The following is a 72,089-nucleotide window of genomic DNA, read 5'->3' on the forward strand; positions in this document are numbered from 1 at the left end:
GTGCTATGTAATTGGTTAACTATGCTATATAGCTTGTAGAGAGTGCTATTTACTACATGATCATGCTATATTAGGGATGGTCATTCAACATGTGCTATGTAATTAGTTAACTATGCTATATAGCTCGTATAGAGAGAGTGCTATTTACTACATGATCATGCTATATTAGGGATGGTCATTCAACATGTGCTATGTAATTGGTTAACTATGCTATATAGCTCGTAGAGAGAGTGCTATTTACTACATGATCATGCTATATTAGGGATTGTCATTCAACATGTGCTATGTAATTGGTTAACTATGCTATATAGCTCGGAGACTACTATTTACTACATAATCATGCAAAATAGCCCTGTGCATTAGTCAATGTGCTATACCAAGGTGTTGTGAGCTATATAGCACAAGGATTATGAAACATGAATGCTATAGAGGACACTCATATGCACCGAACTTCTTGCTTGAGATATCATGTGCACTATATAACTATAGTTACATGAGCTATAGAGAACATGCATTGTGCTATTAATGGAGAACACATGCATTTTATTATCATGAAACTTCATTGCGCATGTGATAGGTAGTAGTGCATAACTTGTAGAGAGTTCATGGTCATGCATCATGGCTTGAGACTTCAATGACATACTATATCACGGGTAGTAAGAGCTATATAGCACAAGGTAGTATATATCACGAGTAGTGTGAGTGATATAGCATTCTTTAATGAGTAATCCACAACCTCTACACCATGATATGCAAGACATGAATAACAAACTACACTCTTATCCATAGGTATGTACCTGAGATTCATCCAACAAGTGTACCGGATGTTTGATGATTTCTTGTAGCTAGTTCAAAGTCGATAAACATCTTTCTTGTTTGGAGACACCCTTGTATGCTCCGTCTAGAATTTCACTACTATTTCCTTGACCTCTTCAGTCAACCTAGAATGGGAACTCTTTCTTTTACATGCTTCCAGTGGCAATGGAGAAGCCTAAACATCACTACTAGCTCTACTTATCACAGCATAAATGTTTTTTGGGTGAATGTTAAGAAGCTTTGCATCTTCAAGAAGGCTGAGTTCTTTGTCACCATATCCGAAAACGTGATTTAGTCCATGAACAAGCATTGTTAGAGTGCTGCGCTTCAAAAATAATTTATCCGAGGATCGTGGAGTCTTCAACACCTGTAATGAGCTACTGATTGCAGAGACCAAAAGAGAGACTTTTTGATTTGTCCTCTATATATGGTAGAATCTATTCATTATTGAGGACTTGCTTATAACGATATTTGCCCTGTCATATCCAAGCAGTAGTACACATTCCAATCTTCAATATGAGACCAAAAAAACACAGAAGTAAAATTTATAATTTGATAATTAAATTGTTTACAAGTTCGATGTGGCATGTGAGGCATGTGTTCCAAATAGCATATATTATAACACTTTATGCAAAAACATCAAAAATTTGTTCTGCACATACATGCAACTAAGTAATCATTCTAAAGTACACTACCTGAGCTTCTCCTCAACCATGGGACACATCCAATTGAGAACATCTGGTATGGCTTAAGGGACCTCCAATGTTGTGCTAAAATTTTGCATACCCATTCGAGGGGGGCACGCTCCATAACTTTCTTTTGGTTTGTTAAAATCCTAAACGGATTGAAAAAATGGAATCCACACTAGTGGGACTAGTGCATGGTGGTCTTAAAACACTGATAGTTGGTAATATCGGTATCTTGATTCACCCTGGAGAATGGAAGAAATTGAAAATGTTCAATTTTTGCATGTGCAAAGATCTTTTAATAAATCCAACACTATTTACAATTTTTCATTGCTTCTTTTTCCCTACAGTACCTTGCTATATGACTCATAAGCATGTCAAGGGTCATTGCATTTCACATTGCACACCATCAAATCCGATAGCATGCCCTTTGGCCTATTGGTGTTTTGAAGCATTTTAGGCCACATTTCACTTGCTTGGGGGGCAAGATTTTGCTGGCGTGTATCGTCGGAGGGAGGAAACCACGGCAGGTGAAAATTTCAATACCCCCCCATGGACTTTCAAATTTTCAGGCCTCCCACTTTGGCAAATGTTTTGAATAAAGTACATAACCTGCCACGCTGCGTCAGAACCTGCCACCTCCTACGTTGCAAGGTATTGTGTTCGTTTTTTTTGTCTTCTTTTCTTTGAGACATCTTCTTTTCTTTACTTGCCTCACTAGCTGGTCTTTGTTTTATTGTCTCCATGGAAATGGCAAGATGCAGCTCGTCCCCTGCCCTACAAGCTGCACGATTTGGTGTGGCATTGTCTTCTTTACCCTTGGTAAGTTGTCTTCTTTGCTTTGCTCACGTGACGAGCTCGGTGGTCTCTATATGATCGCTTTGCTTTGCTGGCCTCACCAGCTCGGTGGTCACTATGTTCTTTTCTTTGCTTGCCTCTTAAGCTAGATGTTATCTGTCCAATTGTCTCCATGGCAATGGCAATATGCAGCTCTTCATGGCTTGCAAGAGAACCAGACAAAGGCAGCGAGATAGGAATGCTGAAAAGCTTGGTCAAGGCACAAGGAGCAAATTATAGGACGAGGAAAGAAATGGTGCGGACAAGGAAACAAGCTCAAAATGGCAATACAAGACACTTTTGCAACGTATGCAGATAGAGAAACAATGAGAAGACATAAGATTCCTTGCAGAGAGCAGTAGCAGAAAGCGGTTGTAGATGGACGCATTCGAACATTGCCAATCGAAGAGCGAAGAACAGAGATGTGGCCAGTTAATTGGTGAGAGAATTCACGGTAGCAACATCAGGCCATTCAGATGAGTACAAGACTCGTGTCATTAGAAGCTTTACCTTGCACCCTAAAATTCATAGAGTGACAACCTTGCCAACACCTCAAGAGATGCACGCACAAGAGACACTACTTTCTAACCTAAGAGATGGACGCAGAGTAAAAGTAATGCAAGATGATCCAGAATCGAAAAGTCTGTGGGCTTCAACAGAATGTAAGAAAAGGAAAGACAGCCTGACTTACGGAACTCACTGCTAGAGCGACATCGTTCTGGCACAAGAACACGAGAGTTTCTCCAAACAAGAAAGACAGTTGCAAAAAGCGAACGGGACGTAAGCAGTTTGAGGAGTACATCATACACTTGCTTGGCATAATGCAGGTCAGTGGTTGTCCTAACCAGGTGGTTGTCTATGATTCTCTACAGCTTTAGTAGAAATTGTTTGAATTCTAAAGTGATTATCCTAAACCAGCCCAACCAGCCCGCGGTGGTAGAAACATCATGCAACATACCACCGAGATGGTTTAGGTGTAGCACTAATTATATGGTTCGAACAAAAATAAACAACAATGTCACCGAGTTGGTTTAGGTCAAACAACAGTTATGTGATTGTCCTAAATCAGCATGGTTGGAACAAAAGTAAACAACAATATCATTGAGCTGGTGGTGTTGTTAATGTGTAATTGGTTGATGTTCTTAATGTGTGTAATTGATTTGTTTTGATGTTCTTAATGTGATCGTCCAAACCAGCTTGGTGGTTGGAACCGGAACATCAACAGCAATATAGTTGATCATGTTCTAGACCAGCCCGGTGCCAATACCAACCACTGCACTGATGCTAACTTCTCCAATACTACTATTGTGCTCGTTAAACCACCGTGTTGGTGACCACTTATCCTCTACTACCACCATGTTGGTTAAGATCCCTAAAAAGAGAGACCAACCACTTCCTAGCACTACCACCATGCTGGTTGCGGTCCTAAATTAGCTTAATAAGGGAAAAATGAAAGTTGTGATCTTGGGCCTTAATAAGGGAAAAGTTGAAAGTTGTGATCCTGGGCAATAATCTAAGGATAAACATTGGCAATAATGAATTTATTTCATAGATTATACACATCAATACATTTCAAAGATTATACATCTCCTTTTGGCTTTGAGCTCCCTTCACTAGATTTCCTTCCATGCTTGGGCTTCTTCCTTTCTCGCTTCTTCGGGCAGGGTGGGTTTGTTTCTTCGATTTCTTCGAGCTCCTTTAGCCTTTCTCGCTCTCCTTCGGGAAGGGTTGGTTCTTTTCTTTGGTTTTTCAAGCTCTGTTAGCTTGGACTTCTTCTTCAGCCTCGTTTCCTTTAGCATGGTCAAGTTCCTTTCTCTTTTCATGTGTATGAGCAATTTGGAATGCCATTGCAGCTTCTACTTTCTCGCTGTGGATATTCGCAGTAGGCAAGCACATCATTTTTCCCAAGACAGCAGCATTGGCATCAAACAAACTCTGCATCTCGATTTTGCATGCACAAACACCCCAAACTAAAACAACACATGCAGAGGGTGGTGGCACTAGGGCCATCTGATCATGCATTCATCTATGATGTGCCCTTTGCACACAGAGCACGTAGGAGCATTCATTCGCATCACAAGAGGATATTCATTCGATTTAACTATTGCGGCTGTGAGTATCACAGTCTGACGAGCAATCTGTGTCTTGATTCTTGCCTCTCTCATCCTGAGGGTGCGGATGTTCTCCTTTAGCTCCGCCACTTGCTGCTAACTTTTGGCACAAGCTGCATTTGATTCTACCAACTTCTGTCGAATCTCCTCAAATTCTTTAGCAGTGTCTGCGTTAGGCCCGTTCCAAGACATCATTTCTATGTTAGGTTTCAATCAAGGTCCGATACTGCTTCTCAAAACTAAAGAGAAAAGGCAAGCTCATCGATAGCCGCATTGTAGGTCAATTGCAAGGAATCGAACCTATCTCGCCAAATATTGGGCAGTCTCATTGTGTTGTTCACTATGGCTGCTAGTTGCCTCTCCTGCATCCTTCTGCCATTGAAATTGTTTTGCAGTTCTTGAAATCAGTAGCCTGGTTTCTACATTCTCCTTTTTTAGTTTCTCTATCATATCATCTTTCTCAATGTTCAATGTGTTCTGCATGCTATAGAGCCATTTGTAGAGGAGCTCCTTTTTGGCTGTCTGATTTGCAAGTGTCTGCTTTGTCCTTTCTAGCTCTTCCTCTACATCGTCCCCATCTGTCAAATATCTTGAAGCTTGCTCATTCAGCTCCTTGACGTGCTTCTCTGCTTCTTCTCTTTTCTATTTTTCTATCTCTGCCAATCTTTGAGCGGCCTCAGCTTGCTCTCATACCTGCAAGGCCTTCGCTTCTGCCTCCTCTACCCTCGCTTTTGCACCCTTCCTGAGGGTTCTCTCATGTTGGGCTGCATATATCGATGGCTTTCATGTTCAGAGTTTTGATCTGCTTCTCAACTTGCTCAACGCATTTTTTGAGGTGATTCCCCATCAGGTACATTCCAACACTCATTGCTTGAGATTATAATTGGGATTTTCCATTCAAGAAATTGTGCAAGTCAAGTAGCATGCTCTTAGAGATCGCCTTCGAGAAAGAGATCAGATGTTTATTCACTACTATCTCTACTGTTGCTTGAACATGCCAGAATTTCACTGTTCCCCTTATATAAGGAAAGAACTGCCTTATCTTTTTCAACTCTTTCTGATAATCATCAGGCAAGCTTGAAACCTTGATTCCACCATCTGCACTAATAAATCTAAAACATCCTTTTTCTTCCACTTCTTCTCCAAGAATTGTGCTTGCAAGTTGCCTCCAAGAATTTTTAGCGCCTTTTCAATCAATCCTTCATCGATGTTGATCCTGTTACCTTTACAGATGATGAATCCATCCTTCATGTACACTGAATCTATCAACTTGGTGAAGTTGACAGAGATTTTGAGGAGGAGCTCCCGTAACTCACGATATCAAGACCGGGGGGGGGAGAGATCGTGTGAGAAGCTCTCAGATTGTGAAGAGGGGTCCTAAAGGCTGTGTTGTGAGGAGCTCTCAGCCTGTGCAGAGGGGTTCTGAAGGTTGTGTAAGGAGCTCTCGACTTGTGTAGAGGGGACTAATAAGTTTTGGAGCTCGGTGCATCTAGGGGGATCGGTTGTGAGAGGGGATAGAAGTTGCAAGAAGAGTGCAAGGGAGTGTGAGAGGGTATAGAAGTTGCAAGAAGAGTGTAAGGGAGTGTGAGAGGGGATAGTTGCAAGAAGAGTGCAAGAGGGAGCAAGGAAACAGAAGAGTGGAGGCTTAAGTAGAGTGGGGAAGGTAATTAGGCCTTAGCCAGCCACCGCAGTGGCATACTGAGGATAGGCCCATTGAATATAATTCACCTTTATTGAAGGTGGCTCATGATTATTTGGACATCTACCACCAAGCTTCTAATTACCAGTCACCGGGCTTGCATCATGCGATTGAGTGGCGGCTCGGATTTGGCATGTGAAATTAAGTGGCGGCTTAGATTTTGATTGATTGAAGGAAGACCACCACCAAGCTTGCATGCGATTAAGTTTAGTGTAGTAAATGACCAGTCGCATTACAAGAGAATTATTATTTTTTGATGCTTAGTTTCCACGCCTGGTCGCGTCGTCGATATGCGCGTCGAAATAGGCATGGAAAAATGCGTTGAAATAAGCGTGGAAAAAGTTGTTGAAATAACAGTCAAAATTTTTCTTTAAAAAAAATTGAATTTATATATAATATTTGCTAGTTCCCATCCTGGGGTGTGTTTTAGCCTTCTCTTTCTACCTCTTTGTAAGCATATGTGTCTATGAGAGAGAGAGAGAGCGAGAGAGAGAGAGACGATCAGAGAGAAAGAGATAGATAAAGAGAGAGAGAGAGAGAGGGGGGAGCCGAGGGAGAGAGGAGGATATAACTTCCATCATGCTCTTTGTTGCAAGCATATGTGTCTATGAGAGAGAGAGAGAGAGAGAGAGAGAGAGCGAGAGAGAGAGACGATCAGAGAGAAAGAGATAGATAAAGAGAGAGAGAGAGGGGGGGAGCCGAGGGAGAGAGGAGGGTATAACTTCCATCACGCTCTTTGAAGGAGAAAAAATGCTTGCTCCTGTTCCTCATCACTAAGGTGCAATTAAGAAAGTGCTCTATTTTACAATGAAATTAAAGTTCATCATCAACTTGCTCATCCTTAGCGAGATCCATGGCTCCAAATAAATCTATTTCTAGAAATACTTCATCATTGTTATCAATTGGTGGAACTAAAGGGGCTAAATACACATCCATGTTCTTCACCTTGTACTTTCCAAGAACTATCAAAGACAATAAAAGATGTCCTTTTTTTATCGCTAGCCATGGTGGAAGATTATAGTTAACTAGACAAACAGGCCATGTACTCCATGATGAACTTCGTAGACCAAATGGATTCACTCCATCCATTGCTAGTCCGAGTCAAATATGGCGAGCCTCCTCCTGAAAGGCTACCCACTTCTCTTCAATGTGCTTCCATGCTTGCAGGGGAATCTGCGGGCACACATAACACCATCCGTGGACCTAGTGTTACGGTGCCAAGTCATCAATCCTGCAATGGATTTGCACTTGAACATTGTTTTAATCCGAGGGATGATGGGAAAGTGTCGTAAAACTTTTGCTGGTATCCTTTCTTCTTGCACATCTTGTCTATATCGCGATGTACCACAATGCGGACATTGTACTGTGTTGTTATATTCTTGTCGATAAAGAATACAATCATAAGCATCGTGTGTGTTGTAGTCCATGCCAATCGAGTGCAACATTGCTTTTGGCTCCTATCATCTCATTATCTTCTGGCAATATTTGATGTTTCAGTAAGCTATTACACAAAATAGTCAGGCTAAAAAAATGCATATTAAGGTACATAACTCACTAATTGCATATGATATCATCACTTATGCAAAAAGTTTTGATACGCTCGTATCAGATCATCCAAAAATCCATTTTTAAAGTTCAATATGGATAGGCAAGCGCGTAAAACAGACACATATGCTCCATGATATAGTGGAAGACGAGCAAGCCTGCGTAGCTGTTTCTCTTCTTGGGAAGCGTATTCCACACGTCATGTGTTTTCTTCTACTCCTTTGTGTTCCAAATCTCGATCTTCTGTTCCATCGTGTAAGGCATTTATCATGTCATCCATGTCATGTTCTAGTATTTGCTTCGAATCCGCCTCAAGTTCCTCGCGTTGTTGGATCACCTTGTTTATGGCTACTCTTATTGGTCTCCATCATTCAGGCCGGATATCCACTGGTTCGTCATTGTTGAAGTGCACATTTTCACTAATTAGATGTTCCAATCGCTCCACCAAAAATATTTTTCTTTTTTTGTATGATCATTGCAAATTTATCGACATCGAGCCACTTCGTATTTGCAGGGAGTACATGGGCAAAGTGTCTTCTCCTCTAAATCAACAAAATTTGAGGGTGTGGAGTCGTCCATGGTTTCCATATTGATTTGCAAAATGGGAACGAATGCTTACTTTTGGAGGGGAATCCTGCCTTACGTATTTGTGGAGGGTGGTAGTCGGTGATAGGTAATTTGAAATGTCGGGGTAGCGCAAGATTTGGAAAGATTTTGAATTTGAATGAAAAGTAGCGAAATAAGCGTTGAAAAGATCGTCAAAATAACCGCCGAAAAGAATGTGGAAATTTTATTTTTTCTACTCTTATTTTCACACGCTTTTCGACGCACTTTCCCATGCTTATTTCGATGCTTATTTTCACACATATATCGACGGCGCAGGTTTTTACAGTAAAACAAAACCTCTCTTTTCTGCGTTTTTTTATCATGTGCATGCGTTTTGCTTTCTCACCAGGTATACCTCCTTTTCCCTCATTCCCATCTCCTCTTGGTTACATGTACATGTGATGTAAAATGTTTGTGTGTGTAATTATGAGTAATTTTCTTGTTTTTTTGCTTTCATTTGTTTTGTAGGTTCTTTCTCTTTCCCAAGCTCTTCTCCACCTCCTTCTTTGCCCTCCCTCCCCTCCCCTCCCCTCTCCTCTTCTCTTGGTTGTTAAATTGGTGTGTGTGTGTTGAAGGATAGACCTCCTTGTGTATCCATGCTATTCACACTTTTAGGGTTTTGTATCACTAGTTCTTTTCTCAACTTTTTTTTTTGTTTTGTAGGTCTTTTAATCCTCTCTTTCAACTTCACCAAAAAGAGGTAAATTCCTTTATCTCTTTCCTCTATTTTTATCTACCAAAAAGAGGGGTTTTGTTTTGTAGGTCCTCTATGCATAGAGCTTAATGCACATGCATAAAGCTCTAATCATAGAGATTAATCTATGCATTAAGCTCTATTCATATAGCTTAATGCATAGATTAAGCTCTATGCATGCATTCATAATGCATAGAGATATATGCATAGATTAAGCTCTATGCATAGAGATTAATGCATGCATTAAGCTCCATCTATATGCATAGATTAAGCTCTATGCATAGAGCTTAATGCATGCATTAAGCTCTATCTATGCATGCATTAAGCTCTATGCATAGAGCTTAATGCTTGTATAGAGCTTAATCTATGCATGTATTAAGCTCTATGCATAGTGCTGGGATACGGTTTAGTTTAGGATAGCGTGGCTTGCATAGTGCTTTATGCAAAAGCCTCATGCATAATGATTTGTGCATAAGCTATATGTATAAGGCCTCATGCATAAGCTTTTGTATGTATGCATTACTAATCCTTTCCTCACCCTTTTGTTGGTTTTGTAGGTCCTCTAATCCTCTCTTTCAACATCACGAAAAAGAGGTAAGTTCTTTTCTATCTTTCCTCTCTTTCCTCTATTATTATTGCACCCTTGGGTGTGCTAGGGATTTGTTTTGTAGATTTGCGCATAAGCATTATGCATAATACTCATTCATGCTTTATGCATAAACCTCATGGATAGCTTTATTCATAAGGCCTCATGCATAAGGTTAATGCATAAGGCCTTATGCATAGTGCTTTATGCATAAGCCTCATGCTGCATAGCTTTATGCATATTGCTTTATGCATGCATAGCTTTATGCATAATGCTTTATGCATAATGAATGTTGAGGGATAATTCATGTGTATGCTCTTATTAAAGTGTCCATGTGGGATTTGTTATGTGTGTGTATAGAAACATGTCTCGCACTCCAGATGAGACACCGGCTTACTCTCCATCCTTCTCTCCATATGCCATGTCGTGTGACCAGTTCATGGGTTTTTTAGCACAAGCCATGCCCGAGCAAAGAGTGATGGCACAACAATATTTTGGGAGAGGGGCGGGCACTTCGGCCGCACCATCGGGCACCACCATCGCTAACCCTAGTTCACCTGTAGAAACCCCACAAAGAGCTACTAGAACCCCTCCCTCAGGTCGCTCATCCACTCGCAAAGCAGCAAAATGCTTGAGTATTGGAGGTGGAGGTGGTTGTTGTCCAAGTGGGGGCACGGATGGGTCTACGCCCCCACGTGAGCATCCTTCCCCATCTAGCACCAGAAGCACTCCATGCTCAATCATCGTCGCGAGACGTTTCGACACATAGCCCACACCCGCCGGTGGAGAAAAATTTTACACAATTGTCAATGGCAATGTGGTTTTGGATAATGTCGGGAAAGAGATGAAGAGCCGCATCCGCAAGCTTTGCCACATTGTCTTTGCAAATGACTTTATGACTTTATGGCCAAAGTTGGATAAAGACAAGAAAGATAGAGTCATAAATCAAATCAAGGATGAGTACAAGCCGGCCGACGATAGTGATGTCGTCCCCATAAGGTGGATAAAGGACCACATGGTGGACGCCATGAAACATTGGCAGGGAGATGTGATTAGGAGAGTGAAGGCAGGGGGTGAGAAGCCTTGGTACATGAGCACCGAGGATTGGAATGAGGAGAGGCAAAAGCATGCTCGAAATCCCCAACGCTACAAGCAACAAGAGGATGCGGCCAAAGCCCGAATGGAGAGCGTAGGAAGCTCTCACCTTAGAAAGCGGCGGTTGGGACGCATTCCATGTCTACTTTGTAAGTATCAACATTTATCTTGTATGTTTCATTTGATGTTATGTCTATGATATGTAAATTTCAAATCTTGCAATATAATTTGGCCATTGTTTGCACTTGTGTGAATTGTGTACCTACTTTGTAATGTTGAAAACGTTATGGCACTCTCTCTAACTTTTTCAACAAATTCACTTTGTTCTTCACATCAGAGTACAATTACCTTTGGTACTCTATAAATTTGGCATAATGGTGCATCCAGCTATAAGACTATAGCTGGATGCACCATTATGCCAAAAAAATTTTAATACCTGCATGCGTCGAAATAAGCGTCAAAAGTTTCCTGCATCCGTCAAAAATAGCGTCAAAAGTTTCCTGCATCCGTCGAAAACAGTGTCGAAAGTTTCCTGCATCCGTCGAAAACAGCGTCTAAATGACAGTCGAGATAAGTGTCGAAATACGCGTCGAAATAACCGACGTAGTCAAAATATCAGTCGAGACAGGCGTCAAAAACACCATTGAAAAATGTGTGGTAAAATTACTTTTTTTGACTCTTGTTTCGGCGCTTATTTCGGCGCTTATTTTGATGTTTCTATTTCGATAGGTATTTCGACATTTAGGGGATTTTAAGCTTAGTTCTAAAGCATTGAAAAGGCGTGGATAATGGCCTTGCCTCTTGTAGTGTCGATTATTCAGACCACCACTGGGATTCCAACAGGATGTGGATCAAAGGTGCAGTCGGGTGTAGTCGGCTACATAAAGCATTGAAAAGGCATGGATAATGACCCTGCCTCTTGTAGGGTCGATTATTCAGACCACCACACTGGGATTCCAACAGGATGTGGATCAAAAAGGTGCAGTCGAGTGTAGTCGGCTACATGAATATTTGGATTTCATTAAGATTAGAGTGCCATTAATTACCTAATACCAGTCATGATCATTTGGAGGGCACCATAGAGTCAATTCAGTCACCGTGCTGGCATGTGAAATTAAGTGGGTGACTATCATTTGGAGGGCAACATAAATGAATTTGGGCATTTAAGAATGTCATATCTTTTGAGATATTCGAAACCAGCTTAAATAAAAAAATAGTTTTTGAGATATTCGAGTTCTGAGCAGGTCTAGTACAATTCTTGGACAGTCCATAAAATAATAAGTGAATCTATTATAAAACTAATATTTTGAGATGTATAAGATTCAAAAAGAGATGAGAGGAGCAATATTATAACATTATTTGTGCACTTTTCCTTGATTCATGGAGGAAGAGAGAGAAAACCCTTAGAGGGTCAGTTTGTGAGTCCAAATTTTTCCTAATGGCACATGAAAGTAGGAAATTTATAGAAGTTTAAAGCACTACAAAGCAGTTAGAGGCACTTGAACATATCCAACTTCTTTAAAGTAATAGCAAACCACTGCAAAGCAATTAAAAACACATGAAAGTAGGCAACCACAGTTTAAAGCACTTCAAAGCAGTTTAAAACACATGAAAAGCACTTGCATGCATCCAACTACTTCAAAACACATGAAAAGCACTTGCATGCAGCCAACTACTTCAAAACACTGACAAGCATTGTAAAGAAATTAAATTCACATGAAAGTAGCCAACTACCTAAAGCACTTTAAAGCATATGAAAAGAAGCCAACTACTATTAGGCAGTGATGACAAGCATTGCAAAGCAGTTAAAAGCACATGAAAGTAGCCAACTGCTTTTAAGAAATTTACTTTGAAGCATTGATAAGCATTGTAAAACAGTTAAAAGCACATGAAAGTAACCAATTGCTTCAGTAACAAGCAATGGCAAAGCAGTTAAAAGCAGAAAGCGAATGAAAGAATCGAATTGCATTGAAGCAATGAAAAAACACTGTAAAGCACATGATGATAAGCAGTGTAAAGTTAAAAGCACTAAAAAGAACAAGAAAGAAGCCAATTGCTTTAATACAGATGACCATTGTTAAACCAACCAAATGCATGTGAAAAGAGTAAAGTTCTATGTAAAGTAGTAAAAAGCACTAAAGATGTATTCTAAAGCACATGGAAGTAGTCAATTGCTTTGAAGTAGTAGCATCCATTGTAGAGCATTGAAGGCACATAAAAGAAAATGCTTTAAAGTAGTTCAAAGCAATAATTAACTTGAGTCTCATCAAGGAGATGTATTGGATGCTTCATGGCACATCTTTCTCGAACCTGTCGGTGGCAAATATCTTTCTTGTTTGGAGAGACCCGCGTCATTGATTCCCAAAAGTTAACGACAAGATCCTTAACCATAGGTGCGATTTCACTAGTACGTGGCTATTTAATTTGATACGTGGATAAGGGTAGCACCCCATCCTCTCCATTTGATAAATGAACTTTTGACAACCTAATACTCTCTTATGTTAAACTTTGCATTATCACCAGGCTCATCATCCGCATCAACGTAGTCAAAAAAGAGATTAATCAATGATATGAAAGTTTAGTAACAAATATATATATATATATATATATGATAAGAATTAAAGGATCTATGGACAAAACTTACCATCACAATTTTCATGCATTTCTATCTTGTAGGCTAGATCCCCATACAAAATTGTAAAAGCCATCTAATTTTTTAATAGAACAATAACCATGTCACAAGCATCTGAGAGAGAGAGAGAGAGAGAGAGAGAGAGAGAGAGAGAGAGAGAGAGAGAGAGAGAGAGAGAGAGAGAGAGAGAGAGAGAGAGAGAGAGAGAATATTCAACATCTACTCATGGATTATGACATCCAAGATTCTTTTGAATTATGATTAATGTTATACCTCTTCTTGGAAAGACTATAGAGAGTTGCTGCTATAGAGAGAGACAAAGATGACTGTTAGTAATCTTATTTGCAAGATTTAAGTAGAAGTGCTCATAGTTATTGCACTTACCTATCAATAGCTGCACTTGGAAGGAACCAATCGGGCTCTTAGATGTTGTAGTTAGAAGGAATCAATTGAGCTCTCAAAAACCATAATTACCTCTTAGGAGCCACCATTGTCTATGTGGAGAGAGAGAGAGAGAGAGAGAGAGAGAGAGAGAGAGAGAGAGAGAGAGAGAGAGAGAGAGAGAGAGAGAGAGAGAGAGGATTGTGGAGAGCGTGGGAGAGAGAAAAATAGAGAGGGAGGGAGAGTGAAAGTTTATCACATTCATTCAGACCATTGTTGTTCGTTCCAATAATGATAGTGAGAGAGATCACGAATCACGATCATAGTGATAGACACCATAATGATAGCGATATCATGATGATAATATAATAAAATTACAAATTTTAAGGAGGTTTCAAACTGCTCCCAAAAGCAATGTCCTTGACACCACTTTTGGGCCCACCTTACCTTGCATTTAATTGGAAATTAGGGAAGAGACCAATGCTTAGATCAAAGATTATTTTCATTTAAGAGAATTTGATGAAGTGGGGAAGGACAAAGAAGTATTCGTACAACTTAAGGAACCCACCAAACTTTGGTGGGTCCCTTATTTTCATTTAGGGTAATTTGGTGAAGTGGGGAAGGACAAAGAGGCAGTCTTACAACTTAAGGGACCCATCAAACTTTGTTGGGTCCCTTAAGGCATATACCTTAATGGAACCATAATGTGATGAAGAGGCGAAGGACAAAGAGGTAGTCTTACAACTTAAGGGACCCACCAAACTTTGGTGGAAAAGAGTGTTTGGCTACCAAGAACCCAAGAGAAGGTCTAGTGGACATGGAGTGAGTTAAAGGATTTTTCCAAAAAAGAGGTACTTTCCTCATGACACAATATGCAGTAAAAGAAAATGTTGTTCTTAAATCTTAAACAAAAGAGGGCAAGATAGTGGAGGAGTATAGATACCAATTCTTGGAATTACAAAAAATATGCCCCAAATTTTGATGCTAGAGCGCTAACAAGCAAGTTTGTCGAGAATTCGAATGATTATGATATTCTATTTTATGTGACCCCTTAGGGCCTCCTAACTCAACATTTGCACAACCTCAACGTTCACACTTCTTTACAACAAAATTTATTAATTGAACGTGAGATTTGAAGCCATTTACACATCAAGCTACCCAGAACCTCCATCATGGATCATCAACACTCAATCTTCTCTTTGAAGTGCTTATTTGAGTTGTTGCTCAAATTAGCCAGTCAAACCAATGGAATTTAGTGGCTTGAAGGAGGGCAGATAGACTTTGCATTTTAATTCGATAAGTAGCAGTTGGATGTATACAAGGAAAGCGAATAGTATTCGCTTTGGAATTTGATGAGAAGCTAGGAAAGATTTCTAAGAACCTGACCATAATAGGATAGCTTGTTTTAGTTGCTTTCTGTGCCATTCACATGATCGTTGAATGTGCATGCCATTAGAACCATACACATGCCCCTAAGGAGGGGCCAAGTTGACAGTATATCATTGCACATATAACTAAACCGTGCCTTGCTACATTTCCCCCATCAAACAAAAAAATAAAATAAATGGGCATTTTAGCAAAATGTTCTACCTCTCATATGGCATCCTTGTATATATGTATGGACTCTTTATAAAAAGGGCCTTGCAAGCTTGACACATATACTTTGGTCTTTCAGGCCGCTTTAGTGATGCAGTCCTGAGCGGCATCGAAGATGATTGTCTAGGGGTGCATCTCGACCTACATATACTTTGGCCTTTCAGGCCGCTTTAGTCATGCAGTCTTGAACGGCATCGAAGATGATTGTCAAGGGGTGCATCTGGAGGTCGAGATTGAACCATTGATGGAGCTGGTGGGCGCTCAGTTTGAGATTGAACCATTGATGGAGCTGGTGGGCGCTCAGGCGGGAGGGGGCGATGTGGTTGACGTGGAGATAGGCAGAGGGGATAAGGTGGTCAGGCCTGCAGTTTGTCCGGTCAAGGTAAGAGCGCAGCACGCCTCGTATGGAACGGGGGTGCGGCTGAGAGCGAACCCAAACCAGCGCCCCTTGAGCTCTGGCAGGTGCCTGTTCACCTCGAAATAGCCTATGTAAGAAGAGCACACTGGATCATGCCAGTTGATGTAGAGGTGTGGAAGCCAGTTCCTGATAGAAAGGAACGTGTCTTTCTCTTGGTTCCTCGCATTCACCTCTTGGAGCACGTGGGCGAGCGTGTTGGCCACCGCGTTGTGGAAAATCCTGGCCGTTGAGGTGATGGCGTCCGGCAGGTCCATCATCTCGCTTGGCAGAGATGGGTGCGGCGGGTTGAAGAGGTGGGCTTCGAGGTAGTCCCCTTCTTCTGCTAGCTTTCTTCCCACCAACAAAGCCAAGGCCGCCCCCATGGAGTGTCCGGCCAAGCAGACGGAGTGCGCACCAAATCGAGCCACTTCCTCTCTCACAATAGCCAGCACAATCCAGAAGCGCTTGTGCGTGGACAGATGGTGGAACAAGATCTGGATGTCCGCCACTAGATCCCCTATTCTGGACCAGAGAGTTCCTCTCATGGCCACCACGATCCTGGGCGCCCCAAGGTGGCCCATGTTGTGATTCAATCGGGAATGGTAAACAGCAGCAAAGACGGTACTGCCTGTCCCGTTTTCCTCGAAGATCGGCCGGACCAAATCGTATTGGAAGCTCTGCCACCAAATGGGCGTCCCGGCTGTATCCTCGTGCAGGGAGCTGGCCTCTTTCCACAGACCTTTACCGCGGTCCTTCTCCATTGTGTAAACACCCTCCACGAGCGAGGCCATGATAGCTCGCCTGTGGTGAGGCAGGCACCTTCAAAGACAGGCATGGCGCAAGGTAATTACGATCAAAGAGTACAGAATGCGTTAACTATCGAATTAAAACTAGCTTAGGGTAAAAATTATACCATATGTAAGGAAGTCGATAATCGAAGCGGCCGAGCCCGGACTTTTCGAAAGGGTGATCATGGTGGACAGCTTCTTCTTCGACGAGATTCTGCATCGGAAGACTGATTCATTAATGCGAGAGGCCGGAGGCTGAATAACGAAAGAAGGTTGATAATATAGAGTGTTACTAACAAAACACACGATTTCTGCGCAGTGCACAGAGTTGTGGTAGAATATAGTGGGTTGAATCAAAGCATCTCTTCACCATGGTAGAATATAGTGGGTTGCACCGTAGCGTCTACGGCAAGCTAAGCCCCTGAAGCGACAAACTGAAAGAAATTTTCTACAGCAAATACAAAACCCTTCTAGAAACATGGCAAATTTTTGAAAGAAATTATCCTGTAAAAATCATTAACTAATTGGGCGAGGTGGTTGACGTGGAGATAGGCAGAGGGGATAAGGTGGTCAGGCCTGCAGTTTGTCCGGTCAAGGTAAGAGCGCAGCACGCCTCGTATGGAACGGGGGTGCGGGTGAGAGCGAACCCAAACCAGCGCCCCTTGAGCTCTGGCAGGTGCCTGTTCACCTCGAAATAGCCTATGTAAGAAGAGCACACTGGATCCTCCGAGTTGATGTAGAGATGTGGAAGCCAGTTCCTGATAGAAAGGAACGTGTCTTTCTCTTGGTTCCTCGCATTCACATCTTGGAGCACGTGGGCGAGCGTGTTGGCCACCGCGTTGTGGAAAATCCTGGCCGTTGAGGTGATGGCGTCCGGCAGGTCCAACATCTCGCTTGGCAGAGATGGGTGCGGCGGGTTGAAGAGGTGGGCTTCTAGGTAGTGCCCTTCTTCTGCTAGCTTTCTTCCCACCAGCAACGCCAAGGCCGCCCCCTTGGAGTGTCCGGCCAAGCAGACGGAGTGCGCACCAAATCGAGCCACTTCCTCTCTCACAATGCCCAGCACAATCCAGAAGCGCTTGTGCGTGAACAGATGGTGGAACAAGATCTGGATGTCCGCCTCCAGATCCACTCTTCTGGACCAGAGAGTTCCTCTCATGGCCACCACGATCCTGGGCGCCCCAAGGTGGCCCATGTTGTGATTCAATCGGGAATGGTAAACAGCAGCAAAGACGGTGCCTGTCCCGTTTTCCTCGAAGATCGGCCGGACCAAATCGTATTGGAAGCTCTGCCACCAAATGGGCGTCCGGGCTGTATGCTTGTGCAGGGAGCTGGCCTCTTTCCACAGACCTTTACCGCGGTCCTTCTCCATTGTGTAAACACCCTCCACGAGCGAGGCCATGATAGCTCGCCTGTGGTGAGGCAGGCGCAAGGTAATTAAGATCAAAGAGTACAGAATGCGAGCTTAGGGTAAAAATTATACCATATGTAAGGAAGTCGATAATCGAAGCGGCCGAGCCCGGACTTCTCGAAAGGGTGATCATGGTGGACAGCTTCTTCTTCGACGAGATAAGACTGATTCATTAATGCGAGAGGCCGGAGGCTGAATAATGAAAGAAGGTTGATAATATAGAGTGTTACTAACAAAACACACGATTTCTGCGCAGTGCACAGAGTTGTGGTAGAATATAGTGGGTTGAATTAAAGCATCTCTTCATCATGGTAGAATATAGTGGGTTGCAGCGTAGCGTCTACGGCCAGCTAAGCCCCTGAAGCGACAAACTGATCAAACAATCGATCTAGATCATAGATGAGCTTTTCACGGAAGTCAGCATAAGACCAAGTCACGACAACCCAGCATCCAGAAGAGCCACAAAGACTTTTTCCGCAACCAGTAGACTCTTTGTCTTTGACCTAATCCTAGTAAACTCCTCATAATCTTAGTACGCTTTCGAACTGATACCGCATCATCAAATCTTCACATGAGTCATTAGCAGTGTTCATTTTCTACAGCAAATACAAAACCCTTCTAGAAACATGGCAAATTTTTGAAAGAAATTATCCTGTAAAATTTCATTAACTAATTAACATTGTGGAAGAAGTTATACAACATTTATTAGACCAAGGCCACATAAAAAGAGCTAGGTAGCCAAATGTCAAACAAAGCCATATACACACTACAATAAAGAAAGGCACTATTTTTTTTAATAGAAATAAATTACAATACTACTATGGAATAAGTTATGTGCATTTTGTATATTAAAGAGGAATTATAAACAACATTTATGACATCAAGGCTACATAAAAAGGCAAAGCACATCCCAAATGTATAAAAAAGGCCATATACACACAACAATAAAGAAAGGCATTAAATTGAAGATAAATTATATACAAATTTATAACATCAAGTCTACATAAAAAGAGCTAGGCACCCAAATGGTAAAAAAAGATCATATACACACCACAACAAAGAAAGGCATAATAGACTTATCTCAAAGAAAAAGAAAAAAAAACCTAGGGTGCTCTATAAGGAGGAATGCTACCAGGTATTATGTCAATCATGTGGTCTTCAGGTCTAGAAATAGGTAAAGCAAGGGGTAAATCATTAAGAAAACAATTAGAGAATTGGACAAGAAAAGAGTCATTTAAAGGATCCTTGGGAGGTTGTATAAATTAAGAATGTTTTCTCCCTCTTTTTTAATGCTCTCTTAGCCTAAGTATGTCTAAGGAATGTAATACTATCCTTTTTCCTAGTTTCATTAAGACAAACTTCTTCCTTCATGCATGGTGTGACTTCTAGATTAAGTGCATTCACAAATGTTTCAGAAATAAAGTCATGGGTGCCACCATCATCGGGTGTAAGAATATGATTGACTTACCTATTACCTTACCTTCCATTTTTAATAACATTGTGGGGTAGACTAGGTATGTGAGTGTTTAGAATTACCTCCTTGGTCTAAAAGATTATCATAGTGTGAGTTATTGTCTTGCTCGGGCACATAGTCACCCTCCGTATCATTCGCTTCATCGATTATGTTGACTTTCCTCTCTAGACATTTGGAAGCAATGTGTCCTTCCTTGTTGCACTTTGAAGCATTTGATTTGCTGCTTTTGGTCTTCTTCATTTGATTCGTTGCTTTTTCTCATCTTTGTTTACCTTAGAAGTATTCTCTTCAGTCTTGGTATTAGAATCTTTGTTCTTCTTATTGTTAAAGTGTTTGAAAGTATTTTTCAATCCTTGGTACTTGTCAAAAGATTTAGAAATAGGAACATATTTTTAAAATTTAGAGGATCGAGGATCTTGGATAGTCTTATACTACTAAAGGATGACCCATTTGCGACACCTTGTATCAACGGTTTCCGCACCATCGAGATACCCGTGAAATCTGACGTCGAAATGATCGTCAAAATAACCGTCAAAGGCAAGCGTCAAAATAAAGGTTGGAATAAGCGTCGAAAAGGGCATCGAAATCTATTTTTTTATTTTTTATTTTGTAGTTCTTAACAAAATTAAGTGTGTAAAAAAGAAAAACATTAACAAAAACCAAGTATTTGTTGGTGAATAAAATTGAAATAAGATGTTATAGCTCATCATCGACTCTCTCATCCTCAGTTAGATCCATGGCCCCGAATTTATCTATTTCCTTAGCTAGATCCATGGCTCCAAATTTATCTATTTCCAGAAATACCTCTTCATCTGAATCTTCAATCAATAGGTGTAGCCTCCGTAGTATCATCCTCTTCTATTTCAGGCATTAGAGGTGGTTGTGTTGAAAGTTGTTCTTCTATTTCTTCTTCAAATTCCAGATTAGTTGTTGTGTTTGCTTCTGGTTCAAGTGCTAGTAATTGTTGAATTACTATACCTTTATTTGATCCTTCTTCTAGTTGTTCAACTCGATCAATATCCATTTCTTGTGCTTCTTGAGTGGGTTCCTCAACCTCTGCTTCATCTAAAATTTCCATATCTTCAAATATTTGTTTACTGCGTGGATCAATTTGGATTACAAACAACTACCTATGATCTCTCGGGTCCACCTTAAAGACGACCTGCTCACAATGCTCTAATAGCACAAATGTGTCCCTTTGGTTTGTCCATATCTTTGTGGAGTCTACTTGAACAAATCCTCTCTTATCTATGCGTATGGTTGCTTATCGTCCTTGAGTCACTACCTTGAACCACTTCACATAAAAAATGAATATAGAAAACTCTCTAAATCCAACCTTGATAATGTTTTGTATCCTTGGGAGGGTCACTTATAAATATGTAAGCGTAGCACGTGGGTTCAACAGAAGGGGTTTTTAAAATCCATTTTTTACACCTTTTTTTACATACAGAAGGGTACCATTTAAAGGGGGTATTTACAGATTGAATAGAAAAAGGGTGTGTTTTATTCATGAAAAATTTACAGAGAAGGGTTTTTAAATTAGGCCTTGAACGCACGTGATATAGAGAGTTTACATATAGTGAACCCCCCCTGAGCTTGTATCGTTCCACAGTAATCAAGCATGCCAGCTTCACTGCTTAGATCACTTGCACTTGAACGAGTTTCTTGCATGAAATTTTCTTTGATACCGCAATCAAATGTTGTTCTCTTCTTATGTATTCGCTCCACTAGAAAGTGACAACCGCATGACCAAAGTGTACTAAATTTGCGATATTGTAAGCAAAAGAAGATCATGAAATTGTGTTAAGAAAAAAAACTTATACAAGCCTGTGTCTTACGGTTTCTTGTGTACATATAAAAACTCACTTACATGGTAATCACAACCATATGCAAGCTCCTCCTTATTTCTTATAACCTTGCCACTTTGTTTTGCTTGTTGTATGGTTTACTGAAGCCATCTATTAGAAGGAAAGTTTTGGGTATAGCAATTCTCTAGTTGTTCAACTCTTTCTAAAATTCAAACGATCTTGGTCTCTTTCTCTCTTTGCTAGGTTATTCGTCTTGATCCATTTCTCCATAGCACTTGAGTTGAGGATGCAAAATTTATTAATCTTCTCTTGCAATGCCATATCCATTTCTCTTTGAAGCCCTTGTCCTTGAGGCTCTTCCCCAATGAGCCAATCATCCTCTTCTTGTGTCCACAATTGTGGCATATCTGGGTTTGACATACTGAGAAATTTTGTTATGTATACAAGAGGTTCTTGAACAAGCCATCCCATTGCCATACTGCCCCCTTAGGGTGAGCTTTTAACGAACAAAACCTTTCAGAGTCTTCATAAATATCTCAAGGAAAAACATCCATTGGCTATGAAAAACACCTGCTAGCAACCTCATCAATCACATGAACAAGTAGGTGTAATTGAATGGTCAGGAAACTTAATGGAAAGAATTTCTCTGCCCCATTGTAACTACTTCCATGGAGTTTAGACAAGCTGCTTCCAACGTATTTCTTCTAATCTCCTTCTTTGATATCCACCATACCACTGCACTAATCTTGTATATATTGTCGCTCTTATGTCTTCATTGAGGTAATCCTTTTAATGGCTATTGGCAGCACAAATTGTAAGATTTTGTGCCAGTCATGAGAATTCAAGCCACTAAGCTCTTCATCCTTTGTGAATGCTCCCTTCAAGTAATGCATACAACCAGTGGGAGTACGAAACTCACTGATGCACTTCTTTACACACCGCTGCTCTTCTTTTCTTAAGACACAAGGTGCTCTAGGGAGAATCACCTTTCCATCAAGTCTGCTCTGTGCCCATAAGTGTTGCATGCGATCCACCTCTTGTAGATCATCCCTTTGTGCCTTGCTCTCTTTAGCTCACCTATGATGGTTTTCCAAAGGATATTGGCTATGTTCTTGAAAATGTGCATAGGATCAAGAAGATGATTGACTATAGAAGATCACTCCAGTATGGGAGTAGATGAAAGCTTAGGGGGTGCACTACAAAGAAACCCTACATATCACCTGCGTTCAAGGGGTATTTAAAAAACCCCTTACTTGTGAATTTTTCATGAATAAAATGACCCCTTTATCTTTATGGACTGACGGCTTTTTTTTCAAAATAGATAAAAAAATCCCTTTTGTAAATGTATTTCTGTAAATTTACCTTAAAATTTTGAATTAAGAAACCCCTTCATTTGAACTCACGTGGTATACTTACATAGTTTTAGGTGAACCCCCTAAGGATGGAAGATGGATAGATACTTCATTCTTGGGGGTGAACAACTTGGATCCACTTCCCATGCCCTCCTCCAATCATTTGGCTTTAACACACGAGGAGGCCTCCCTAGAAATATCTCTCGCAACTCATGGTTGTCGAGGAGATACTTTTTATGGCCCTCGTAGACAAGCTTCTTCAAAGCTATGAGTACTGGGCCTCTAATCCAGGCCCACATATAGAGCATGCATTATAACCAGATATTGAAAGCCTTGCCAAACATGATAATCATTGTGATGATATATGCAAAAAATACAAAAATACCAAAATCATGAAATTAAATCAGATCAAGAAATCTCAAAATAATTAACTTACCAGAGCACTCTCCATAGCCCGGCCAATCATGCATGCATGGTCCACATAAGTATTCCTCGCATTGTTTGCAGTCCTTTCTCCAAACCTCTTAGACGCATCATGAAATTGGATACCATCCCATAACATGCGTAGCTTGTTAATTAATGGAGCCAAGTAGACATCCATGTTCTTAACCTGGTACTTCCCTAGAACTATTAAGGAAAGTAAAAGGTGCCCCTTCTTTATTGCTAACCATGCTGGTAGGTTATAATTCACTAGGCAAACGGGCCATGTACTCCATGATGAAATTCATAAGCCAAATGGATTGACTCCATCCACTGCTAGTCCGAGATGAATATGACGAGGCTCTTCCCCAAAGTCCACCCACTTCTCTTTGATATGCCTCCATGCTAGAGAATCAACAGGCACACGCATAACGTCATCTATGGATCTGGTGTTTCGATGGCAAGTCATTAAAGATGCAATAGATTTCCATCTAGACATTGTTTGAATACGTGGAATGATGGGGAAGTGTCATAAGACTTTAGCAGGGACCCTTTGTCTCTCGATGAACCACACCGTGTGGACACTCGTGAAGAGTGGCGTACTCATGCCGAAAGAGAATACAATTATTCAGACAAGCATTGTGTGTGTTATAGTCCATCCCTATGGAGTGCAACATTTGTTTTGCTCGTGCACAGTCCGAAGGCATCTCATTGTCTTCTCGTACAATTCGATCCTTCAATAACTTGTTACATATAACAAAACAATTAGTAAAGGAGAAAGACAAGACATTCATGGAAGCATGTGAAACATAGAGAGGGAAAGGGACTATTGCGCCCTGATAGTGCAGTGGTGGCAGCGGAAGGATTAGTGGCAGCATGTAGAGCAGAATCCACGATGCATGATGTGACCACCTCGGTAGCACACGTGTGAAGGCGGCATACTGTAACCATCATAGAGCCGTTGCCAAGATCAAGAAGGCACTGTTTAAAATGGTGACCAACTACTATAGAGAGGATGATGCTGAGAGTAGAGGAATGCTGAGGGCAGTGTGCTGCTAAGAGGACTCTGTAGTGCTAACTCACTGTCTGTGTGATTTATAATGAAGTATAATTTTGTAAGATCTCACTATTAGTTGACACTTATTTCATGGAGCTTGTAGCATGTTGAATCTTGAAAGTGTTGATCTGTACAACTGGGTATCAGTTCTATGTTACGCTGTAATTCTTCTGAAATCAAAACAAGAACACACTTGCCATTACTTTTCTCTTTTGTGTCACATGTTATTCTAGGATATCTAAGTGTGTTGTATTTCTACTTAATTATATATGTTGTGTAAGAGAGAGAGTGAGTGTGACATGTAAAGGAGTGATGCAGAATAGGAGCGGGGAAACATTGTGCATGAGCCTGTCCAGCTGAGCGAAATCTGGAATGTTTCCCATGACCATGTAAGGGTTGGTGTTTTTAATCAAGAATTTCTAACGAGAGTCTACACATCTCCCACGACATTTCTTGACTAGTTTGATACACCAGACTTTTGTCTTGCCATTCCGTTTTTAGGAAAAACAATGAGAAACACTTGGTGATCCTACTGGGGGACAAAACCTCTGATGGGGACAAAACCCTGCTGGGGACAAAACCTCTACTGGGAACAAGCTTTGCTAGGTAGCACTCTACCTCGTGGGGTGCACTTCTAAAAAATCATATGTATCACGTGCGTAATTTTCCCCCAATAAAACCACCCCTCTTTACTTATGAACTAACGGATTTTTTTTTGAAGTTGAATTAAAATACCCCTCCTGTTATTGTAATCCTGTTAAAATTTTTTCAAAATTTGAATTAAAATACCCCTCCTTTTGATTGCACATGGTACACTAAAATGTTTTGAGGTGAACCCCCCGAGCACTCTACACTAGTATAAGCAAGGGAGAGTGTGAATCCATTTCAAGCAAATCCATGGTGAAACCGCAACATGAAAGGAATTTTTTGAAAAAGCCAATGTGAAGAGATTTTCACCACACACCAGATTCAAACGTGTTTCACATGTGTTCATGAATCTAAAGAGGGTAAAAAGTAATGCCTTCCAACAAGAGACCCTCTAGGAAGCTTGCAACAAGGAGTACTTCACACCATCATAATCAAGAAGACAATGCGGTAACATATGCTAACCCACAGGAGCAAGAGGTAGCATCAGAACTTAAGTACAATTTGGACCAAGAAAAGGAGTGCCAAAGGAAGGAGAAGCACTGTACAATCCAGGTCCGAAAGATTCAAAAAGGGTGGAGCAACCAAACCAAGAAGAACAATCACACAAGAAAACCCCCGAAAACGGTTCAAGGGAGCCATGATGTCATTAGCCAAAAATTTCCTGGTGTTCTCATGTGATAAAGGGGAAGATGCAAAATCTACATGTGAGGAGGTTTGAGAAATATTGGAAAGTGTCCATACCTCGGGATTTAGAAGAACTAGAGATGAGTGAAATCCGTAGAGATGCCTTCATGAATACCTTCAAGGAAAAAGCCACGGAGTGGGTGTTGAGATATCAAGACAACCATTTCCAGATGTATGAAGAAGTCATGATTGCCTTTTTGGGGAGATTTCGCAAGAAAAAGTTTGCAACTCAACTTTGCGATCAAATGAGAGAGCTCCAACAAGAGGACATCCAGACAACAAAACTTTTAAGCTTGAGGCAAAGAGTGGTGGAACAAACACTACCCTCGATACAAATTATTGCCGATTGGTTTGTTCAAGGGCTTAATCCGGACATCCATGCATCGGTCATCACAAAAGCAAAAATTGAAGAAGAATTCGAGGAACTGGTGGAGCTGGCCAAAAGGGCAGAAAAAAGAAGTTGGGAAAGGAGATAAAAGAGAAAGCCAGGAAGAGCATCACTACTAAAGAGGACGATTCAAGCGACTCTTTGCAGGACACTCCAGTGGCAAAAATAAAGACAAAGAGAAGAAATCCGGGAAGGTACAAGTAAGTTTCAGAGAGATGATGCAGTAGGTGAAGCAATTGGTGCAAGAAATGAAAAAGGGCAAAGGTGCAGATTTTCGAAAGAATGTGTTTTGTTCCCAATAATACAAGCAGGAATGCCACCTCAAAGAGGAATGCATTGTACCTCCAACTTGCTCTAATTGTAGCATGTAAAACCATAGTACATGGAACTGTAGGTACAACATGGAGAATAGAGCTCCTATGGTGAACCAGATAGAGGGAGTGGAAAGAAGACCCCCTGGAATGGGAAGGTATGGGAATAGAGGTCGCAAAAATTTTTTCAGGGAGAAGAGGCCAAGAACATTCCCGAGGAACCACTAACTTCAGTTGCTACTATTTTCAATAGCCTGGACATATCAAAGCAGAATGTGCCATGAAGAAAAATCATGATGAAGAAAGACAAGTAGAATTGATGCAGCTGAAGGAGAATTTGCCAAGTGCCAACATGATGTAGGCACAAGAGACGCAGTTAGAGGTTCATGACATCCTAGTAGTAGTGAGACAAGGGCTAAGGCAAGCAAATCGGGTGTGGTGATAACTTTGCTTGGTGATCAAAACTCATCCAAAGTTTGCAAGAGGGCTGCAAAAATGCAACTATGGACTGGGAAACAACACGAAAAGGTGAGAATTTAAACTGCTAGGGAAATAGAAAGAAGGCAAGGCAAGCAAAAAGAGGATGACTAAAGAGAAATCACTGGAATTTTTTGAAAGCAAGTGGAAGAGCACGCGAACTTTGACAAGAAATGCCTAGAAAAAACCAAAAAAATGCCGATTGGCTGCAAACAAATGTGATGTCAATGCTGCTGGATAGACAGGTTTGGCTAAAACAAGTATTGGATTTATGTCCAAAGTTCAAGGCCAAAATTTTGATGGCAGGCATTGAAGGACTGAGTAAAGAACTGAAGCACATGGTAGAGAAAGAAACCCTGGAATGTGGCAATATGCAAGCAGAAGAACCACCATCATTCCAGAGATGATGAAGTGGCCAAAGTCACAATTTAACTCAACAATGTTCTCATTAATGTTGTAGTGTTGGATGGAGGGTCCGGAGTGAATGTTGTCACTGAAGAAACTGCATTAGGATTGGGCCTCAAGTGGGAGACCATTCAGTTTAACATAAGAATGGCTAACAACAAGGTGGTGGTACCAAAAGGAATCATAAAAAATGTCTCAATGAGGATCAAACAGGTTGACTTCAAGGTCAACTTAGTAGTTATCACCATAGAAAACCACACCGAGTCTTACTAGGTATTATTAGGAAGGCCTTGGCTGAGACATGGTAAGATAAAATAGGACTGGGGAAGAAATAGAATCACCATCATAAGGGGAACGCGGAAGCATGTGTAACTTAACACCAACTTTAACATGTATTATTATTATTAACCAATAGTAATGCATATATTATTATTATTAACCAACAATAAAACATATCTTACTATTAACTTTATTATTTACGAATAGTAATGCACATAACCAATAGGAAAACATAACTTATAGAACTTAATTGAACATAACCAACATCAAAACATTGCTAACCTCCATTTTTGTTCTCTATTGCTTCTGGGTCAATGCATGCTTGGGTGTAGCCATTTTTGGTGAGGTTCAGGCCCTTTTGTGTCTATAGGTAACTTGCCCGACCCATAACTTATGCATTGCTCAATGGAATTTGACAAACTTGGTATCCAAGCAGTAGTACACATTCCAATCTTCAATATGAGACCAAAAAAGCACAGAAGTAAAATTTATAATTTGATCATTAAATTGTTTACAAGTTCGATGTGGGATGTGAGGCATGTGTTCTAAATAGCATATATTAAATTGTTTATTACAAGTTCGATGTGGCATGTGAGGCATGTGTTCTAAATAGCATATATTATAACACTTTATGCAAAAACATCAAAAATTTGTTCTGCACATACATGCAACCAAGTAATCATTCTAAAGTACACTACTTGAGCTTCTCCTCAACCATGGGACACATCCAATTGAGAACATCTGGTATGGTTTTAAGGGACCTCGCTAAAATTTTGCATACCCATTCGAGGGGGGCACACTCCCCATAACTTTCTTTTGGTTTGTTAAAAACCTAAACGGATTGAAAAAATGGAATCCTTACTAGTGGGACTAGTGCATGGTGGTCTTAAAACACTGATAGTTGGTAATATCGGTATCTTGATTCACCCTGGAATGGAAGAAAGTTTCAATCAAGGTCCAAGACTGCTTCTCAAAACTCTAAAGAGAAAAGGCAAGCTCATCGGTAGCAATCGCATTGTAGGTCAATTGCAGGGAATCGAACCTGTCTCGCCAATATTGGGCTCTCATTGTGTTGTTCACTATGGTTGCTCGTTGCCTCTTCTGCATCCTTCCTGGCATTGAAATTTTTTTGCAGTTCTTGCAATCAGTAGCCTGGTTTCTGCATTCTCCTTTTTCAGTCTCTCTATCATATCATCTTTCTCAATGTTCAATGTGTTCTGCATGATGCTACAGAGAGCCATTTGTAGTTCTTGCAATCAGTAGCATGGTTTCTGCATTCTCCTCTTTCAGTCTCTCTATCGTGGTTTCTGCATTCTCCTTTTTCAGTCTCTCTATCATATCATCTTTCTCAATGTTCAATGTGGTCTGCATGATGCTATAGCTCCTTTTTGGCTATCTGATTTGCAAGTGTTTGCTTCGTCCTTTCTAGCTCTTCCTCTGCATCATCGTCCCCATCCGTTGAATATCTCAAAGCTATTGATTCAGCTCCTTGATGTGCTTCTCTGCTTCTTCTCTTTTCTATTTTTCTATCTCTGCCAATCTTTCAGCAGCCTCAGCTTGCTCTCGTACTTGCAAGGCCTTCGCTTCTGCCTCCTCTACCCTTGCTTTTGCACCCTTCCCCGAGGGTTCTCTCATGTTGGGTTGCTGCGTATGATGCTGCATATCGGTGGCTTTCATGTTCAGAGTTTTGATCTGCTTCTCGACTTGCTCAACACATTTTTTGAGGTGATTCCCCATCAAGTACATTCCAACACTCATTGCTTAAGATTATAATTGGGATTTGCCATTCAAGAAATTGTGCAAGTCAAGTAGCACACTCTTAGAGATCGCCTTCGAGAAAGAGATCAGATGTTTATTCTCTATCTCTACTGTTGCTTGAACATGCCTTAATTTCACTATTCCCCTCGTATAAGGAAAGAACTGCCTTATCTTCTTCAACTCTTTTTGATAATCATCAAGCAAGCTAGAAACCTTGATTCCATCATCTGCACTAATCTGAGCATCAGGGAATAAATCTAAAACATCCTTTTTCTTCCACTTCTTCTCCAAGAATTGTGCTTGCAAGTTGCCTCCATGAATTTTTAGTGCCTTTTCAATCAATCCTTCATCGATGTTGATCCTGTTACCTTTACAGATGATGAATCCATCCTTCATGTCCACTGAATCTATCAACTTGGTGAAGTTGACAGAGATCTCTGAGGAGGATCTCCTGTAACTCACGATATCAAGACCGGGGGGAGATCGTGTGAGAAGCTCTCGGATTGTGAAGAGGGGTTCTGAAGGTTGTGTCTTATTTGTTTTGTAGGTTCTTTCTCTTTCCCAAGCTCTTCTCCACCTCCTTTTTTTCCCTCCCTCCCCTCCCCTCTCCTCTTGGTTCTTAAATTGGTGTGTGTGTGTTGAAGGATAAACCTCCTTGTGTATCCATGCTATTCACACTTTTAGGGTTTTGTATTACTAGTTCTTTTCTCAACTTTTTATTTTGTTTTGTAGGTCTTCTAATCCTCTCTTTCAACTTCACCAAATAGAGGTAAATTCCTTTCTCTCTTTCCTCTATTTTTATCTACCAAAAAGAGCGGTTTTGTTTTGTAGGTCCTCTATGCATAGAGCTTAATGCACATGCATAGAGCTCTAATCATAGAGATTAATCTATGCATTAAGCTCTATTCATATAGCTTAATGCATAGATTAAGCTCTATGCATGCATTTAGCTCTATCTATGCATGCATTAAGCTCTATGCATAGAGCTTAATGCATGCATAGATAGAGCTAAATGCATGCATAGAGCTAAATGCATGCATTAAGCTCTATCTATGCATGCATTAAGCTCTATGCATAGAGCTTAATGCATGCATAGATAGAGCTAAATGCATGCATAGAGCTTAATGCATGCATTAAGCTCTATGCATAGAGCTTAATCTATGCATATATCTCTATGCATTATAGAGCTTAATGCTTGCATAGAGCTTAATCTATGCATGTATTAAGCTCTATGCATAGTGTCGGGATACGGTTTAGTTTAGGATAGCATGGCTTGCATAGTGCTTTATGCAAAAGCCTCATGCATAATGATTTATGCATAAGCTTTATGTATAAGGCCTCATGCATAAGCTTTTGTATGTATGCATTACTAATCCTTTCCTAACCCTTTTGTTGGTTTTGTAGGTCCTCTAATCCTCTCTTTCAACATCACGAAAAAGAGATAAGTGCTTTTCTATCTTTCCTCTCTTTCCTCTATTATTATTGCACCCTTGGGTGCTGGGGATTTGTTTTGTAGATTTGCACATAAGCATTATGCATAATGCTCATTCATGCTTTATGCATAAACCTCATGCATAGCTTTATTCATAAGGCCTCATGCATAAGGCCTTATGCATAAGCTTTATGCATAATAATGCTTTATGCATAAGCCTCATGCTGCATAGCTTTATACATAAGCCTCATGCATAGCTTTATGCATATTACTTTATGCATAAGTCTCATGCATAGCTTTATGCATAATCTTTATGCATAATGAACTTTGAGGGATAATTCATGTGTATGCTCTTATTAAAGTGTCCATGTGGGCTTTGTTATGTGTGTTTAGAAACATGTCTCGCACTCCAGATGAGACACTGGCTTACTCTCCATCCTTCTGTCCATATGCCATGTCGCCTGTCCAGTTCATGGGTTTTTTAGCACAAGCCATGCCCGAGCAAAGAGCGATGGCACAACAATATTTTGGGAGAGGGGCGGGCACTTCGGCCGCACCATCGGGCACCACCACCGCTAATCCTAGTTCACCTGTAGAAACCCCACAAAAGGCTGCTAGAACCCCTCCAAGTCGCTCGTCCACTCACAGGGAGAACAACGCTTAAGTAGTGGAGGTGGAAGCCGTTATTATCCAAGTGGGGGCACGGATGGGTCTACACCCTCACATGAGCGTCCTTCCCCATCTAGTGCCAAAAGCACTCCACGCTCAATCATCTCGCGAGACATTTCGACACACAGCCCACACCCGCCGGTGGAGAAAAATTTTACACAATTGTCAATGGCAATGTGGTTTTGGATAATGTCAGGCAAGAGATGAAGCCGTATCGGTAAGCTTTGCCACATTGTCTTTGCAAATGACTTTATGACTTTATGACCAAAGTTGGATAAAGACAAGAAAGATAGAGTCATAAATCAAATCAAGGATGAGTACAAGCTGGCGGCGGTAGTGATGGTGTCCCCATAAGGTGGATAAAGGACCACATGGTGGATGTCATGAAACATTGGCAGGGAGATGTGATTAGGAGAGTGAAGGCAGGGGGTGAGTAGCCTTGGTACATGAGCATCGAGGATTGGAATGAGGAGAGGCAAAAGCATGCTCGAAATCCCCAATGCTACAAGCAACAAGAGGATGCGGCCAAAGCCTGCCAATGGAGAGCGTAGGAAGCTCTCACCTTGGAAGCGACGGTTGGGACGCATTCCATGTCTACTTTGTAAGTATCAACATTTTTGTATGTTTCATTTGATGTTATGTCTACTTTGTAAGTATCAATGCTTATCTTGATGTTTTGGTACTTTTAGAATCGTGGTTGGTTGGCTGACAATGGGAGAAGAGGAGGACATTGCTCCCTGCCATAACACATACTTTCTTTTGGAGAAGCTTGAGCGAGAAGGCGCCAACCTCAATTGGGGGCGCATTGTAGATATGGTAAGTGTGGCAAGCCTTAACCTTATGATTTGCTTTGCCTTGTCATGTTAGATCGTTGTTTTGGTATAACAAAAAAAACATCTTATATGATTTTTGCAGGAACCAATGCCTGATCTTGAGTGAGGGCTCCGTGCATAGAGTGGCCTTGCCCATGTCTTTCCCCTTGTACATACACATTTTGGTCAGCTCACATCTTTGTTTGAGCTTATATAGATTGTATGCAAATTTTAGCTTATCTCGTCAGAGCTTGATATGTAAATTTCAAATTTGGCTTATCTCGTCAGAGCTTGATATGTAAATTTCAAATCTTGCTGTAATATAATTTGGCCATTGTTTGCACTTGTGTGAATTGTGTACCTACTTTTTAATGTTGAAAACATTATGGCACTCTCTCTAACTTTTCAACAAATTCGCTTCGTTCTTCACATCAGAGTACAGTTGCCTTTGGTACTCTATAAATTTGGCATAGTGGTGCATCCAGCTACAAGACTATAGCTGGATGCACCATTATGTTGCCAAAAAATTTTTAATACCTGCATGCTTCAAAATAAGTGTCGAAAGTTTCCTGCATCCGTCGAAAATAGTGTCAAAAGTTTCCTACATTCGTCGAAAACGATGTCGAAAGTTTCCTGCATTCGTCAAAAACAGCGTCTAAATGATAGTCGAGATAAGTGTCGAGATAAATAGTCGAAATATCAGTCGAGACACAGGCGTCAAAAACACCGTCGAAAAATGCGTGGTAAAATTACTTTTTGTGACTCTTGTTTCGGCGCTTATTTCGATGTTTCTATTTCGACAGGAATTTCGACATTTAGGGGAATTTAAGCTTAGTTCTAAAGCGTGGAAAAAAGCGTGGATAATGGCCCTGCCTCTTATAGTGTCGATTATTCAGACCACCACCAGGATTCCAACAGGATGTGGACCAAAGGTGTAGTCGGGTGCAGTCGGCTACATGAGTATTTGGATTTCATTAAGATTAGAGTGCCATTAATTACCTAATACCAGCCATGATCATTTGGAGGGCACCATAGAGTCAATTCAGTTCACCACGCTGGCATGTGAAATTAAGTGTGCGGCTATCATTTGGAGGGCAACATAAATGAATCTGGGCATTTAAGAATGTCATATCTTTTGAGATATTTGAAACCAGCTCAAATAAAAAAATAGTTTTTGAGATATTTGAGTTCTGAGCAGGTCTAGTACAGTTCTTGGACAGTCCATATAATAATAAGTGAATCTATTATAGAACTAATATTTTGAGATGTACAAGATTCAAAAAGAGAAGAGGAGCAATATTTTTTGCACTTTTCCTTGATTCATGGAAGAGAGAGTCAGTTTGTGAGTCCAAAATTTTCCTAATGGCACATGAAAGTAGTAAACTGCTTTATAGAAGTTTAGAGCACTACAAAGTAGTTAGAGGCACTTGAACATATCCAACTTCTTTAAAGAAGTAGCAACCACTGCAAAGCAATTAAAAACACATGAAAGTAGGCAACCACAATTTCAAGCACTTTAAAATAGTTTAAAACACATGAAAAGCACTTGCAAGCAGCCAACTACTTCAAAACACTGACAAGCATTGTAAAGAAATTAAATTCACATGAAAGTAGCCAACTACTTAAAGAACTTTAAAGCACATGAAAAGAAGCCAACTACTAGGCCGTGATGACAAGCATTGCAAAGCAGTTAAAAGCACATGAATACTTTGAAACAGTGATAAGCATTGTAAAACAGTTAAAAGCACATGAAAGTAACCAATTGCTTCAGTAAACAAGCAATAGCCAAGCATTTAAAAGCACAAAGCGAATGAAAGAATCAAATTGCATTGAAGCAATGAAAAAACACTATATATAAAGCACATGATGATAAGCAGTGTAAAGTTAAAAGCACTAAAAAGAACAAGAAAGAAGCCAATTGCTTTAATACAAACGACCATTGTTAAACCAACCAAATGCATGTGAAAAGAGTAAAAGTCTATGTAAAGTAGTAAAAAGCACTATAAAGAAGTATTCTAAAGCACATGGAAGTAGTCAATTGCTTTGAAGTAGTAGCATCCATTGTAGAGCATTGAAGGCACATAAAAGAAAATGCTTTAAAGTAGTTCAAAGCAATAATTAACTTGAGTCTCATCAAGGAGATGATTTGAGTTGTTGCTCAAATTAGCCAGTCAAACTAATGGAATTTAGTGGCATGAAGGGCAGATAGACTTTGCATTTTAATTCGATAAGTAGCAGTTGGATGTATACAAGGAAAGTGAATAGTATTCGCTTTGGAATTTGATGAGAAGCTTGGAGATGAGGAAAGATTTCTAAGAACCTGACCATAATAGGATAGCTTGTTCTAGTTGCTTAATAGGATAGCTTGTTCTAGTTGCTTTCTGTGCCATTCACATGATCGTTGAATGTGCATGCCATTAGAACCATACACATGCAGCTAAGGAGGGGCCAAGTTGACAGTATATCATTGCACATATAACTAAACCGTGCCTTGCTACATTTGCCATCAAACAAAAAAATAAAAGAAATGGGCATTTTAGCAAAATGTTCTACCTCTCATATGGCATCCTTGTATATATGTATGGACTCTTTATAAAAAGGGCCTTGCAAGCTTGACACATATACTTTGGTCTTTCAGGCCGCTTTAGTGATGCAGTCCTGAGCGGCATCGAAGATGATTGTCAAGGGGTGCATCTCGACCTACATATACTTTGGCCTTTCAGGCCGCTTTAGTCATGCAGTCTTGAACGGCATCGAAGATGATTGTCAAGGGGTGCATCTGGAGGTCGAGATTGATGGAGCTCGTGGGCGCTCAGTTTGAGATTGAACCATTGATGGAGCTGGTGGGCGCTCAGGCGGGAGGGGGCGATGTGGTTGACGTGGAGATAGGCAGAGGGGATAAGGTGGTCAGGCCTGCAGTTTGTCCGGTCAAGGTAAGAGCGCAGCACGCCTCGTATGGAACGGGGGGTGCGGCTGAGAGCGAACCCAAACCAGCGCCCCTTGAGCTCTGGCAGGTGCCTGTTCACCTCGAAATAGCCTATGTAAGAAGAGCACACTGGATCATGCCAGTTGATGTAGAGGTGTGGAAGCCAGTTCTCTTGGTTCCTCGCATTCACATCTTGGAGCACGTGGGCGAGCGTGTTTTCCACCGCGTTGTGGAAAATCCTGGCCGTTGAGGTGATGGCGTCCGGTAGGTGCATCGGCTCGCTTGGCAGAGATGGGTGCGGCGGGTTGAAGAGGTGGGCTTCTAGGTAGTGCCCTTCTTCTGCTAGCTTTCTTCCCACTAGCAACGCCAAGGCCGCCCCCTTGGAATGTCCGGCCAAGCAGACGGAGTGCGCACCAAATCGAGACACTTCCTCGCTCACAATAGCAAGCACAATCCAGAATGGCTTGTGCGCGGACAGATGGTGGAACAAGATCTGGATGTTCGCCTCCACTCTTCTGAAGCAGATAGTTCCTCTAATGGCCACCACGATCCTGGGCGCCCCAAGGTGGCCCATGTTGTGTTTCAATCGGCAATGGTAAATAGCAGCAAAGACGGTACTGCCTGTCCCGTTTTCATCTAAGATTGGCCGGACCAAATCGTATTGAAGGCTCTGCCACCAAATTGCCGGCGTTCGGGCTGTATCCTAGTGCAGGGAGCTGGCCTCTTTCCACAGACCTTTACCGCGGTCCTTCTCCATTGTGTAAACACCCTCCACCAGCGAGGCCATGATAGCTCGCCTGTGGTGAGGCAGGCGCCTTCAAAGACAGGCATGGCCAAGGTAATTAAGATCAAAGAGTACAGAATGCGTTAACTATCGAATTAAAACTAGCTTAGGGTAAAAATTATACCATATGTAAGGAAGTCGATAATCGAAGCGGCCGAGCCCGGACTTCTCGAAAGGGTCATGGTGGACTGCAGCTTCTTCTTCGACGAGATTGTCTGCATCGGAAGACTGATTCATTAATGCGAGAGGCCGGAGGCTGAATAATGAAAGAAGGTTGATAATATAGAGTGTTACTAACAAAACACACGATTTCTGCGCAGTGCACAGAGTTGTGGTAGAATATAGTGGGTTTAATCAAAGCATCTCTTCACCATGGTAGAATATAGTGGGTTGCACCGTAGCGTCTACGGCAAGCTAAGCCCCTGAAGCGACAAACTGATCAAACAATCGATCTAGATCATAGATGAGCCTTTCAGGGAAGTCAGCATCAGACCAAGTCACGCAACCCAGCATCCAGAAGACCCACAAACACTTTTTCCGCAACCAGTAAACTCCTTGTCTTTGACCTAATCCTAGTAAACCCCTCATAATCTTAGTACACTTTCGAACTGATACAGCATCATCAAATCTTCACATGAGTCATTACCAGTGTTCATTTTCTACAGCAAATACAAAACCCTTCTAGAAACATGGCAAATTTTTGAAAGAAATTATCATGTAAAATTTCATTAACTAATTAACATTATGGAAGAAGTTATACAACATTTATTAGACCAAGCCCACATAAAAAGAGCTAGGTAGCCAAATGTCAAACAAAGCCATATACACACTACAATAAAGAAAGGCACTATTTTTTTTTAATAGAAATAAATTACTATACTATGGAATAAGTTATGTGCATTGTATATTCAAGAGGAATTATATACAACATTTATGACATCAAGGCTACATAAAAAGGCAAAGCACGTCCCAAATGTATAAAAAAAGGCCATATACACACAACAATAAAGAAAGGCATTAAATTGAAGATAAATTATACAAATTTATAACATCAAGTCTACATAAAAAGAGCTAGGGAGCCAAATGTTAAAAAAAGATCATATACACACCACAACAAAGAAAGGCATAACAGACTTATCTCAAAGAAAAAAAAAACCTAGGGTGCTCTATAAGGAGGAATGCTACCAGGTATTATGTCAATCATGTGGTCTTCAGGTCTAGGAAATAGGTAAACCAGTGGGTAAATCATTAAGAAAACAATTAGAGAATTGGAAAAGAAAAGAGTCATTTAAAGGATCCTTGGGAGGTTGTATAAATTAAGAATGTTTTCTACCTCTTCTTTAATGCTCTCTTAGCCTAAGTATGTCTAAGGAATGTAATACTATCCTTTTCCTAGTTTCATTAAGACAAACTTTTTCGTTCATGCATGACACACAAAGTATGCTTGTGATAATTAATGTGTGGGTTATACTTGTGTCTCCAAGGTATATCAAGAATTACATCAATACCTTGTAGTGGTGTAACAAAAAAAGTTCTTTCCTCTTCATCATAAAGTGATATTGTCAATTTTAAATTTCTTACTTCTTTGGTGTAGTTATACTTTTGATTATTAAAAGTAGTTTTGATTTTATATTTGGATGGTGTGACTTCTAGATTAAGTGCATTCACAAACCTTTCAGAAATAAAGTCATGGGTGCCACCATCATTGGGTGTAAGAATATGATTGAATTACTTTTTACCTTACCTTCCATTTTTAATAACATGTGTGGGGTAGACTGGGTATGTGAGTGTTTAGAATTACCTCCTTGGTCTAAAAGATTATCATGGTCTAAGTTATTGTCTTCCTCGGGCACATAGTCACCCTCCGTATCATTCGCTTCATCGATTATGTTGACTTTCCTCTCTGGACATTTGGAAGCAATGTGTCCTTCCTTGTTGCACTTTGAAGCATTTGATTTGCTGCTTTTGGTCTTCTTTGTTGCACTTAAAGCATCTGATTCGTTGCTTTTTCTCATCTTTGTTTACCTTAGAAGTATTCTCTTCAGTCGTGGTATTAGAATCTTTCTTCTTCTTATTGTTAAAGTGTTTGAAAGTATTTTTCAATCCTTGATACTTGTCAAAAGATTTAGAAATAGGAATATATTTTTAAAATTTAGAGGATCGAGGATCTTGGATAGTCTTACACTACTAAAGGATGACCCATTTGCGACACGTTGTATCAACGGTTTTCGCGCCGTCGAGATACCCGCGAAATCTGACGTCGAAATGATCATCAAAATAACCGTCAAAGGCAAGCGTTGAAATAAAGGTTGGAATAAGTTGCGAAAAGGGTGTCGAAATCTATTTTATTTTATTTTATTTTGTAGTTCTTAACAAAATTAAGTGTATAAAAAAGAAAAACATTAATAAAAACCAACTATTTGTTGGTGAATAAAATTGAAATAAGATGTTATAGCTCATCATCGACTCTCTCATCCTCAGTTAGATCCGTGGCCCCAAATTTATCTATTTCCTCAGTTAGATCCATGTCTCTAAATTTATCTATTTCTAGAAATACCTCTCCATCTGAATCTTCAATCAATAGGTGTAGCCTCCGTAGTATCATCCTCTTCTATTTCAGGCATTACACTACTAGAGGTTTAGGGCATACCGACGTTAGAATACCGACGCAAATGTCGAACGTCGGTATGCCCGTCGTAAACTTGGAGGCGAAAAGTCGGGTGGGCAATTTTCAAAATTTCATATACCGACACGTATATCGACGCTCATAAGTTTTTTACAGTCGAGAACCTATTGTTCTCTGTTTCGCACAGCGTCGAATTGCATCCAGAGAAGGTATGCGTCTGTCCATCTCCTTCAAGATTTTGTCTTTTTACATTCAACCCACTCTTGTTGTTGTGTGTTTTTTCTCCACTTTAACTTATCCTCCTACTTTTACTAATATGCTCTTGCTTTTGCTTTTTAGGATATAAGGCGTTTAGGGTTTTGTGTTTTTTTTGGCTCTCTATGCATGTTGAGAGCTCTCTATGTATGCATAGATCTCCTAATGCATGCATAGAGATTTTAGGGTTTTGTATTACTTGTGTATTAGTTCTTATTCTTATGTTTAATTTACTAATTACTTTGTTTAGTATTTTGTTTTGCAGGTCTTTCACCAATCTTTCACCAATCCTCTCCTTTAGCTTCGCAAAAAAAGAGATAGTCCCTCTTTCGATTTTCCTTGTTTATGCTTTTTTCTACGTATTATTGTACCCTTGGGTGCCAAGTTTAGGGTTAGTTTAGGGTTCTTACAAGCTTATACATAGGATTATTGCAAGATCTATGCATAAAACCTATCATAAGCTTGCAATCTCTATGCATAGCCTTCTTGCAAGCTTTATGCATAAGCTCTATGCATAGGCTTGTATGCATAGAGCTTGCGAGCTTGTAAAATCTCTATGCATAAGCTCTATGCATAGGCTTTATGCATAGAGTTTGCAAGCTTATAAAATCTCTATACATAGGTTTCTTGAAAGCTTGCATGGGCATTATACATAGAGCTTGCATAGCCTTTTTCAAGATCTTTGCATAGCCTTCTTGTTGAAAGCTCTATGCATAGCCTTCTTGTAAGCTTAATGCATAAGCTCTATGTATAGGCTTTAAACATAGAGGTTGTAAGATTATGAAAGCTCTATACATAGGGCTTGTAAGCTTATGCAAGATCTATACATAGAGTTTATGCATAGAGCTATATGAATCTAGCTGAATGTATGAATTAAGATCTATGCATAAAGCTTAATACATAATGTTTTATGTATAAATCTTATGGATGAGCTTTATGCATAAGGCTTCATGCGTTATGTTTTTATGCATAAAGCTTTTTTCTGATGTAGAGTGCCTTGCATGGATGGAGAGCATAAGCTTTTTGAATGTTTATACTCTCTTATACATATAACATATATTTCTTATGCTCTGTTTTTCTATGCATAAGGTATTCTCTTTATTCATAGAGTTTGTATATGTTATCAAGGTAAGATCTCTTATCCATGTAAGACAAGATCATGTTTATTACATCCTTGGGTGATGGGTTTAAGGGTTAGCATAGTGCATAAGGCTTATAGCATAGAGCTTATGCATAAGACTTATGCATAAGGCTTATGCATAGAGCTTATGCATAAGTCTTGCAGCCTTATTATGCAAGCTTATACTTAAGGCTTGCAAGCCTTACTATGCATACGATTGCATAAACCTTATTCATAAAGCTTGCATAAGACTTACGTATAGAGCATTACACATAAGCTTATGTATAGATCATTATGCATAGGCTTTATGCATAAGGCTCTATGCATTCAGCTTTAGGTGTAGGCTTCTATGCATAGAGCTCAATGTGTAGGCTCTATTTGTAGAATCTATGCATAGAGATTTATGCATAAGGCCTTTATAAATAGCTATTTATGAATAGAGCTATCCCCTCTCTCCATCCTTCTTCTAATTACCTTCTTAATTTTGTATGGAGAAAAGATAAGCTAATGTATAAGTTATTTTTAAAATCTCCCTCAACGGCTGGGAAAAAGAAGCCCGTTTGACGCTTTTTTAATATTTTTAAAATCTCCCTCAACGGCTGGGGAAAAGAAGTCCGTTTGACGCTTTAAATGTTATTTTTAAAATCTCCCTCACGGCTGGGGAAAAGAAGCCCTGTTTTATGGTTTACATAATGCTTTGTGTAATGCATAATGATTTGCATTTAATGAGCTACATATACATGTTATCTTGCTAGATGGAGCCTCTCAATCTTGAAGAGAGAATAGCGTGTCCATGCATGCGATGTAAGTACCAAATCTTTCGAAAACGAAGGATTTGCAACCAGCATATTCATGATGCTGGCATATTTCCAATGGAGCGCTTGCAAAATTTACGGTTTCAATCGTACAACCAAGCAAGTGTGCAGCCGCATCTTGATAACATTGCACCTATGAATGCTCGTCCCCAACAAAGGATGAGAATATCGAAGGAGGGAGTGACGGATGGAGCTCAATTAACAGCACCTGAGGGAATGGAAGAAGGTCAGGAAATGGAAGAAGGTCCAATGGAGGAAATGTTGGATGCCTTCATCGAGCAACAAGAAGCTGTCTTCGAGGAGCATGAACATGAAGATCATCAACCACGACACTCTCAACGGCCAAATTATGAACCAGAGGAAGAGGCCATGCGTAAACTTTCACGCCTTCCACTATACGATGGTGCCAAGATATCTGTATTGCGTGCATCTCTTACGATGCTAAATTTATAGTCAATTTTTGGATCGTCTAATACAAGTGTCACTGAACTCTTCAAGTAAGGATTTTTTGGAGATTACACCTAATGTTGAAATGATAAATTTTCAACTTGTATTTGACTAAATCTTAATAGTAACGATCAGATATTGCCATACTTGCAGGCTTTTGAAAGACCAGATATTGCCCCCCGGCGCAACGAGATGCCTCCATCTCGTGCAGATGCCAAGAAGTTATTGAAATCCATAGGCATGGATTACAATAATATTCATGCTTGTCGTAATGATTGTTGCCTCTTCCGCCATGAATATGAGCATTTGCAAGAATGTCCCCATTGTGGCTCTAACAGATAATACAGAGAAGATGTTCAGGGGGAAGCTGTCCCGGTAAAGGTTCTTAGGCACTTTCCAATCATCCCAAGAATAAAAAGCATGTTCAGGTTCAAATCTATAGCAAGCTTGATGACATGGCATGCCACAACTCGATCCACAGATGAAGTGATACGTGTGCCTGCTGATTCACCCGCATGGAGATACATTGAAGAGAAATGGCCGGCTTTTAGGGAAGATTCTTGTAGCCTCCGTCTTGGCCTAGCAATGGATGGTGTAAACCCTTTTGGTTTAAGGAGCTCTTCATGGAGCACATGGCTTGTTTGCCTTGTGAATTATAATCTTCCGCCATAGTTAGCAATAAAGAAAGGTCATTTGTTGCTCTCATTAATAGTTCCAGGAAAGTACAAGGTGAAGAACATGGATGTATATTTGGCACCACTTATTGATGAGTTATGCACCTTGTGGAACGGAATTGAAGTGAAGGACATGTCAAAGCAGCAGTAGAGTGGCCAAAGACTTGAAACTGTGCAAGGTATTCTCATGTGGACAATGCATGATTGGCCTGGCTATGGAGAATGCTCAGGTTTGTCTATATCGGGTTACAATGCATGTCATGTATGTGATCCTCGACTTGATTCAAGATACTCAAAAGCATTACGAAAGAATGTCCACCAAGAACATGTTAGGTATCTTCCAGAAAGATCCACGACGCTGGCTATTTGTGGTTCAAGTCGTCGCCTCCCGTAGTAAGCAAATTTTTGAAGAATTTGAGCTACAACAGGGTGATGTGGATTCACAAGGTGGTGTGGGGAGCAGCAAGAACAAGCCGATATCAACAATGAAGAGGAGCAAGTAAATGAAGAGGAGCAACTAGAGCAAGATCCAAATGAAGAGGTGCAAACCAATGAAGCTGGAAAACATGTTGAGGAAGAAGACATAGATGATGAGGACATCCTTCATCAAGGGACTTTTAATGATGAGGATGCTGAAATGTACATAGACATAGATCTCTTTGGGGCTACTGATCTTAATGAGGATGATAGAATAGATAATTATTTTTAAAATGATGTATCTTAATGATTATGCAAATAGTTATGACATATTTGTAATGATTTTATGACATTGAAGGTGCAAAGTGATATGGTTTACCATTGTTGTTTAGGAAAGTTAATGTTTGTCATATGGTCCTTTCATTGTTTACCATTGTTAATGTTTACCGTCATAATCACTAGTGCAGGTGCAAATTGATATGGTTTTACCATTGTTGTTTATCATTGTTAATGTTTGTCATATGGTTCTTTCATTGTTTACCGTGTAATTTTCATTTCGCACAAGTTTGTCATATGGTTTTTTGTCCAACAGGCCATGGGTGATGACTCACCGCCGCTCGACTACAGTCCTAATTTCTCATTTAACCATACACCGCAGGGCATGAGTCCCCAGCAGTTATATGGTTTTCTCTCGTCCATGACTCCAGAGCAGAGAGCCATGGCTCAGAGTTATTGGGGTTCTGGAGCAGGGACATCTGCCTCACCATCTGCTTCACGATGCTAGTTCCCACACCCGTAGGTACGACAGCAGCTCCCACACCTCATACCACACAGCGTTCCACTCCTCTTACAGCTCGATCTACCACCTCTTCACATAGACGTCGCTCACGTAGTAGGTCTTCAGGGGGAGGTTGTTGTGGTGGTAGTGCCACAGATGCTATGACACCACCACCACGTGACTGTCGTCCTTCGCTCTCATCTGTTGATAGCACACCCATCGGTTCACCTTCCACTCCCTGGGGTGCACATGACCATGACAACAGCAAGGTATACACAATTAGGGATGGGGCACCAATAATGAATAGTGCAGGGAAGGCAATGAAGACACACATTCGACAATTGTGCACTATACAGTTTCACAACTCTGTCATGACTAAATGGGATCAGCAAGATAAGGAGAAGAAAAATTACATAAATACAAAGATAAAGCAAGAGTTTCAGCCATCTGACCCTATGAATGTCGTCTCTAATGAGTGGATACAGTATATAGCTCGCATTTTGATGGGGCATCGTAGGTCAGAGGCGAGGGATGCATTTAGAGAGGGGAAAGAGAAACCTGTTTGGCTAGATGACAGGGAGTGGGAAGCCATTGCTCAGGAGCTCACAGAGACACCAGAGTGGTTTCAACAACAAAGAGAGGCAGCCAAGCAACACTATTCTGTCTAAAAAAAATTCTGCTATAGCGTCGGTATATTCCCTGTTGGAATTAGGGTTGCAGGAAAGCACACAAAGCTTGGAGAAGAAGAAGCAAGAATGCACACAACACAAAGTGTATTAGATTGTGTCAATGTACAAAAGATAAGTTAGCCCTAGAAGGATGGGCGTATATACAAGCCGGGGGAAAAAACCTCCTAAAGAGGGAAAAAGTGTCCCGGTGGTCCTAAGTGTGTTCACACACATCACTGCCTATATATATATGGCAAACAAATCCCCCCTGGGAATGATGGTGTGAACGAGAGCTGGCACTCATGTATAGGGGAGTGCCATGCCCGAAGTAGATCAGTCCACAAAGGGGAGCAAGCCCAAAACTTTGCGGAAAGCTTCGAACTTCTCACGAGGAAGCACCTTTGTGAAAAGATCGGTGAGGTTGTCCTGTGTTGGCACATAGGCCAAGCTGATCTCTCCTGCTGAGAGTCTCTCCCTGACATAGTGATAATGCACCTCAATGTGCTTTGTGCAAGCATGAAAAACTGGGTTTCTCGCAACTGCCAATGCACTCTGACTGTCAGTGAAGATAGAGGTGGCAGACTCCTATCCAACACCCAAGTCAGCCATAAGCCATCTGAGCCACACACACTCAACCGTAGCTGTGAAAGCTGCCCTGTACTCAGCTTCACAACTAGAAGTGGCCACAGTAGGTTGCTTCTCGCTCAACCAAGATATGCATGAGCTACCGAGCATGAAACAAAAACCACTTGTGGACACTCTTGTGTCATAGCAACCAGCCCAATCTGAGTCCGAAAAAGCATGCAAATCTGGCAACACCATATTGGGGAATATGGGAATTTCCCATAAGTTTGGGACATGTGGTCAAATCTTTGGATTAATCATAACTTGAACACCGTTACTCCAAATTGAGCGCTCTATAGCTCACTAGATTCCATTTTCCAAGCGCTTTCCAACAATAGGTCATATGATATGGTTTTGAAAAACTTATATGCATGTTTTCCAGGTCCCACCTTTTTAGTATTCAAAAAATGGGAGTTGAAAAATTCCCAAACTCACAAATATAGTGTTTGGCGGCAACAATCCCCCCTTGGGATAAAACAACCCAAGATGTATGGTGCCACTCAAGTAGCGAAAGATTCGTTTAACTGCCTTCCAATGCTGAGACCCTGGGCTATGCATAAACCTGCTCACCTGTGAGACTGCAAACTGAATGTCCAGCCTCGTAATGCATACATAAATGAGGCAACCAACAGCTGTCTGATAGAGTGTGACATCAAAGTGATCTCCACCATCATGAAGACTCAACGTCAAACCTGTCTCCATTGGAGTAGCAATAGGCTTGTAGTCCTCAAGGCCAAATCTCCGCAACAATGTCTCAATATACTTTGTCTGACACAAAGCAATACCTCCATCACATTGCTTAAATTGTATCCCCAAATAATGATTCAAATGCCCCAAATCTGACATCTCAAAAGAGGCATTCAAATCAGCCTTAAAATAAGCAATATGACTTTCATTTAGTCCTGTGAGCAGCATGTCATCGACATAGAGAGCAATGATTAGATGTACATCATCCACACATTTAACATATAAAGTGCTTTCTGTTGGACTATTCTGAAAACCATGTGCAGTTAAATATGCATGTATCTTTTCATACCAAGCTCGTGGAGCTTGCTTTAAACCATATAAAGCCTTTTTCAACCTGCACACTTTGTTTTCCTGCCCTCTTTGAACAAAACCACGAGGCTGCGATACATACACCTCCTCATACAAATCTCCATTCAAGAACACAGTCTTTATGTCCAACTGATGTACATTCCAACCATTATGAGCTGCTAATGCACAAATGCTACGAATGGTAGTCATACGACAAGTGGGAGCAAAGGTCTCATCAAAATCAATGCCCTTTTCTTGAGCATAACCCTTTGCAACAAGTCTAGCCTTATAGCGATCAACACTGCCTTCTGGCTTTCGTTTCAACTTAAAAACCCACTTGCATCTAATGGCCTTTTTACCAATAGGCAAATCACACAAAGACCATGTACCATTCTTCCTTATAGCATCATATTCACTTTGCATTGCAGCCAACCAATTTTCTGAATTTTGTGCCTCATCAAATGAAAGAGGTTCTTCCTCTTCACACATACTAGACACAGCCAAAGCATAACAATCTGATGTATAAGAGGCATGCTGAAAACCTGAACGAGTACGACTAGTCATAGGTGCATCAATCTTACTATCACGCAAGGTTTGCACGAGCCATTTAGGCATACCTCTAGCCTGCTCATTTTCAGCCCTATCCTCATGAATTACATCCTGTAAATCTGCATCAGAAATAAGCTGATCTATGATGTCGTTTGATATCTGCATAGGCTGAATATTTGCCTCATTAGGACTTACATTTGAATTCCCACCTGTAAAGAGAGGCAACAACGTATCAAATACATCTCGTGACCTCACACCTGTCTCTTTGGTACATGATAACAAAGGCTGCACAGCATCTTCCACAAAAACAACATCTTGACTAATCAAGATACGCTTTGATTGCGGATGATACAATCTGTAACCCTTGCTCTCGGCACTATAACCAACAAAAATGCATTTGACAGCCTTATCATCCAATTTTCTGCGTTGTTGCATAGGCACTAAAGCATAGGCCAAGCAACCAAAGACACACAAGTGACCAATAGAAGGCTTCCTGCCATGCCAAGCTTCATATGGAGTAATAGACTGCAAGGCCTTAGTGGGACACCTGTTGAGTACATATGCAGCACACATGACAGCCTCAAGCCAAAACGCATGTGGCAAAGCTTGGCTCTTGACTATACATCATGCCATCTCCATAAGTGACCATTTTGCTGAGGGGTATACGGCATTGTACATTGGTGTTTTATCCCACGACTAGCCAGAAATGCATCAAACTCTTTAGACATGTATTCCCCCCCTCGATCAGAATGGAGGGTGCCCACAGTACAATTGGATACATTTTCAACCATAAGCATAAACTGTTTGAAGCACAAAAACACTTCGGACTTTACCTTCAGTGGATATACCCATGCATGCCTTGAGTAATCATCAATGAAAGTCACGAAGTACAAGTGTTTACCAAATGACGGAGTTTGCATAGGCCCACATACATCACTATGTACAAGCTGCAATTTGCAAGTGGCCCACACAGAACCATCCTCTGGAAACGCAGAACGCTGCATTTTGCCCAAAATACAGCCTTCACAAACATGTTTCAATGGTGCCTCAAGAGGGGGCAATGAAGCAACCATATCAAATTTCTGCAAACGCAGTAAACTAGCAAAGTTCACATGACCAAAACGAGCATGCCATAGTTTTGCATCTGAAACTGCCTTTTCATCAGAAACTGCATTTGCTGAACCTTCCACACACTTGTCATAAGAATTGAGCCTATACAGCCCACAAAACAAGGTGCCAGATACAATAATCATATCACCAGAAGTCAAATCATGAACAGTACATTTGTCATCCACAAATTTGACTACAAGTCCAAGTCTAGCAAGCGCAGAGACAGACAATAGATTCTTCTTTATCCCTGGCACATACAAAGCATCTAAAAGTGTGAAAGCGCTGCCATTTGCAGAAGTAAGCATAATTTTACCAATGCCCTTCACTGGGTAAGAAGCATTATTGGCACATGTGACAGTATTCCCATTAGGGACAGCCTCAAGAGAAGTGTCACGATGCGAGGTAATGTGCTTTGTAGCACCACTGTCAAAATACCATACATGAGAGTCAACAGAAACTGCCAAACATGCATCATGTACAGATGGGTAATATTGGCAATACACGCTAAATGCCCATTCTGTATCCTGCACAACATTTGCAGAATCTGCATTTGTAGAAGCATCCGCTATTGTGGCTGCATTTGACTCTTTCTTCATTGCCTCTTTAGCCTTTAGCTTAGGGCAATTCTTAATGACATGATCATTTGCCTTACAATAGTTGCACCTGGTCTTTTTCTTGCCTTTTTCAAGAGCCTTCTTAGACTTATTGTTGTTACCTGTGGAAGGAGAAGAAGTTGCAGACCTACTAATAGGAGAAGAAGTTGCAGACATGTGGAAGGAGAAGAAGTTACAGACCTACTAATAGGAGAAGAAACAGTGGAAGGGGCTCCCTTACCACTTCTTCTCTGTTGCTGGGCAGCAATAAATGCTTGATCAACTGCACGCTACCTGGCCCTGTTTTGCCTGGACTGTGCTTCTTGTTTGCAAGAGCTTGTTGACTAAAGTATCATACTTGACAGCATCAGGTCTGTCCTCATTAAGAAGTCTCCACGTGGAAGCAAAAGTCTGATATGTCTCAGGTAAAGCATCAAGAACAGTCTGCACAAGAGAATGATCATGAATAATCTCACCTGCAGAAATCAACTGTTCTTTGAGATCTTTAATCTCAGCAAGAAAAACATTCATGTCATCATCTTCTTGCATAATCTTCAATTCTAGCTCTTTACGTAGGTAAGCGAATTTTGCCTCGTTACGACCTGCATACAAACCAACTAGTTCTGAGAACGTTCAGCCCTACAAGCTTATTTACAGAGTATAGGGACCTGCAAGCGCTTGCGAAAACTCACCTCAATCGGAGAATGTGAGTCGGAGGGTGCTGGCGGCGTAGCCCTGGGAGCCGATGTCTGCTCTGATACCAATTGTTGGAATTAGGGTTGCAGGAAAGCACACAAAGCTTGGAGAAGAAGAAGAAAGAATGCACACAACACAAAGTGTATTAGATTGTGTCAATGTACAAAAGATAAGTTAGCCCTAGAAGGATGGGCGTATATACAAGCCGGGAGAAAAAACCTCCTAAAGAGGGAAAAAGTACCCTGGTGGTCCTAAGTGTGTTCACACACATCACTGCCTATATATATATGGCAACATTCCCCGGTATAGGGACCGGTACAGGCGCCGGTATAGTTGCTGGTATATGTGCCGGTATAGACGTCGGTATACTCGTTGGTATAGGTGCCGGTGTAGCGTCGGTATAGACATTGGTATAGGCCCCGGTATACATGCCGGTACAGGTGCTGGTATAGACGCCGGTATGCTCGTCGGTATAGGCGCCAGTGTAACGTCGGTATAGACACCGGTATAGGTGCCAGTATTTTCTCCCCACGCTTATATCGACGTCATCATTTCGGCGTAGATACCGGCGTTTATAACGATGAGACGGGGCTTTTTTAGACCCCGTTTAATGACGTCGATATAAGCGCCGGTATTAGGCTATCATGTAGTAGTGTTAGAGGTGGTTGTGTTGAAAGTTGTTCTTCTATTTCTTCTTCAAATTCTAGATTAGTTGTTGTGTTTGCTTCTCGTTCAAGTGCTAGTAATTGTTGAATTACTATACCTTTATTTGATCCTTCTTCTAGTTGTTAAACTGGATCAATATCCGTTTCTTGTGCTTCTTGAGTGGATTCCTCAACTTCTACTTCATCTAAAATTTCCATATCTTCAAATATTTGTTTACTGCGTGGATTAATTTGGATTACAAACAACCACCTATGATTTCTCGGGTCTAAAGACGACCTGCTTACAATGCTCTAATAGCACAAATGTGTCCCTTTGGCTTGTCCATATCTTTGTGGAGTCTACTTGAACAAATCCGCTCTTATCTATGCGTATGGTTGCTTGTCGTCCTTGAGCCACTACCTTGAACCACTTCACATAAAAAATGAACATAGAAAACTCTCTAAATCCAACCTTGATAATGTTTTGTATCCTTGGGAGGGTCACTTATAAATATGTAAGCGTAGCACATGGGTTCAACAGAAGGGGTTTTTTAAATCCCTTTTTTACACCTTTTTTTTACATACAGAAGGGTACCATTTAAAGGGGGTATTTACAAATTGAATAGAAAAAGGGTGTGTTTTATCCATGAAAAATTTATAGATAAGGGGTTTTTAAATTAGGCCTTGAACACACGTGATATAGAGAGTTTACATATAGTGAACCTCCCCTGAGCTTGTATCAGTCCACAGTAATCAAGCATGCCAGCTTCACTGCTTAGATCACTTACACTCGAACGAGTTAGGCTTGCATGAAATTTTCTTTCATACCGCAATCAATTGTTGTTCTCTTCTTATGTATTCGCTCCACTCGAAAGTGACAACCACATGACCAAAGTGTACTAAATTTGCGATATTGCAAGCAAAAGAAGATCATGAAATTGTGTTAAGAAAAAAAACTTATACAAGTCAATGTCTTACGATTTCTTGTGTACATATAAAAACTCACTTACATGGTAATCACAACCATATGCAAGCTCGTCCTCCTTATTTCTTATAACCTTGCCACTTTGTTTTACTTGTTGTATGGTTTACTAAAGCCATCTATTAGAAGGAAAGTTTTGGGTATAGCAATTCTCTAGTTGTTCGACTCTTTTAAAATTCAAATGATCTGGGTCTCTTTCCCTCTTTGCTAGGTTATTCCTCTTGATCCATTTCTCCATAGCACTTTAGTTGAGGATACAAAATTTATTAATCTTCTCTTGCAATGCCATATCCATTGCTCTCTGAAGCCCTTGTCCTTGAGGCTCTTCCCCAACGAGCCAATCATCCTCTTCTTGTGTCCACAATTGTGGCATATCTGGGTTTGATATACTAAGAAATTTTGTTATGTATACAAGAGGTTCTTGAACAAGCCATCCCATTGCCATACTGCCCCCTCAGGGGCCCCCTCAGGGTGAGCTTTTTAACGAACAAAACCTTTCAGTGTCTTCATAAATATCTCGAGGAAAAACATCCATTGGCTATGAAAAACACTTGCTAGCAACCTCTGAACAAGTAGGTGTAATTGAATGGTCAGGAAACTTGTTGGAAAGAATTTCTCTGCCATTGTAACTACTTCAATGGAGTTTAGACAAGCTGCTTCCAACGTATTTCTTCTAATCTCCTTCTTTGATATCCACCGTACCACTACACTAATCTTGTATATTATCACTCTTATGTCTTCCACTACAAGACAATGCTGCCATACACGCGTTTCATACACGCGATAAATTACGAGCGCGTGTATGGTCGCACTTGTATTTGAATAGAATCGGGCACGTGTATTTTATCATTTAAGGTCACGTGTATATTTGCATTTATTAACGCGTGTATAAACGCGTTTATATACACGCAGTAATACACGCATCTATACACGCTACCATACACGGATTAATACACGCTACCATACACGGATTAATACACGCCACCATACACGGATTAATACACGCATGGTAAAGAAAAACTGAAAAAAAATTGAATTCCTTTATAAAATTAAGAACTATTTTCTTTAAACCATCTCATAGTACATTACAGTATACATCATTACACAATCCCACTACATGCATTTACAACAATGAAATATATTCAAAAATAAATCATGCATATGAGATGATAGAAATGTCATCAATTTAGAACGTACAGTGATGGATTGGTTAGGGTTCGATCTCATCTTCAATAAGATCCATCCTTGCCAAACGATCAACATCAATATCCATTTGATCAATTTGTAAGGCTACGATTAAATTTATTCCACTATCGATATTCTGTACTCCATTGATAATGGTATCGATGTCCTGATCATCCTCATCAACATCACCATCATCCTCAATGGTAGGGTCATTCTCATGATCATGAGAAATGGCATGCTCATCCTCATTATCATGATCATCTCTTATTTCTTGATCATCGATCACAACGTCTTCATTGGCATGTTCGACATCATCTTCATTGCGGCTTGTTACATCCTCCATATGCTCCATATCAATGAATGTATTATACATCACTTTGGAACGTGGTGCAATAGGGATGACGTACCACCATTTAATGTCATGCACCATCGGTAGATAGATAAGCTAGTCAAATACACATAGTACAGTAATTAATTAGCATATCAAAAGTCAAGGGGTACGCGAGCTTAGATATATATGTACATGAAACACATTAGTAAAAAAAAGCATACCTGCTCACATTGTTGTGGCAATACGAGCCTATCTTTCTTTGTTTGCCAAAACTTTGTAGAGTCAATAGTTACATAGCCACTTGCATGGCATTTTATCGTTGCATCAGGCCCTTTTTCCACCACGTTCATTTGCCATTTGACATCCAAAACATACACAAAGAAGTGACGAAAGTCAAGCCTAAATATGTCTTGGATTATGCCACAATAATCATCCATTTTTCCATTAGCTCCCTCAAAGCTACTAATGACACCGCAATCTTGTGTATTTCTCTTTTCATCAATTCTTTGTGTTCGAAAATGCTTGCCTTCACACCATATAGCATTGAACATAGTGCACTGGACCAAAATAGAAGCAATATTTGTGTAAGCAATGTGAATAAATATTAAAAGCAAATCACTTACAACTAATGCAAAACATTAGTTCTATGTACCTTTAACATGCATCCTCGTGCATACTCCCATTCTTCCACCGTGATATGCAGCCCCTCATCGCTCTCTGCTCTCTCCATTTCCTCATGCAACCAATCAACATGGATATCATTCGGAAGTGTTGCTAGATGCTTAGGGTATGCCTTCCGAGAGCCATGTTGCCTCCGAAAGAGAGCTCTTTCTGCTTGCCTTTTTGTCTTTGCATCCCCATATCTTGTAACCCATCTGCTCATCACATCACTATTAAGGATACAAGTGAAATTGAGATCATCAATCAATGTTCTGTCAATTACTTTACTCTGTCCTTTTCCTTGAGGCACAATAGAGGTCATCCTCAAGTCCTCTTCATTGCTCCATAGTCGTGGCAAAGAGCTGTCCACCTGACCAAGAAATTCTGAAATATATACAAGAGACTCTTGTATCAACCAACCCTCGGCCATGCTTCCTTCAGGCCTTGCACTTTGCCTCACAAAGTCTTTTAAGGTCTTCATGAAGCGCTCTAGGAAGAACATCCAACGTGCATGCACAGTACCACACAAAGCGATTTCGTCCACTAAATGCACAATGAGATGTAGTTAACTTGTGAGAATGGTTCGTGGAAAAGTCTCCTCTACCAAACAAACCACCTCCACTGCCATAACACGCGCATCATCCAACGTGGCTGGATCAATTGCTTTGGAACTAACATATCTGAAAAATAAATAAATAGTACGTTATACCTCATGCACGTTCATTTTGCAAGGTATAATGAAGGGTGATCTGACATGGGTTTTACATACCTCACAAGCTCGCCCATCTTATAAATACATTTTTTCAAACTCTTATTTGCACAATGGTCGATGCTAGTAGGTAGTATGAACTGCGCACATAAGAGTACATGTATGTATGGTTTATGGCATTACAACATTTAATTTCAACGTACAAGACTTGGAAAACACTTACTTGAAGCATCTTGTGCCAATCGTGGGACTTCAACCCATATAGTTGCTCAATGCCTCTTTTCTTAGTGGTTGTAAAGGCTCCCTTCAATGATCTCATGCATCCAATGGGAGTACGCAAAGTGGTGATGGCTTGCTTTACCTGCTTCTCCTCTTTCTTTGATATAATCCATGGTGCAAGCGGAAGACGAACGTGCCCACCCACCTCTCGTGGCCAAGCTTGACGCATACGTCCTGTGACCCGCAAGTCCTCACGTACGCTAACATTGTCTCGTTTAACAATAATATGTTTCCAAATACCAGATCCCACATTCTTGAAGATGTGCATGGGAGCAAGAAGATGGTTGATCTTAAGATGGGTCCAATATGGCAGCCGAAAAAAATGGAGTACCTACACAAGGGATTGCTCTATGTGACCTTTAATCCAATTAGAGACTACACAAAACAAGATTGAAAAAACATTACTATACCTGTTCATGCCATTTGCAGGAAGAATAGTTGTAGACTCCCAAATACGCTTCCAATCTTTTACACGAAGTGTTTGTGGAGGAATGTTACTCTTACTAGCAACATATTTAGGATGATCTGAGGGGAGAAATTGATGATGATTATCGAATATGGTCTTACACAAACCGTCAGCATACTCATGTACTAACGAAGGGCCACAAACAGGACATGCATGTTTACCCGATGTATTCAAACCTGTTAAAATATAAATAAAAGTTAGAATAATAAGGTCAATATGTATAATTAATATATATAGCCAATAGTATTAGAGTAGGGAGGTAATTAGAATTCTTACCAGAACAATCGCTGTATCCTGGAAAGTCATGCATTGTCCACATCAACATTGCTTTTAAGTCGAAGTGTCGAGAGGAGGGAGGCCTACTAATGTCCACCATCGCAACACCTCTCCATAGTTCCTCCAACTCATCAATCAACGGTTCAAGATAAACATCCATATGCTTGACTTTATGTTTCCCTGGAATTAGAAGAGATAAAATAAGATGTCCCTTCTTGATCGCCATTGATGGTGGAAGGTTGTAATTCACCAACACAACTGGCCACACGCTGTATGCGGTGCTTTTGAAACCAAATGGATTCACTCCATCCATACCTAGGCCAAGTCTTAAGTTTCTGGGCTCTGTTTTAAAGCTAGGCCACTCATCTTCAATATGCTTCCAAGCAGGAGTGTCTGTGGGAATTCTCCACATGCCATCATCCAATCGATGTGAGGAATGACATGACATGAGCTCTACTGTGGATTTGCACTTGAACATGTGTTTGATGTGAGGAATTATAGGAAAGTGTCGCAAGACTTTACGAGGTACATCAAAACTCTTCATATCTGTTCTATACCTTGCTTCACCACAAGTGGGACAATGTCGAGCCTCCTTATGCGTCCCACGAAAGAGAATGCAATCATTGATGCATGCATGTATGCGATCATAATCCAATCCTCCAAGAGATGTCACATAGCGCCTCGCTATGTCTCTTGAGGTGGGTAGTCTATTTTCCTTTGGAAGCATGTTTGATAATAGCCTGCATTCAATATCATCAATTATAATTAGTCTTAAATCTTAAACCTTAAACCACTAATTCAAATTTATAAGTTAGAATGCTTACTTCAATAATGCGTCAAGACTTGCATTGCTCCATCCATAAACTGTTTGTATATTGAGTAGTTCAAGTGAAGCACGTAAAACAGAGAATGTGCACCCTTCAAACACCGGTGTCGATGAAGCCTTGTAAAGATGCTCTTGTTCCATATCATCGTCATCCATACCTTTGGGATCATCCTTAAAAAGATTCCACACCATATCATCAAGCACCTCCTCTTCCACAACTTCGTGGGGTGCAGGGCTATTATCATCCCTTTCCCACTCATCTCTGACAATAGATCCCGAAGCTCCAGCATCATCTCGTCGACGCTTTGCGTGCTCTCATCGTGCGTAGGGCACCATGTTAGGGTGTGGTACTGCAGATTCCTGCTTCAATTAGAGTTTATATATTACAACTCTATTAATTTAATTTGGATACCATGAGTCATTTGAATACCATCAATTTACATCTACTCACCTCTAAACCTGTTTGATTCCATTCTCCATACATGGAGATATGATTCAAGGTAATTCGACGTACTCGTACAATGCATCCTTGACATTGATTACACATACATTTGATCCGTTGTCCCAACCACACATCGCGATTACGATGACGCATTGTCTCATCTTCCCCAAAACTGCTTGAAGAGGTTGATGACATCCCATGTACAATCCAGAAAACACAAAATCATAATATGTTTTTAATGAAAGTATAAAAATTGCATGTATTGACGCGGCTATTTCCTAAAAATTGCGTGTATTAACGCGGCTATTTCCTAAAAATCGCGTGTATTAACGCGGGTAATTCTTGCAAAACACGTGTATAAACGCAGCTAAATTGTCATACACGCGAAGATACACGCGTTTATAAACGCGACGGTCTGTTTAAACTAAAAATATCCCGCCTTCCCCAAATAAAGATTTTAAACTAACATATCAACACTGCTTTCGTTTTTGCCTCTTCCAATAGAAACGAAACCTAAGTGCAAGGAGGGAGCAGAGAAGGAGCACACACGGGAGGAAACCGAGCAAGAAAGAAGACTCACTTTTTCAAAGGTGAGTCAGTTTGTCCTTTGCCTTGTCTCCTTCCTCAAATTTGTTTATGCTATTTTCTCTTTGCTTTTTGGGTTTGTCTCCATCCTTTTGCTTTTGTGCACACGATTGGGTGAATGATTCTGACAGGGGCGACAGTGGACCTTTTATAAGGACACTTTGTCGGAGGTCGGTCCCTTTGAATTTTTTTTTTTGCGCAGGTCGCGTGTAGAAACGCGTGTAAAAGCGCGTGTATCCTGTCTGCAGAGTATGTTCACGCGGATATACACGCGTTTTTTGACGGGTGTATACACGCATTTTTTGACGGGTGTATACACGCGTTTCTGCACGGATATATACACGAGGCTGCGTTTCCTGTTTCTATGGTTTGCAGGCAACACAACTGACTTGAATGATGATATTTGTGTGAGTCAAGAGACAGCCCATGATGTACATGAGGATTATTTTTGCAGGTTCTTTATGGATATTCCAGGTTCTTCATCCGATCCATTTGCGTACAGCAATTGGCTGATGGAGATGCTGAATCATTTTGGGTGCCATCCTGGTCCAGTTGAGCTTACAGAGTATATGTATGCCCATCCCCCTCCTTCCCTGCCTGGTGTCTATACCCCTACCGCGAGTATCCAGGGCACTCCAGTGCCATCTATGCCTACGAGTCCGACGAGACGGCACTCCAGTGCCGTCTATGCCTACGAGTCCGACGAGACGGCATGCAACTTCTCCTCTTCCACGTCCACCGAGGAGACATACCTCGTCCCAGACACACTCACGCACACCCTCACAGCCACCATCACGTGCTCCCTCAGAGCCACCGTCACGTCAGGGCTCACAGCCACCGTCACGTAGACAATCCCCCAGTCGTGACTCCACCAGCAGTAGGAAGAGTGGGAGTGGAGGATGCGGCGGGCGCTTTGGTGGGGGAGGTGGGGGAGGTGGGGGAGGTAGTAGGGCACGCGGTGAGAGAGGAGATAGAGGGAGAAGAGTTAGAGGAGACAGTTCGGAAGAGGAGGAGACGAGAGAGGTGGAGAGAGTGGTCTGCTATGATGTGACGGATAGGGGCGGGATAGTGATGGATGCGAGGGGGAGGGAGGTAATGGAGTACATGCATGGGGTGGTATCAAACTCATATAGAAATTGTTTTATTAAATTTAAAGATCAAAATAGCTGATTAGTTGGGGAGGTGATAGAGGCTGTACATAGTCGGTACCCCAATCCCCCACATGCTACATTCTCAGATGTATGGGGAAGGACGCAAATAAGGAAGATCTTAAGTAATAAAAGATCTCACCTTAAAAAACTCGCGTACGATGACCGGCTAAATGTAGCTGCGGGTGGCTATCCTGCCGAGAAACCTGCCACTGCGCACAAACGCGAGTGGAAGGATGCAAAGAAACGAGCAGAGGGTGGCGTGAAGAGCAGGCAGCATGTGGAGGCACGACGGATCCAGATGGAGACCATTGGATCTTCGCATTTCGGATCTGGCGGCGTCGAGTCATGGGAGGCAGAGTTCATAAGTATCTTGCCACTTTATTTGATTGTTTACTTAATTCATTGATTCTATGATTGTTTTAATCTTACAAATTGTGTTGATTATGATACAACGACGGGTTACGGGGAGGAAGCCCACAACCCACGATACTGCGTATGCTCACCGGCATAGCAGACGTGACACGTGGGCCATCTTCAGAGCCGAGGGACGTATTATGGACGCGCAGTTTGAGATGGCCATGAGACCATACGGTCGACAGGTACTTGAAAATTCTAAACGAATGATTTTGGTTTATTGAATTACATATATATACACTTATATACTATATATTACTTGAACAGGCACAAGCTGCTGATGATCCACCTGCCGCCACTGCAGAGGGTGGACGTGATCACTACTCATGGGACATTCCGACCAATGTGAGCTCATCTGAGCATGGAGGGAGCACCGAGTCATCATCTGGGTTTGAGTAGTACTCAGACTTATAGTATCACATTCCATATTGAGGATGTGGTTGTATATATTTTTTTGTAAACTGAAGCCATGGGCTACTTCGAGATATGGACTCCCTTGTATATATGTGTGAAATTTTGATAGTAATATTGAATCGTGAATCGATAGTATTACATTCATGTCTGTCTTGAATCATGTATTGACAATGTATGCATTCATGTCGTTCTTGTCTTAATTTACCTCGTGCATATGTTCTTCGTGGATGGTCTAATGCACAAAAAAAAATCCAGAGAGTGTTATTGGGTGTTGGAATGCTAGAACAGTATTCAGGCACCAAATAGCACTCTTTGGATTTTTTTTTTTGCTCTCTGTTCGCGTGTATAAACGGGTCAGAACTGCTAAATATCATGTGTATATACGCAGATACTCTGTAAAATACGTGTGTATAAATGCGTCAAAACTAACAATTACGCGTGTATAAGCGCATCTAAATTAAAAAAATGGGTGTATAGACTCATGTATCAACGCGTCTGAGTACATCTGAAATGAACAATTACGCGTGTATAAGCGCATCTAAATTAAAAAAACACCATGTGGCTAAAAATAGAGGCTGATAATGTGTGCATACGTGTGCATGGCGTGTGTGAAGGTTTTACTTTTGAGAGCGTTGCCAGGTGTACAGGGTGGACGGTATTGGCTTTGAGCTTGTTGCAGGCCTGTCGGGTGAGAGGTCAGAGGCTGGAGAAGATGTCAGCTGCTCGGATGTGTGAATATGTGTGGGCGCATCAAAAATATAATGGGCACTTGGAAGGTCGCATTTGAGATATGTGGAGCATGGGAGAAAAAGGCAATGAGGGGCCATGTACTTTGCTTTGGTGTGAAAGGAACATGGTGGTTTTTTTCTCAAAAATAAATAAATAAATAAGGATAAACGAGGCATGCGTGTAGCTTAGAATGATTGCCAACGCATCATCTGGAAGCTGGCCACCACGTGAAGGTGCAGTCGAGAAGGCCGGCGAAGGGGATTGCGTGGATTGCAGGCGTTTTAGGGGGAGCGCAAGACAGAGAAGGGCTGTGTGTTTTGGTGGCTAGCTGAGGAGGCCACCGTGTTGTTGAGGGGAGACTCTCTGGGGCCTCTTAGCGTGCCAACTACAAAGAAGCGAGGAGAAGGGCTGGCTGCAGGTGGTGACAACGCGAGGGACGTCGACTGTGCAGGGGCCTCTGGAGCGTGCAGGCTTGGTGGCTGGAGGGCCGACATGAAGATGGGCTGGCGTGTGGAGCCAGGCCCAGGAGGGTCGCGAGTGGGAGCTGCCTAAGAGCTGTTGGAGAGGATAGAAGGGAGCCCTGGTGTTTGGGTGGCGTGTGCAGCCACCACAGGCATGCAGAGAAGAGAGAGCTCTCTGACGTAGCAGAGAGAGAGACGCCTTTGGGTGTGGTTCGCCGTGTAAAAGTAGCTGGGCGCAGAGAAGTGTGCTGGCCACGTGTGATTCTACAGTGGGTTGTCAGGAGAGAGTAGCCGTCTTGTTGGTTTGGCTCTGAGGCGCAGGTGTAAGACAAAGCCAAGGGAAGCTAACTGGCGCAATGTGGATGGCAACCGTGTGTGGGTTCTAGGTGTTAGTGTGAACGGGTTGGTGTAGCGGCTGGAGATGCTGATTGGATTAAGGCGTGGTAGGTGACTGGAGCTGAAGACGGCAGGCTGGCGAAGAGCAAAAACCTGTATGAAGGCCTGGCTGAAGGAGCCAACATGTGGGCTTGTGAGGGGTAGCGAGGACAGAGCCAGGGGTGCAGCTGTGAACGGGCGCCAAAGGTTCTGCAGACAGGCGAAGGTGTGGAGTGAAGAGACGGCGTTTGTTGGTGTAGCAACGTACAGTTGACAGGCCTTGGAGCTGGCTCAGGTGGGCGATACCAGAAGAGAGAGAGAGAGAAAGAGAAGGTTGGCGTAGTGGTGGCCAACTAGAAAAGAGGAACCTGGTTGAAGGGCTGCAAGTGTAGAAGGCGTCGGCTGTAACGTGAAGGGCTGGAGCAACAAATAGTAGAGAAAGCCTTGTGTGGCAGCTGGTACACAAAGGAAGAGTGCAAAGGAGAGAGTTGGGAGGTTTTGTTAAAAAGCTTTGAATACAAGGAATTGAGGGCTGTGTGCAGGCGAGAGACAGAGAGAGAGTTGGGTTGCTGTGAAGCCGGCAAGGGCTGGTGGCACGCAAGAAGGTTCTTTAGCTTGGGTGGATATTGGGCTAGCTGCAAGTGTTGACAGCAACTGAAAGGATGCTTCTCTGGTGAAGTGTGGTCAACAACCAGAGAGTGGAAGGTTCAGAGGTGTGACTGGTTCTATGCTTTGAGGACTGGCAGTGTGCTGGTGGTGTAGCAGAGAGGGACCCTCAGCTGAGGTGCAGAGCAGAGAGCGAGAAGGGCTGCTGTGCAGAGAGGCAAGAGCGAAGGGATTTGGAGCGACCAGGAGAGCTGGAGTGGGCTGATTGCGAGCGGGTGCTTGATGAAGCTGGTCTCTGGCATATTTTGGGATATTCATCTCTGTAAAGATCAAGGTCTGTTCTGAAATATAAGTCATGTTCATGCTCTTTGGTCTGGTGTTCTGGTGTGTTTGCATGTGTGTGTGGAAGTGTGGCATCCTATAAAGGCGTAGACAGCTCTACCGCTTTTGTGCCATCAACGCGTGTACAGACGCATGTATCAACGCATCTGAGTACATCTGAAATGAACAGAACGCGTGTATACACCCGTGTATGAGCGCGTCTGAGAGGTCCTATACACGCGCTTTTACACGCATGTCTCTGGCCGCGATGATACACGTGCTGATACACGGGCCCGCTACTTTTTTTCACAAGTCATTTTTAGCGGCCTAGGAGCGCGGGTATGAGCCCGATCCCTTGTAGTGTTCACTGAGGTAATCCTTTTAATGGCTATTGGTAGCACAAATTGTAAGATTTTGTGCCAGTCATGAGAATTCAAGCCACTAAGCTCTTCATCCTTTGTGAATTCTCCCTTCAAGTAATGCATACAACCAGTGGGAGTACGAAACTCACTGATGCACATCTTTACACGTCGATGCTCTTCTTTGGTTAAGACACAAGGTGCTCTAGGGAGAATCATCTTTCCATCAAGTCTGCTCCGTGCCCATAAGTGCTGCATGTGATCCACCTCTTGTAGATCATCCCTTTGTGCCTTGCTCTCTTTAGCACACCTATGATCCTGCTAAGGGACAAAACCTCTGATGGGGACAAAACCCTGCTGGGGACAAAACCTCTACTGGGAACAAGCTTTGTTGGGTAGCACTCTACCTCGTGGGGTGCACTTCTAAAAAATCATATGTATCACGTGCCTTCACGGGGCATTTGAAAAACCCCTTAACTCAAAATTTCCCCCCAATAAAACCACCCCTCTTTACTTATCAACCAACGGATTTTTTTTTAAAGTTGAATTAAAATACCCCTCCTGTTATTGTAATCCTGTTAAAAATTTTCCAAAATTTGAATTAAAATACCCCTCCTTTTGATTGCACGTGGTACACTAAAATGTTTTGAGGTGAACCCCCCGAGCACTCTACACCAGTAAGCAAGGGAGAGTGTGAATCCATTTCAAGCAAATCCATGGTGAAACCGCAACATGAAAGGAATTTTCTGAAAAAGTCAATGTGAAGAGATTTTCACAACACAACCCAACCAGATTCAAACGTGTTTCACGTGTGTTCATGAATCTAAAGAGGGTAAAAAGTAATGCCTTCCAAGAGACCCTCTAGGAAGCTCGCAACAGGGAGTACTTCACACCGTCATAATCAAGAAGATAATGTGGTAACATATGCTAACCCACATGAGCAAGAGGTAGCATCAGAACTTAAGTACAATTTGGACCAAGAAAAGGAGTGCCAAGGGCGAGAAGCAGTGTACAATCCAGGTCTGAAAGATTCAAAAAGGGTGGAGCAACCAAACCAAGAAGAACAATCACAAGAAAACCCCCGAAAATGGTTCAAGATGTCATTAGCCAAAAGTTTCCCGATGTTCTCATGTGATAAAGGGGAAGATGCAGATCTACATGTGAGGAGGTTTGAGAAATATTGGAAAGTGTCCATACCTCAGGATTTAGAAGAACTAGAGATGAGTGAAATCCATAGAGATGCCTTCATGAATACCTTCAAGGAAAAAGCCACGGAGTGGGTGTTTTGATATCAAGACAACCATTTCCAGACGTATGAAGAAGTCATGATTGCCTTTTTGGGGAGATTCTGCAAGATAAAGTTTGCAACTCAACTTTGTGATCAAATGAGAGAGCTCCAACAAGAGGACATGGACAACAAAACTGTTAAGCTTGAGGTAGAGAGTGGCGAAACAAACACTACCCTCGATACAAATTGTTGCCGATTGGTTTGTTCAAGGGCTTAATCCGGACATCCATGCATCGGTCATCACAAAAGCAAAAATTGAAGAAGAATTCGAGGAACTGGTGGAGCTGGTCCCAAAAGGGCAGAAAAAAGAAGTCAGGAAAGGAGATAAAAGAGAAAGCCACGAAGAGTGTCACTACTAAAGAGGACGATTCAAGCGACTCTTTGCAAGACACTCCAATGGCAAAAAATAAAGACAAAAAGAAGAAATCCGAGAAGGTACAAGTAGGTTTCGGAGAGATGATGCAGTAGGTGATGCAGTTGGTGCAAGAAATGAAAAAGGGCAAAGGTGCAGATTTTCAAAAGAATGTGTTTTGTTCCCAATACAAGCAGGAATGCCACCTCAAAGAGGAATGCATTGTACCTGCAACTTGCTCTAATTGTAGCATGTAAAACCACAGTACATGGAACTGTAGGTACAACATGGAGAATAGAGCTCCTAAGGTGAACCACATAGAGGGAGTGGAAAGAAGACCCCCTGGAATGGGAAGGTATGGGAATAGAGGTCGCAAAAATTTTTTCAGGGAGAAGAGGCCAAGGACATTCCCGAGGAACCACTAACTTCAGTTGCTACTATTTTCAATAGCCTGGACATATCAAAGCAGAATGTGCCATGAAGAAAAAGCATGATGAAGAAAGACAAGTAGAATTGATGCAGCTGAAGGAGAATTTGCCAAGTGCTAACATGATGTAGGCACAAGAGACGCAGTTAGAGGTTCATGACATCCTAGTAGTAGTGAGACAAGGGCTAAGGCAAGCAAATCGGGTGTGGTGATAACTTTGCTTGGTGATCAAAACTCATCCAAAGTTTGCAAGAGGGCTGCAAAAATGCCACTATGGACTGGGAAACAACACGAAAAGGTGAGGATTTAAACTGCTAGGGAAATAGAAAGAAGGCAAGGCAAGCAAAAAGAGGATGACTAAAGAGAAATCACTGGAATTTTTTGAAAGCAAGTGGAAGAGCACGCGAACTTTGACAAGAAATGCCTAGAAAAAACCAAAAAAATGCCGATTGGCTGCAAACAAATGTGATGTCAATGCTGCTGGATAGACAGGTTTGGCTAAAACAAGTATTGGATTTATGTCCAAAGTTCAAGGCCAAAATTGAAGGACTGAGTAAAGAACTGAAGCACATGGTAGAGAAAGAAACCCTAGAATGTGGCAATATGCAAGCAGAAGAACCACCATCATTCCAGAGATGATGAAGTGGCCAAAGTCACAATTCAACTCAACAATGTTCTCATTAATGTTGTAGTGTTGGATGGAGGGTCCGGAGTGAATGTTGTCACTGAAGAAACTGCATTAGGATTGGGCCTCAAGTGGGAGACCATTCAGTTTAACATAAGAATGGCTAACAACAGGGTGGTGGTACCAAAAGGAATCATAAAAAATGTCTCAATGAGGATCAAACAGGTTGACTTCAAGGTCAACTTAGTAGTTATCACCATAGAAAACCACACTAAGTCTTACTAGGTATTATTAGGAAGGGTTGGCTGAGACATGGTAAGATAAAACAGGATTGGGAAAGAAATAGAATCACCATCAGAAGGGGAAAGCAGAAGGTGCATGTGGATCTCACTGATGCAAATACACCAGTGAAACCTACTTAGAGGCCAGTCCATGCCAAAACTTCCAACATGTCAGAAGGCTTTGATACAATGAAAAGACCAAAATACTCCACGAACATCCAGACTTGGTGCCCTTGTACATGATAAATGTGGGGGAAGCAATAAGGCATCATGCAGAAACAAAGGGCGGAAATGCGGAAGTAGGAGATGATCAAATAAAGAATGTAGAAGAAGCAGATTCTGGGAGAACACAGAAAGCTCAAAACTAAGCAAAACATTGCAAGAGAAGGCCTTGGAAGAAATTAAGTGGGCCTGGAATCTAGAAGCAAAAAAGATCTAGGAAATCCAGGAATGAGTGCAAAAGCAAAAGGAGAACCAAGAAAACAACGCTGCAAAAAGTTAGCCCGAACAAGTTACAAGAGGTAAATCTAGGGGAAGAAAAAGACGAAAAGCATGTGAAAATCAGTCTCGAGTTGGAAGAAGAATTCAAACAGGAGCTGGCATGCTTATTGAAGGAATACCAAGACATCTTTGCATGGTTGTATATGAAGACATGGAAGGAATTGACCCTAAAATTTCCAGCACAACATCAACCTAAAAGAGAGAGTCATACCTGCCACACAGCAGAGATACAGAATGAGCCCAAACCATGCAAAGTAAGTCAAAGAAGAAATTGACAGACTATTGAGGGTGGGTTTCATCGTACCAGTAGAAAAAGCCACCGGGGTATCTCCCATTCCTATACAGTTAACAAGAAGAGGAACTCTACGGACGCTTTAGCTACTCAATGGGCTATTGTGGTAGCCATAAGTAGCTCCCAAATGAAGGGTAAGGTGAGTGCCACATCTCGCATCCTTTCCATAGCACCACACGCACTTAGAGTTGGGTCTATTAAACGGAAAAGTTTAGATGCCAATGAGGTTGGTGCTTTGTGGGCGAGTAGTGGTCATGTAGCTAGGCATGATCGCCTACTAGATAAAACCACTAGAGCCTTGATAGAAAGTTTTTGGGAGGAGAATTGTCATGCCTTGCCAGTTTTCAAGAAATCTTTGCGTGTAAGAGAGTGACAAGAGGAGTGTTCATTGATCACGGTGCTTGCTTTCTTGAAATGACCCAAACAAAGTTGTATTCTTAGTTTGTGGCATCGTATCCAGAGCTTAAAATTGGGCAAAGGTCATTTGAGGGGTGTAAGACTTGGTTTGTGAGGTACTCACGTCGTCAGCGTGACACATGTTGTTGCCACCATGTTGAGTTCAAACTCTTTTATGATGTGTTCCGTTCTCTTAGTGGGCATAGAGAGTTGCCTTGTAGTCCTCGTGATTTCATCCACTCGCTTTTGTGTGCATGCACGGAGGATGCCCAGTTCCATAGGATGCCTTGTGTGGAGAGCAATTGCACATCATGTGGTTCACTTGCACATCTGTAGAAGGTAGATCTTGATGCAAGTGACCAAGAGATAGTTCCATGGCTGTTATGAGTATGTGACACACCAGCTCCAGAGTGGTGGGCAGTCGAGGAAGAAGTTGTAGCTCGTGGACAATTGTCATTGTGCCAAGTGGCAGGATCGTCAGTTCCGAGCATGCCTAGCCGAGTTTCCTATTGGTGTGGTCATCTGTGTGATTGATTTTGCAGAGAACTACACCTCCACACCTTTTCAGGAGATACAATGTGAGTATTACTTCTCGAAGTAGGTAATGGTTATATTTCATAATATTTGTTTTTGTTGAGATTCAAGCTCGATGTCAGTGTGAGCCAGCTATGCTATGTGCTGGCAGATTAGGTAGGAACATGTGTGAGACATAAATGACCGCGTGTCCAGTTGGTCATAGAGTGTGGACATTAGCTAGGGTTAGTAGAGTGTGGACACAACTAGGGTTGGTCATAGAGTGTGGACATTAGCTAGGGTTAGTAGAGTGTGGACACAACTCATTGTGTGTTGTGTGGATTATGGATTAGTGCATTATGCTTTGTGTGAGAGTGGACATGGCTTCCCTCTATGGTTAGGGTTTGCAATATACATTAGGGTTTTCTCCTGTGTGTGTGTCTCCTCCTCCTCTACCGTTCTTTTAACATGGTATCAGAGCCGTGTGCTGTTTATTAGGGTTTATGAGTGAGTGAGTGAAGAGGGAGAAGAAGTTGTGAAAAGAAGCTGTGAAGCTGGCCATTGGGGCTGTGAAGCTTGGAGCACACCAAATACTATCAGATCTGAGAGCTTGGCCTATCGAGTAAGGTCTTCTAAACATCCTTGAGCGGATTGCAGGTGATACAGGCAAAAACAAAGCAAAATAGAGCAAATTAAAGCAAAGAAAAATTCTGGTTTTTGAAGCTTTCCATTAAAGCTTGGGAACATTGATGTATGGTGGAAATACGTGTGATTCTGGCAAAAGACATATGTATTTGACAAAGAGGGATGTATTGGCAACCCATGTGCAAGCCTTGAACAAAATTTGGAGCAATTTACATGCATTTGATTAAGTGAAATTACTGGTTTTTTGAGCTCTCACAAAACAAAGAAGAGGAAGCCTAAAATTAAAGCATTTGGAGTGTGATTTTGGCTAAAATCCAACCATTGGTGGATTGCACATGTACCTAGGTGTCTTGGGCACTTATAGTCATCATCAATTAGCATCACAAACGCCCCTAAACCCCCCTACAGTAGGCGGCGCAGCCAGAACAGAGGAAACAGTGCAGATTTTGGTCATTTTACCTACGAGGAGATCAAATTCTCATTGGGTACTTGGTTCCTTTCACAATTGCTTTAGCAATTGGATGCTTTATACTTTGGAGAAGAGGGCTATGTGATTTTTTTGGTCAATTATGCCTAATTGAGCTGGGAATGAGCTGATTAAAACAGGCTGTCCACTGGTTGCAGAGAAACAGGGTCATTTTAATTGAGCAATTAATCCTTGGTGTTTTACAATTGGACAAATTCCTCTTACATGGAGTTGATGGACACTAATGCTAAGCTAATGAATGCTTGGTTGCTCAATTTGGACAAATATTGAAGGAATTAGAGCAAATTTTCTTCTGGTTTTTCTGGTTTTTTCTGGTTTTTCCAAAAACAGAGAAAGGGGTTTTCAAAAATTGATATGTACACATGTCAGATGGTGTTGATACTCAACATTGAGGTTGATTAGGTGTCAATGCAAGTTGCCCATACTTGATTGCACCATTACATTGTGATTTGGAGCCTTGGAAGGCGTGTCAATTCAGGGTATCCCGCACTGAGTGAGTCAGTTCATCTTGAATGATTACAGGTTGATTTTCTACATCAAATTTGGAGTTTGTTGGCTACCTTGGAGTATCTGAAACATTCATTGGAGTGTGATTGAGCTGAGGAAGGCTCATTTACAGATTTGAAGTGTGCAAAAGGTGTACGCATTGAGCAACATGTCGGACAATCCAGTTTAGATTGTTGGTGAAAAGCTGGATAGGAAGAACTTCCACGCATGGAAGTACAGGATAAAGAGTTTCTTGAAAGGGAAAGGATTTTGGAATCTCATTACAGGTGCTGAGCCTGAGCCTGAGCTACCTCAACAACCTACACAGCAGAGCAGCTTATTGCTCATAATAAGCAATGGTCAGAGAGAGCATTCAAAGTGTTGCATTATTTGTCTATATGTATTTTTGATGCTATGCTCATACACATACAGGATGCTGAGAATCCCAAAGATGCATGGGATACTTTGGTCAAGATGTTTGATACAGATACGAGTGCTCGCAAGTCTTAGTTGCGACAGCAGATACATAATGTCAATAGGAATAAAAGGAGCATACATGATTATGTGCAAGAAATCAAGAAGTTTGCAGATGCATTGGCCACAATAAATGCTCCCATGCCTGATGATGATTTGGTGGATATTACCTTGCGTGGTCTTGGCAAGGAATACAAATCTTTTGATACATCTATCTCAGTGAGGAGTACAGATTTACCCGACTTTGATGAGTTGGTTTCACTCTTGTTGGTGGAGGAAATCAAACTCAGTGATTCATTTTTGGATGCATCTACTAGCCATGATGATGGCAGAAATCAGGCTTTCTACTCGCAGAGAGGCTTTAGAGGCAGGGGGAGATTCGCATCACGTGGACGTGGTGGTAATGGTCGTGGATGGCAGGACAGGTCTCCACAACAGAATTTTCAGCCTTCATATGGTGCTCGAGGTGGTCGTGGATATGCACCTCAGCGAGGCAGAGGTACCCCCTGTGGGGGTCGAGGCCGTTGGCAAGGCCAACAAAATTCTATGCAAGATGTGGAATGCCATTATTGTGGCAAATATGGTCATATGGCGAGAGATTGTTTCCGCAAACAGAATGATTTGAGAGGGGGAAGAGCACAACGTGGTGGTCATTATGGTGGAAACTATGCACAACATGGTGGTAACTATGCGTCAAGTAGCAATGATGGAACAGCAAATCATTTGTTTGCCATGAAGCATGTTGTGGGTTCTATGACGACAAATGCTGAGAATGATGATACATGGTATATGGACTCAGGAGCATCAAACCATATGACATGTCATGGTGAATGGTTTGAGCATATGAAGCCTATGGATGTAAAAGGCTATGTGGAAACAGGTGATGATACCCAACATGTCATTACACATGTTGGAAGTGTACCATTGGTCATGCACAATGGTCAGACAAAGTCTATGTCAGATGTGCTGTATGTGCCTTCGATCACTAAAAGCTTGGCCTCAGTTGGTCAAATGGTGGAACAGGGATTACAGGTTCGTTTCAACGAGCATGGATGCTTCGTTGAAGATTTCAAACATGGATGTAGAGTGATTTCTAAAGGCAAGAAAGAAGGAAGATTTTTTAAGCTGGATGCTGGAATTCCTGAGCTAAAATCAGCCATGTTCTCAAAGAGCAGGAATGTGGTACAGGACATTGATATGTGGCACAAGAGGATTGGCCATGTCAATATACAGAGATTAAAGAACATGCAAACAAGAGGCATTGTCAATGGATTGCCTAGGTTCAAATATGATGGACATATGCATGTTTGTGAAGCCTGTCAGTTTGGGAAGCAGGCAAGGTTGAGGTTTCCTAGAGAAGGAAATATAAGTAACAGGCCACTTGAGATAGTACACAGTGATGTATGGGGTCCTGCACAAAACCCATCTATCAAAGGCAGTTTATACTATGTTACATTCATAGATGATTTTAGCAGGATGACATGGATATACTTTCTCAAAGAGAAGAGTGAAGTGTTGGAAAAATTCATGGATTTCAAAGCTTTTGCAGAAAAGCAGTATGGCTGTTGGATTAAATGTCTGAGGAAAAATGTAGGTGGTGAATACACCTCAAAAGCTTTTGAGCATTTCTTGAGGAAGCATGGAATAAGAAGACAATTGACTTACAGGTATACACCTCAGTAGAATGGTGTGGCTGAGAGAAAGAATAGAGTCATATGTGAAGTGGCAAGGGCAATGCTTAATGAAAAGAGCATGCCAGATTACTATTGGGTAGAAGCATGTGCTACTGCAGTGTATATATTGAACAAAACACCTACAGCAGCCATTCATGGAAGCACGCCAGAGATGCGGCTCACAGGTTACAGGCCAGACATTGGACATCTTAAAGTTTTTGGATGCATAGCTTATGTACATGTGCCTGATGAAAGAAGAAGGAAGTTGGATCCTAAAGTAGAGAAATGTGTATTTGTGGGATATGCACAGGATCGAAAGACATACAAATGTTATAACTCACAAACTAGACAAGTGGTCATCTCACATGATGTGGTGTTTGATGAGCTTGCTAGTTGGTACAAAGCAAAAGATGAGGGAGTCATTGAGTCACTTGAGGCTGATGTGCCTGTGAACTTGCCACAAGCAAGTTCTAGTTCTACTACTATGTCTGGGCTAGCAGGTAGAAGCTGAGAGTAGCAGTGTACGTCCATGGTCAGGACGTTTGAGGCATGTGAGTGTGAGAACTGGGAGTAGTGCTATGGATAAAGGCAAAAAGAAAGTCGAAGGAATTGGAATCACAGGTTATGAGTCATCTAGTTGAGAGAGTTTGGATGAGGAGCTTGGCATACCTATTTTACGCACACATGGTGCTAGACAGGATAGATATGTGCCACCACATGCTAGAGTTACAGGTGTACAGAGTGACCCGCAGGCATTGCGGAGATCCTAGAGAGTCAGATATCCTGTTGTGACAGATATAGAGATTTTGCTATGCACTATGCATACATGACATCTATGGTGAAGCATGTGGAACCTACATGCTATACAGAGGCTATTGGAGAGCATGTATGGGAAAAAGCAATGGATGTTGAGATGGACGCATTGGTCCATAATGATACATGGGATTTGGTTACATTACCAAAGGATAAGAATGTTATTGGATGTAAATGGGTTTACAAAGTGAAGTGCAAATCTGATGGTTCTATTGAGAGACATAAAGCAAGATTGGTAGCAAAGGGTTATGCACAGACCCAAGGATTGGATTATGATGAGACGTTTAGTCCAGTGGCTAAGATGGGCACAGTGAGAGCAGTCATTGCTATGGCTGCAGCTAATGGCTGGGAAATGCATCAAATGGATGTCAAGAATGCATTTCTGAATGGAGATCTACAAGAGGAAGTGTACATGGCACAGCCAGAAGGGTATGTACACCCTAGATATCCCACTCACGTATGCAGGTTGAAAAAGGCATTGTATGGTCTAAAGCAAGCACCTCGTGCTTGGAGTGATAAGATGAGCAGATATCTTATCTCACTTGGTTTCAGATTTCTACAGCAGATTCTTCACTCTATGTGAAGAAGACACAGCATGGGATTGTTTTACTAGTCATCTATGTGGATGACTTGATTATCACAGGTGATCATGGTGCAGATGTGATGCATGTGAAGAAAGCTTTGAGTGGGCAATTTGACATGAAAGATCTTGGTGAGTTGAGATACTTCCTTGGAATTGAAGTGGTGAAAGATCATGCTGGTACATGGTTAGTACAGCCCCAATATGCATTGGATATGTTGGCAAAGTATGGCATGACAGGGTGTAAGCCTATGAGTACACCATTGGAGCAAAATGTGAAGTTGCGGGCTGATTATGGCGAGGAATTGGATGATCCCTCTATGTACAGGAAGATGGTTGGTAGTCTCATATATATGACTATCACACGCCCGGATTTGAGTTATGCTGTGGGGCTAGTGAGTCAGTTTATGCAGAGCCCCAGGAAACCACATTTGGATGCAATGAGACGCATCATGAGATATGTGAAGACCACAGCACATTATGGTTTATTTTATGAGAGTGGTAAAAGCTTGGACATACATGGCTACACAGATGCTGATTGGGCAGGTAGCGCATATGACAGGAGGTCTACTAGTGGATATGCTTTTACACTTGGAAGTGCCGTGGTGAGTTGGAGTAGCAAGAAGCAACCTACAGTTGCTTTATCCAGTACAGAGGTTGAGTACAGGGGTGCAGCCATTGCTACTTGTGAGGCTATATGGTTAAAGAGTCTCTTGACAGATTTATGTGAGCCTATTGATGGCAAAGTTGTCATTCATTGTGACAACATGAGCAGTATACAGTTGGCAAAGAATCCAGTGTTTCATGCGAGGACCAAACACATAGAGGTCCATTATCACTTTGTCAGAGAGAAGGTGCTGGATGGTACAATTGATCTTCACTATGTGAAGACTGATGAGCAGGTGGCAGACATCTTTACAAAGCCACTTAGCAGGGAGAAGTTTGAGTACTTCCGGACTATGTTGGGAGTACATGGGATGAGCTTGAGGGGGAGTGTTGAGAGTCTTGATATCCCAAGCTCATCTACATCTTCATCGGCAGTACATCATGAGCTTGAGAGGGGTTGTTGAGATTCAAGCTCGATGTCAATGTGAGCCAGCTATGCTATGTGCTGGCAGATTAGGTAGGAACATGTGTGAGACATAAATGACCGCGTCTCCAGCTGGTCATAGAGTGTGGACATTAGCTAGGGTTAGTAGAGTGTGGACACAACTCATTATGTGTTGTGTGGATTATGGATTAGTGCATTATGCTTTGTGTGAGAGTGGACATGGCTTCCCTCTATGGTTAGGGTTTGCAATATACATTAGGGTTTGCTCCTGTGTGTGTGTCTCCTCCTCCTCTACCGTTCTTTCAACAGTTTTGTGTTTGAGCTATATTACTTATTTGAATTTTGGTGTCCTAATCATCTCTCTCTAGCTATCGACATGCAGAGGCCCATGTAGATGGCGAGTACCCTCGAGGCCCGTGTCATTATTCGAGAGTATCATTTCTATATCAGTGATGATCATTCACATGATGCACATTTTGTGCAACACCATTTTCATCTCCATGATGATTTTTTACGAGATTGTGGGATCACATGTGGCGAGACACGTGGCTAGTGATGGGTTTGGTCGAATGGTTGTGGTGCACAGTTCAAGTCGTCTCACGACAATTCTATTGGCTCTATAGGTAGTACTTATGGTTCTCTTATATTTGTTGCAATTAAACTAAATTCACTACAACATCTTAAATAAAACAATAACTAAGACTTTGTTTTATGGATTTATAGGTGGCATGTGCAGTCTAGTATCCCAATGATTTGGTCATTCTTTAAGACTGGTCACGAGAAGGGAGAGCATGATGGTGTGGACATGTGTAAGAATTGTGCCCTGAGGCGTCACCAGCTGTGCGGCAGGATACTGAGCGGTTCATAGATGCACGCCACGTAGTCAAGTGGTGCTCCCAACATTTGTGTGGGAGTGCAGCATCATCGTATCCCAAACGTGATGCTTAAATTGTTAGGAGATTTTTCAGGCATGTGGATGGTGGCATGATTGACCGTAGAGCCTCCCATGATTGTGACAGTAA

At 41.5% G+C, this 72,089-nt stretch overlaps 1 protein-coding gene and 1 long non-coding RNA gene across 4 annotated transcripts; both read right to left on the reverse strand.

The window, feature by feature from the left end:
• Window positions 1-14,831: 14,831 nt before the first annotated feature.
• On the reverse strand, window positions 14,832-35,923 carry LOC147630515 (uncharacterized). 2 transcript variants are annotated; one of them, XR_015267656.1, is made up of 3 exons: window positions 35,686-35,923; window positions 34,405-35,592; window positions 14,832-15,311 (listed from the first exon to the last, which is right to left on the reverse strand). It is a non-coding gene; the product is annotated as an uncharacterized LOC147630515 (long non-coding RNA). The 2 variants fall into 2 exon arrangements; XR_015267655.1 differs by lacking the exon at window positions 14,832-15,311 and having other exon boundaries at window positions 34,062-35,592.
• LOC147630516 (GDSL esterase/lipase At4g10955-like) lies at window positions 15,288-18,166 on the reverse strand. 2 transcript variants are annotated; one of them, XM_086810406.1, is made up of 3 exons: window positions 17,950-18,166; window positions 16,595-16,683; window positions 15,288-16,500 (listed from the first exon to the last, which is right to left on the reverse strand). In XM_086810406.1, exons 1-3 carry the CDS (start codon window positions 17,950-17,952, stop codon window positions 15,585-15,587), a joined length of 1,008 nt encoding a protein of 335 aa, XP_086666532.1. In that variant the 5' UTR covers window positions 17,953-18,166; the 3' UTR covers window positions 15,288-15,584. The 2 variants fall into 2 exon arrangements, with proteins under 2 accessions (XP_086666532.1, XP_086666531.1); XM_086810405.1 differs by lacking the exon at window positions 17,950-18,166 and having other exon boundaries at window positions 16,595-16,729.
• Window positions 35,924-72,089: the final 36,166 nt, after the last annotated feature.

Source organism: Cibotium barometz, chromosome 16 (genome assembly GCF_041138505.1).
Source record: "Cibotium barometz isolate CiBa-2024 chromosome 16, ASM4113850v1, whole genome shotgun sequence".
Classification (NCBI taxonomy): Eukaryota; Viridiplantae; Streptophyta; class Polypodiopsida; order Cyatheales; family Cibotiaceae; genus Cibotium; species Cibotium barometz.

What these genes read in the sequence shown, in the direction of transcription:
- LOC147630516 (XM_086810405.1), bottom strand. Translation starts at nt 16,689, where the DNA reads ATGCAGAATCTCGTCGAAGAAGAAGCTGTCCACCATGATCACCCTTTC. An exon ending in TATCGACTTCCTTACATATG is followed by an intron (nt 16,501 to 16,594) that starts GTATAATTTTTA and finishes CTGTCTTTGAAG; the next exon opens with GTGCCTGCCTCACCACAGGC.